Source organism: Anomaloglossus baeobatrachus, chromosome 4, assembly GCF_048569485.1.
Source record: "Anomaloglossus baeobatrachus isolate aAnoBae1 chromosome 4, aAnoBae1.hap1, whole genome shotgun sequence".
Lineage (NCBI taxonomy): Eukaryota > Metazoa > Chordata > Amphibia > Anura > Aromobatidae > Anomaloglossus > Anomaloglossus baeobatrachus.
This window is the reverse complement of record NC_134356.1, coordinates 63,566,618-63,638,706: the sequence shown is the minus strand read 5'-3', so window position 1 is coordinate 63,638,706 and position 72,089 is coordinate 63,566,618.

Genomic DNA, 72,089 nt, shown 5'->3' with positions numbered 1-72,089 from the left:
CAACAGTTTGCAGATGCTGAAAGTCAAGCTCTAAGCCATGTCATGCCCTTCTAAAAGCATGTAAAACACGGCAAGGGGACTCCAACCACAGTCTCCCTCGTTTTCACTAATTGGGCCACACACACCCCACTTGACTGGCATCAGTTGACCCCCATTTTCAAGATGAAAAAGATGCTTTGCATGAAGCACTCTCAAAAATACGCGTGCCTTTCACCTCCCCTGGCTGAGCCAGGGGAAGAAAAGTCCTCTGAGAGCCATGACTTGTTCATCTTGGTTCTTTTTTCAAAAGAGAGGGAACTCCAACCACAGTCTCCCTCGTTTCCACTAATTGGGCCACACACACCCCACTTGACTGGCATCAGTTGACCCCCATTTTCAAGATGAAAAAGATGCTTTGCATGAAGCACTCTCAAAAATACGCGTGCCTTTCACCTCCCCTGGCTGAGCCAGGGGAAGAAAAGTCCTCTGAGAGCCATGACTTGTTCATCTTGGTTCTTTTTTCAAAAGAGAGGGGACTCCAACCACAGTCTCCCTCGTTTCCACTAATTGGGCCACACACACCCCACTTGACTGGCATCAGTTGACCCCCATTTTCAAGGTGAAAAAGATGCTTTGCATGAAACACTCTCAAAAACACGTGTGCCTTTCACCTCCCCTGGCTGAGCCAGGGGAGGAAAAGTCCTCTGAGAGCCATGACTTGTTCATCTTGGTTCTTTTTTCAAAAGCGAGGGGACTCCAACCACAGTCTCCCTCGTTTCCACTAATTGGGCCACACACACCCCACTTGACTGGCATCAGTTGACCCCCATTTTCAAGATGAAAAAGATGCTTTGCATAAAGCACTCTCAAAAATACACGTGCCTTTCGCCTCCCCTGGCTGAGCCAGGGGAAGAAAAGTCCTCTGAGAGCCATGACTTGTTCATCTTGGTGAACGTTAGTCTGTCCACATTGTCAGTGGACAGATGCGTGTGCTTAGCTGTCAGCACACCCCCAGCAGCACTGAGGACACGTTCCAAGAAAACGCTGGCTGCGGGACACAACAAGATCCCCAAGGTGTACGTGGTGAGCTCAGGCAATTTATCCAGATTGGAAGCCTAAAATGAGCAGGGCTCAAGTTGCACAGTAATGGCATGGACGTTCCCTTGCATATACCCATATCTGTGTGTCCTCCTCTTTTTCCTTGTCCAGCTCCTTTGTTTTCGCATGAGTATATGTCCTTGTCACTTTCCCATGTGTTTGTGTTGTGTTGTGACTTGTTTGTCACCTTTTGGACACCTTTGAGGGTGTTTTCTAGGTGTTTTTATGTGTTTTTGTGATTGCCTGCCATTGTTTCCTATGCAGTTCGAGTTTGGTTCGTCGACCGTTCGCCGAACTGAACTCGAACGAGACATCTGTTCAACGAACCGAACTCGAGCCGAACCGCGGCTGGTTCGCTCATCTCTAATTTTAACCCCTTCACCCCGGGGAGATTTTCCGTTTTTTGTTTTTGTTTTTCGTCCCCTTCTTCCAAGAGCCATATGAGGGCTTATTTATTGTGGGAAAAGTTGTACTTTTGAATGACACCATTAGTTTTACAATATGCTGTACTGGAAAATGGGAAAACAATTCCAAATGTGGAGAAATAGTGAAAAAAGTGAAATTCCACAATGGTTTGGGGGGGTTATATTCATCATGTTCAATATATGGTAAAACTGGCATGTCAGTATGATGCCTCATGTCGGTCCAAGTTCATAGATAAAAAACATGTATACTTTTATTTCTATCTAAGGGGTAAAAAAAAAAATTAGCTGTTTGTCCACAAATAGAATAGCGCTTTTGTCGCCATTCTTCGAGACCTGTAGCGTTCTCATTTTTTAGGATCTGGAGCTCAGTGATAGCTTATTTTTTACGTCTTGAGTTGAACTTTTTAATTCCACTATTTTTGAGTAGATGTGCTATTTTGATTGCCTGTTATTGCATTTTATAGAAATGTTGCGGTGATCCAAAAACATAATTTTGGTGTTTGGAATTTTTTTTCTCACCACACAGTGTACCAATCAGATTAATTGATTTAACATTTTGATTGATTGGACATTTTTGAATATGTGTGGTTTTTTATTTGTTTTATTTTCAATTGGGCAAAAGGGGGTAATTTGAATTTTTAGGGTTTTTTTATTTTTTTCATATTTTTAAATTATTTTTTTTTTACATTTTTTATTAATTTTACTAGTCTTCATAGAGGATCTTATCACAGCACAGGCCGATCGCCTGTGCATTTCTACTGATCAGAGAAGCATCACTCTGATCAGCAGAAATGCAGCATTTCTGTGCGAGCTGGCGCTTTGTCAGCTCTCACAGGAAGGGAGTCATGGTAGTGGTAGGGGTAATCAGCTGGCCCCATGCTACCATGACAACACCATGGTGCCCCATGACCACGTCATGGGGCATGGTGTGATCCCTGCCGCGGCCCTTTAAATCGCGCTCTCTGTGTTTGACAGCACGATCTACGGGTTAACAGGCATAGGTGTCTCTCCGATCCAAATGCTCCTGTTAGCCACACATGTCTGCTGATCAAACTAGCAGCCATGTGCGGGCATCACCTCTGGCTCGCCGCCTGAGCTCACAGTAACCAGAGGGAAGCAACCAATGGTGTACCAGTAAGTCTTTGGTTATTAAGGGGTTAAGCATACTCCAAAATATCCTACTAGGGATTATTTTCAGGGTAGGCTTTAGTTTTGAGGAAACACTGTACCTTATAAACTAATATATCAGCATATCTTTGGTGCTCCTTCAAAAGGAACAAGTGATGTGAACATCCAATCAAATTAAAAATACCCCGACTATTACAACCAATCAGAGCTCAGTTTTGAGCTCCAAAAAAATAAAAGTTATGATTGATTTCTATGGGCAAAAAGGCGTAATTATTTTTTTTTTTAATCAATAAGATCTATCATCTTGTCTATCACATTAAATGAATAAAAAAAAAAAATATCACACTTAATATTTTTTTTCCAAAAACAATATTTAAAAAAATATGTAGTCCTTTAAAAGTTCACTTCTAAGTTGTGTTCTAAAATATCCGCAGGTTTCCTTGGTGTCCTCCATTTTTTTTCTCCTAGCTTATGCAGTATACCAACATGAGTTCAATACCTGAAGCAGCTCATTGTGCCACAGATTAATTAAGTGAATAGCTTCCGAATATTCCTGAAAGCTTAACAAAGAGATTGTGAGATGCCATGACCTTTTCAAGGTTGGAATTAAGAGCTGCATTGTCTCACGGAACATTCTGTAAGAATTCCATTGTAAATGTGAATGATGGTAATCAAACTTTCCAGCATTGCTAACTTTTGTACTGACCTATATTGACAGATATAGTTATTCATAAGCGATCCAGTCTTCATAATAATGACAGAAACATTGTTAAAAGCTTAGAAATCAAACAATTTCCAAGGTCTGTGCCTAACTCTGGATCCATTGTGGTGATTCCTGACAATAGGCTACATGGAGAATACAGTCATAACATGTGTGGAGGTGACCAATGTTGAACACTTAAGAAGTATTTCTTAGAATCCAAAGCAAATGACATCTTCTATCTGAAGTGACAGCTGAGAGCACCCGGTATTGTGTAGCTATTTCTTTTAACATGTTGTATTGCTTTGTTCTCCTGTTCACCTATGGCTGCCAAGATGATTTGGTCGGTTACGCGGTACTTAACTACAATTCTTATCGTCATGCAAGAAAACACCTTTAAGAAAATCTAAATTGGTCTTTTCGACATATCAATCATAACATTGATTATACAGTTGTAATTGGAGGAAGCGGTACAGATCTTTATGAAAATGGTCATTTTGATGAATTGTACGTAACCGTTTTTGATCCGAGGGCCATGCTGTCAGATTATACTACTCCCAAAGATGGCATCCCATGAGAGACTTGCGAGACTTCCATCTAAGCATTTTGCAACAGTTCTAAGCTCCAACACATACAGCATATCATCACCTCTATTTTAGTGCATCCACAGATCCATTTTCTGCACCTGTCTTTTGACAGCCATGTTTTTCTGTTTTACCAGAAGACAGACAAGATTTTTAGGGTGGTCATGTTCCTCAAACCCTAGGCTAGATACTAGTGCTTTTAGATTCTCTCAGATCTCCAGAAGCTTGATTTTGGCTGCAAGTGAATTCCCAGATCACAGAACCCAAAATTGTCACTTGCTGCTGGCAGAAGAGAGGTGGTGCAAGAATGATATGAAGAAGAAGTGGTACACAGAAGCAGAGTAATCCATCTATGCAGAACCTATAGAGTTGATAGAATCAAGATGGAGTTCTGTGCCAAAAGAAATACAGGAACCAGCCCTAAAATCTAGAACATAAAACTAATTTGCTGTCAAGCAGAAGCCATCTGTGATACTACATACTACTCATAGAGTAGCTGTGAGGCTAGGTAAACAAATTGTCTGGAGTCAGATACCAGGAGGGTTCGTAATAATCAAGAGGGTAAAGGCCCAGTTACACTAAACAACTTACCAGCGATCCCAACAACGATACAACCTGATAGGGATCGCTGGTAAGTTGCTAGGAGGTCGCTGGTGAGATGTCACACTAAGCGACGCTCCAGCGATCCCACCAGCAACCTGACCTTGCAGGGATCGCTGGAGCGTCGCTACACGTGGAAGCATACTGCGCTTGGTAACTAAGGTAAATATCGGGTAACCAACCCAATATTTACCTTGGTTACCAGCACACACCGCTTAGCGCTGGCACCCTGCTCTCCTAGCTATAGTACACATGGGGTTAATTACCCGATGTGTACTGCAGCTACATGTGCACAGAGCAGGAGCCGGCACTGACAGCTGAGAGCGGCGGACGCTGGTAACGAAGGTAAATATCGGGTAACCAAGGTAAGGGCTTCTTGGTTACCCGATGTTTACCATGGTTACCAGCGTCCGCAGAAGCCGGCTCCTGCTGCCTGCACATTTAGTTGTTGCTCTGTCGCTGTCACACACAGCGATGTGTGCTTCACAGCAGGAGACCAACAACTAAAAAATGGCCCAGGACATTCAGCAACAACCAACGACCTCACAGCAGGGGCCAGGTTGTTGCTGGATGTCACACTAAGCAACATCGCTAGTAAGTTGTGCATCAGCAGTGATGTTGCTAGCGATGTTGCTTAGTGTGACGGTACCTTAAGGCTATGTGCGCACTGGCATGCGGTTTGCTGCAGTTTTACCGCGGTATTGTTCGCGGTATTGCCGCGGTCTTGCCGCGTGCGGGTTGGGATGTGCTTTATTGCATTCAATGCAATAAAGCACATTGAAAAAAAAAAAAAAAAGTAATTTCACTCTGAGATAGATAGATAAAGAGACAGAAGAATAGATAGAGGGATAGATAGATAGACAGACAGATAGAGGGATAGATAGATAGATAGATAGATAGATAGCGGACAGATCGCTGCATTTCCCACGGTCGGCAGTGAGTTCACATTACCGGCCGTGGGAAATGACCGGTAATTACCTCTGCTGTCTGCTGCATTCATTCAGCGCTGTGTCTGTGACAGTCGCGGCTGGATGTAAGCAGCGCAGGACCTGTGGATTACGCCGGAGCTTTGTTTCGGGAGGGGTTAATAAAAGGGTTAACGAGGCTTGTTTGTTTTATTTAAAATAAAGGATTTTTCTGTGTGTTTTTTCACTTTACTTACGGGTTGATCATGTCAGCTGTCACATAGACGCTGCCATGATCAAGCCTGGAGTTAATGGCGGTGATCCACCACCATTAACCCCTTGTATTACCCTGACCGCCACTGCTACACGGCGGCAGGAAGAGTCGGGGACACTCCGGTACTGCCGCATAATGCATGCGACAGTCCCGAGGCAGCTGCGGCTGATATTCTCGGCTGCGGGAGGGGGAGTGAGGCGGGGGACATTAACCCTGCCCCTCTCCCTCCCCAGCCTGAGAATACCAGGCCGCCGCTGTGTGCTTACCTCGGCTGGAAGGTAAATATGCAGCGGAGCCCACGTGTTTTGTTTTCTATATTTCCGTTTGATTTCTATGTGTATTCTATGTGTCTGTGTCTGTGTTCTGTGTCTGTGATGTCTATGTGTGTGTGATCTGTGTGTTTGTTTACTCTCTGCTCCGCTTCCTCTTCCTGTAATGACATCACTTCCCTTCAAAACCGCAGACAAGCGATGTACATTACCGGAGGTAAACCGCGAAATACCGCAGGGAATAACGCAGGAAAATGCAGTGAACCGCACAGAATTTGCTGCCTGCGTTATTCCCTGCGGGATTTCACGATTAACATTGGAGTCAATGGAGTGAAATGCCGCAGCGACGTGCGGAAAAGAATTGACATGCAATTGTTTTTGCTTCGGGAATCCCGCAGCAAAACATGCAGCTGTCAAATTCCGCCTAGTGCGCACAGGATTTTTTTTGCCCATAGGTTTTGCTGGTGATTCACTGCAGAGATGTTATGAACATTTTCTGCAGCGAAACATGCAGCAAAACCGCAAAAAATCCGCGGCAAAATCCGGTAAGTGCGCACATAGCCTAAGACACAGGCATACTAAGGTCACAGTCCAAGAATAAAATTTCAGGGAGGTAGCAAATCAAGACAAAGGGCTAGGCAAATGTGTCGCCCTGGGCAAGCCAGGGGACACAGGTCACAACACCACCACACCCCACACTCCAGGTAGGCACACCTGCTAACCAGAAATCCTTGTTGCCTTCCTCCAGAGGTTGATGATGCACACCAGGGGGTGGGCCAGGCGGTTGGCTCCGCCCACCAAGGAGCTCACAACTCTGGAGGCAGGAAGTAACCAGGCAGTTAGAGTCCAGGGAGAGTTCTGTGAGGGAGGAGGAAGTGGAAGGAGTGAGGAGTAGCCCAGGCAGGGGCTAAAGTAAACAACAAAGTGAAGGTGAAGGTAGTAAAGGAGGAAAGCAAGCAAAGTGACAGAAGGAAAGAAAGCCTGAGAGCCCAGCCGTGTGTAGGGCCAGAACAGCAAGGTCAGCGACGGCGGTGACTGTTTGGAGGGGGACCGTTTGGAAGTTCCTGGAAGGACCCCGTTGGCGGTGTGCCCGGTGGTCTGGAGCAGTGTTCCGAAGGACAATCAGCACCAGGGCAGGGGCCTCTCGGACCCCGGCAAGGCTAGGAGTCGCCAGATTTGCCAAATCCGTCAGTGACGGGGACGCAGATCCCCCAGCAACCAAGTCCCGATTGACGGCAACAGCCCGACCATTACCGGGGAGACACCGCCACCGCCAAGGCACAAGTTTCCCCAGGGCCAGCGCCTGCGGGCAAAGTGTAGAGCTCCTCCGGCCCAGATTGCAGTCGGGGAGCGGGTAACCGGAGGGAATCCACCGCTACCATCAGACAACGTAGGTGCAAGGAAGAGAAACGTCACCGTTACCTACCGGGAGTGCAGGTGCAGCCGTCTGTGGGACCGTCCTACCAGCCGTTGGTTTACCGTACAAACTGTGTCCGTGTGTCAGGCTGAGTGAGTACCATAGTGCCGCAAGGCACAGCGCTGCCCCCGCGCCCCTGCGCCCTCCAGGCCCTACACTTCACATCTTATCACCGGGCCCCGGGATCACCAACCCCTACCCACGGAGGGGCAACACAACACCTGGCTGCTCCGCATTACCATCCCCGGGACCCCCACACTGAGCAGCGGTGGTGCAATCACCACAACCGTGGGTGGCGTCACGAACTATAACAATCCCCACACCCAACAAACACCCCCTTTCACTCACGGGCGAGGAGTGTCGCTCGAGACACCCCGGGATCCGGCCCACGGCTCGAGCCACCAGGAGCAACTGCCGGACCCGAGCAGAAGGGGTGAGCGCGGTGTGCTGACACCCTCCTTCCCGCCCGCGACACAAACAGATAGTTATAAACAAGATCAAAGGTCAGATAACAACAGGTTAGAGATTGAGCACAGGAACAAGGCACACAAACAGCACCAAGCTTAAAGCTACAGCTGGAAGTAATTGGAGGCAGGGAGCCAGTTAAATAGCCAGGTAATTGCTCTGAACAGAAGACATACCCTCCGATTGGATGGCTGAACTGTCCATTACCATACTAACAGCTCAGTACACCCCTGCCCAAGATTGGCAGCTGAACTGTCCATCACCATATTGACAGCTCAGCATCAATGACTGAACTGTCCCTCACTGCATCCAGACACATTTCTAGGATGAATCATGACAGTACCCCCTCTTATAAAGGTGCCACAGTACCCCCAAGTTTCCCAGTAAACCTACTATGGAAGACATTGACCAATCAGCCTTCAAAGAATGATCCAGCACCCATGATTTTTCCTTGGGTCTGTAAACCTTCCAATGAACGAGATACTGGAGAGAATTTCGGATCCTCCAAGAACCTATGATCCTTTGCACATCGTACTCCAAACGTCACCGAAAAAGGAGGAAGAGAGTGAAGGTAAACAATATCGATGGGACAAACTTTTTCATCAAGGATTTGTGGAACACATTTTGGATGCGAAGCATCGGAGGACGTCTTAATATAAAGGCCACCAGATTAACAATCTCCAGAATCTCATAAGGGGCAATAAATTAGGGCCCAAGTTTGCTGATGGAATTTTTAGCTTAATATTTTTGGACGATAACCACACCTTATAACCTATATTGAGATGTGACCCGCTGAACATTTCATATCAGCACTCCGTTTTTGGTGACACTGAGGCACAACAATTTTCTTCCTAACCTCCCTCCAGAGATCTCCAAGCTTCTGTATGGCAACCTCCACTCCAGTACTCCCAGAGCTCACCCTAGAAACTTCACCAAAATGAGGATGAAAATCATAATTGCAAAAAAGCAAGATTCGAGTGGACTAATTGTCACGACTGTTAAAGACTAACTCAACAAGAGGTAAATATGAGGAATAATCCTCCGGCTGAGCCGCAAAGGGACACCTTAAAATTTGTTCCAACTATTGATTGGTCCTTTCTGTCTGACAATTTCAGGGTAATAAGCAGGAGAAAGTGACAATTCAATCTCTAATTTCTTACAAAATGCTTTCCAGATTTTGGAGACAAATTGTAACCCCCCTATGAGATACTATGTTCAGAGGGATTCCATGCAGTTTCTCTTTATGATTGATAAACAACCTGGAAAGTGTCTCAGCATTCGGTATCCATAATTACAGAACAAAATTATCTTGTTTACTGAATCCGTCAACTATCACCCAAATCACAGTTTTCGCACTTCACAAATTAAAATCCGTGATGAAATCCATGGACAAATGAGTCGGCCAGACGTGTATCAAAGACTTTAGCACATGTGCAAATTTCGCAAGCGGATATACATTCTTTATTATCATTAACCATGAATGGCCACCAAAAGAGTGTAGCTATATCTTTCTGCAAACCTGTGACTCCACGATGACCACTCAACACGGAATCATGACATTCCTGCAAAAGAGGTTACCCCAAGTACATAGGATCAAGTAATTTGGACACTGGAGTAGTGGAAGGAGCCAGTGAGTGGACTTCAGAGATTTCTACTTCCAACTTCGAGGTTACCATAGAAATCACAATACCCTGAGGAAGAATGGAGGATGGAGGTTCTAGAGAAGAGACTGAATCAAGGCTGTGTGACAAAGCATTAGCCCTCAAGTTCTTGGACCATCTGGCCTGTGTTGGAGTCAATTGTTTAGTCGATTCAATATAAGTTAAATTTTTATTATCCTTCACAATCATGGCTTGATGAATAGCTGCCTTCAAAAAACCTTCCAATACAATCAGAAAATATATAATTCATACTGTTTTGAAAAACTGGTAAAGCATTGGTTAACCCAAAAGGCATGACAAGATTTTCAAATACACCCTCAGACATTAAAAATGCTGTCTTCCACTCATGACCCTTCCGGAAGCGTATCAAATTATAAGCCCCTCTAAGATCCAGTGTAGAAAATCATTTAGCCCCCGATAAGCTGAATATATAGGTTGGGGGTAAGTGGAAGTGGGTAAGTATTCTTAGCCATAATTTTGTGTAATTCACGGAAATCAAGACAAGGATGGAGACCCCTATCTTTCTTTTTAACAAAGATAAACCCAGCAGTTACAGGCAGAGAGGAAAGATGGCTATGATCCATCCGTAAACTGTCATATACATATTCTTTCATGGCGGTTCATTAAGGACCCAATAAATTATACAGGTGAGCTTTCCATAATTTGGCATTAGAGTAAGGGCGGCTTTGCACATTGCGACATCGCACGTGCGATGTCGGTGGGGTCAAATCGAAAGTGACGCACATCCGGCGTCACTTTCGACATCGTAGTGTGTAAATGCTAGATGATACGATTAACGAGCGGAAAAGCGTCGTTATCGTATCATCGGTGCATTCACCGACATTTCCATAATGCCGGTGCCGCGACAGGTACGATGTAGTTCCTCGTTCCTGCGGCAGCACACATCGCTGTGTATGAAGCCGCAGGAGCGAGGAACATCTCCTACCTGCCACCGGCGCTATACGGAAGGAAGGAGGTGGGCGGGATGTTTACATCCTGCTCATCTCCGCCCCTCCGCCGCTATTGGCCGCCTGCCGTGTGACGTCGCTATGACGCCGCACGACCCACCCCCTCAGGAAGGAGGCGGGTCGCCGGCCAGAGCGACGGTCGCAGGGCAGGTGAGTGCATGCGAAGCTGGCGTAGCAATAATTTTCGCTACGCCAGCTATCACAAGATATTGTACCTGCGACGGGGCGGGGACTATCGCGTGCGACATCGCAGCATCGGCTTGCGATGTCGCAACTTGCAAAGCCCACCATATGGTTGATAGCACAGTTGAGTGAGATGGGGAAATAATAAATCTCCGCCTCTTTTCCTGAGGAATCATCTCCAAAGTCTTTCAGGCGGAAGCTCCAGACTGGTGGAAAACAACGTTACAGAACTAAGACATTTCTTATGACAATTGGGAATCCACATAACAATATCCCTCTGACACCAATCAATGACAGGATTGTTAATAGGCAGCCATGGAAATACCAATCCAGCAGGTAAGTTATCCAATACATAGCAGGAGATGGACTCAGAGTGAAGTGTTCCAACTCTAAGGGTGGCTTTATACACTACGATATCGCAAAAGTGATCTCGTTGGGGTCACGGAATTTGTGATGCACATCCGACCGCTTTAGTGATGTCGTTGTGTGTGACACCTATGAGCGATTTTGAATCGTAGCAAAAACGTTCAAAATTACTCATCGGTGACATGCCCCCCTATTCTCAATTATCATTGCTGCTGCAGTAACGATGTTGTTTGTCGTTCCTGCGGCAGCACACATCGCTATGTGCTGGAAAGACAAACATCTCCTTACCTGCGTCCACCGGAAAAGCAGGAAGGAAGGAGGTGGGCGGCATGATCCGGACGCTCATCTTCTCCCCTCCTTTTCTATTGGGCGGCGGTTCAGTGACGCTGCTGTGATGTCGCTGTGACGCTGAACGAACCACCCCCTTAGAAAAGAGGCGGTTCATCGGTCACAGCGACGTCGCTGCACAGGTATGTGCGTGTGACGCTGCCGTAGCGATAATGTTCGCTACGGCAGCGATCACCACATATCGTGCCACCGACGGGGGCGGGTGCTATCGCACACGACGTTGCTAGCCGATGCTAGCGATGTCGGAGCGTGTAAAGCCCGCTTTAGTGTGAATTTTAACTTTACCAGCTAGACAAGGTTATGGAGTATTGGTCTCTTGTCAAGAGCAACAATCAGAATGGGTCTTTCAAATCTAATCAACCCTAATCCTAATCTCAGAACCAGTACTGAATCGATGAGCTGGCAGCAGACTGATAGCAAAGAAAGCAATTGCTGATAATGACTGATTTTGGAAAAGTAGTTCCATGTTTATCTAAAGAAGAAAAAAGTATCTGGAAGTCTGGGTTAGCTCCTCAACAATCACCCAGACTTAGACATTTCCCAACGGCTTGCTTGTTTGAGTATGCATCAGGACGTCCATGAGGAAATGTCCAGCACCACGACAGTAGAGGCAGAGATCGAGATCACACCAACATCTGCTCTATCAATGGTCTGAAATTTGGCAGCTCCAACTTTCATCGATTTTGTCTCAGCTAAGTTAACCAATTTAGGAAAAATAGTTGAAACTGCCTGTCGTTCATTAAACTTATTCCCGAATCCTACAATTTAACCAAATGGCCTAAAGCGGGCTTTACACGCTATGATATTGTTAATGAATTATCGTCGGGGTCACGGTATTTGTGACGCACATCAAGCGTCATTAACGATATAGCAGTGTGTGACGATTATGAGCGACGTTAAACGATCACAAAAGCGGTCAAAATCGTTTACCGTGGAGAGGTCGTCCTGAAACAAAAAATCGTTTTCTGTTTCTGTTTTTTTTCTGTGTGTGACACCGCAGGAGCGACGAACATCTCCTTACCTGCCTCTACCGGCAATACGGAAGGAAGGAGGTGGGCGGGATGTTACGTTCTGCTCATCTCCGCCCCTCCGCTTCTATTGGACGCCTGCCGTGTGACGTCTCTGTGACGCCGCACGAACCTCCCCCTTAGAAAAGAGGCGGTTTGCCGGCCAGAGCGACGTCGCAGAGCAGGTATGTGCGTGTGACGCTGCCGTAGCAAAAATGTTCTCTACGGCAGTGATCACACAATATCGCACGTACGACGTGGGCGTGTGCTATCGCGCTCGACATTGCTAGCAGATGCTAGCGATGTCGCATCGTGTAAAGCCCGCTTAAGTCATGGCCTTCCTGAAGGAACCTGGTGGGGTATGCAGAGCCAGAGCGTCCTTAAGTGTATCCAAAAGGCACCTGTGTCAGGTTCATGATCGTTGCCTTTGCAACTTGGGTTCTGTCACTGTCGCGGGCGGAGGAGGGGACTCTGCGCTCTCCCACTGCTCGGGTCCGGCCGCTGCGGCTGCTGCTGCTCGGTGGTGGCTCGAGCAGTGGGCAGGATCCCGGGGACTCGAGCGGCGCTCCTCGCCCATGAGTGAAAAGGGTGGGGATTGATTGTGGGGATTTGATTATTGTCCGTGACGCCACCCACGGTTGTGGTGATATTGGTGATACCACCGCTGCTCTGGACGGGGATCCCGGGAGCGATGACAGGGAGCAGCCGGATGTTAGTTCTCCCCTCCGTGAGTAGGGGGGGTTGCTTGTCCTGGGGCCCGGTGAGGGCGTAGGGATGGATGGCAGGCGGGTTACGGGGCCTGGCGAGGTGCAGGGTCGCGGGGGCAGCGTTGTGCCGCACGGCACGGTGGTACTCACTCAGCCAATGATGAGGACACAGTTCTCGGTAAAACACTTGGCTGGATGGACGGGTCCCACAGACGGCTGCGGTGTTGTTTCTCCCAGCAGGTTGATGGTGACTGCCTTTCCCTGCACCTATGTAGTGTAATGGTTCCAATGGGTTCCCACCGGTAACCCGCTTCCCAGCTTGGATGGGTGCTGAAGGAGCCCCTTTTGCCCGCAGGCTCTGGCCCTGGGAACTTTAGCCTTGGCGGTGACTGTGTTTCCCTCTCTCGGTCGGACGGTTGCCTTCTGTCGGGCCTTGGCTGCTGGGAAACCCAGGAGGTTCCCTTCGCTAACGGATTTGGCAAATTAACGGTGACTCCTAGCCTTGCCGGGGTCCGTAAGCCCCTGCCGGATGGTGCTGGCTTCTCTTTGCGTACCGGTCCGGTACCGCCAGGCCACCGCCCGTCCACGGTCCTTACGGCAAGCTCCAATAGGCCACTCCTGCAGACGGTAACAACCATCTGCCAACCTTGCTGTTCTGTCCGGGCCACACACCCGGACCACTTTCTGTCTGCTCCTTTTCCACTTCACTCTCCAACTGAAACTGACTCTTTTTCCCGCCTCCAGGACTGTGAACTCCTCGGTGGGCGGGGCCAACCGCCTGGCCCACCCCCTGGTGTGAACATCAGCCCCTGGAGGAAGGCAACAAGGGTTTTTGTCTGACTTAGGTGTGCCTGACCGGGAGTGTGGGGTGTGTAGGTGTTGTTATCTGTGGCCCCTGGCTTGTCCAGGGCGCCACATTCCCCCTTAGTAAAATGCAGGCTGCCCGTCCATCACCTGTTTTGTTTTCACAAACTGGAAGAGATAACGGTAAAACAAGTTACAATTATAATAACATCTTCCCACATCGGGAGGTACTCTTACTTAAAACATTGCTAAAACAGTTACGGCTTCCGCTCTCTCCCACCCAAGTAACCTGGCCCTGATGCTGCCCCTAAGCAAATGGGCAGCACCCCTTGACCCCAGTCCAGCACAAGTTACCCGAGCGGGTTCTGTCCTTTTCAGGGGACCCACGTCCATGGGGAACCCCTGAAACCCCCAGAGGATTGCCACCGGTTGCGGTAATGGCGGGCCTGGGCCATCACTTCCCTCCAGGCCCATCCTCCAAATCTGCCTCTCCGGAGGGGGTAACGGTTTCAAGCCAACATTTTTATTTACATACCACAAGTTCGTGGTTGCCCTGCTAGTTCTCGGGCTTGTCCGTAGCAGTTTCTACGCATTGGTTTCAAGGGGTCCCAACGGGGACCAGTTGCCGGCAACGACCGGTGCTAATCAAGGCTTCAAATCAGGTGAACTTCGGTTGATCACTCACTTCTTATCATTCTTTTAAAACTTTTAAACGGTACTTTTAACACATACAGACACAATTTCCCCCCTTTAAAGAGTAGTTTCCCTGTACCTAAGTGGGGGTCTACCTAGGTTAGGACGAGTGGACCTCCGGGGTCCAGTGTCAGTGGGGACAGGCAGTGGGGCAGAGGGAACAATCAGTTCCTCTTCCCTGCTATCGTGTGGGGCAGGCGGAGGCATAGGGGAGCTGGGTACAGGTTCATCCCTGGGCACTGGCTCCTGGTTGACCACTTCCATCACTTCCTCATCCACGGGTTGTGGGAACAGTATCACTGGAAGAATCACCGCACCATTCTGTGCAGGCCAGTCCGCTGGAAAGTCACCCATCACGGTGTGGATTACCTCTTTTGCCTTCTCCGCCGGTCTAGGAACCGGAGCTTCAGCTGCTGCCCTTAATGCTGGTGGGCACCTCTTGAGATGGTCCCGGGAAACTGTGGCCAAAGTGCCCCCTTGGTCATGACTGATCTGGTAGGCCTTCCCATCTTCCCATCCTGTGGGCTGTATGACATATGGGGTCTGCTCCCATTGATCATCCAGCTTGTGGGTCCTCCTCTTTCGCTTCAGCACTACATCCCCAGGCTGGAAAGGGCCAGCAGACGCCTTCTGGTTGAAGCGCTGCTCCTGTTGTTCCCGACTCCGACTCAAGTTCTTCTCAATGTACTCCTGAATTTGTCGATACTGTACCCTCCGCCGAGTGTCCCATTCAGCTGTCGAAGGGAGTGCTTCTGGGGCTTCCAATCCCATGTCCAGATCCACCGGTAGCCGGCCGGGGCGAGCCCTCATCAGGTATGCTGGGGTGCATTTCGTTGAGCTGGAAGGGATATTGTTGTACATGTCGACCAAGTCAGGTAGCTTCTCCGGCCACAGGTTCCGCTCTTCTAGCGGCAATGTCTTGAGGAGGCCCAGGACCAGGTGGTTCATCTTTTCACATGCCGTTGGTTTGGGCATGGTAAGGCATGGTCCGGATTTTCTTGCAGCCGTACAACTGACAAAATTCATGGAATACCTCCGCTTCAAAGGCCGGGCCTTGGTCAGTAAGCACCTTCTCAGGGTATCCATGTGGTCGGCAGAAATAAGCCTGGAACGCTCTAGCGGCGGTACGGCCAGTTAGGTCTTTGACTGGGACAACCACCATGAACCTTGAATAGTGGTCTACAATGGTTAGAGTGTAGGTGTACCCACTTCGGCTGGGGGTGAGCTTTACATAGTCCAGGGCAACCAGCTCCAGCGGTTGATGTGTAACGATCGGGTGTAGGAGCACCCTCTGGCTGGCCTCATCCTTCCTTCTCAGCGTGCAAGGGCCACACTCTCGGCACCAGGCCTCTACAGATTCCCGCATTCCACTCCAATAGAACCGCTCTCTCAACAGCATCTCTAGTTTCTTCCATCCGAAGTGTCCAGCATCATCATGGTATGCTTGCAGGACGGTGGGCACGTTAGCTTGGGGAATCACCAACTGGCGGATCTTCTCATGGGTTTTCTGGTTAATCAGCTCACGGTACAACTTACCCTGGTGTAGATACAGCCGGGTCCGTTCTCGCCACAGGCGTTGGGCTTCAGCTGGGGTGGCAGGGTCTATACCAGCAGCGCCTTGTTCCACCAAGATCTTGACTAGGCGGACAGCGGGTGCCTGGTCCTGGGCTTCTTGCCATTCCTGGCTGGGCAGCGGGTCCAGGTTTACCCGTTGTTGATGGACATGCACCTTCTCAGTCGGTGGCTGATGAAATGCGGGCAACTCAATCTCTTCGAGGTCGTCATCCTCGGGCCCTTCTTCCAACAGGTGGGGCATCCGAGAGAGTGCATCGGCATTAACGTTGGCACGGCCGGCCCTGTACTTGATGGTGAAATCGTAGTTGGCTAGCCTAGCCACCCACCGCTGTTCCAATGTGCCCAGCTTGGCTGTGTCCAGGTGGGTCAGCGAGTTATTATCCGTGAAAGCGGTAAACTTAGCCGCTGCCAGGTAATGGCGGAACCGCTCGGTGATAGCCCACACCAGTGCCAAGAGTTCAAGCTTGAAAGAACTGTAGTTCTCAGGGTTCCTCTCAGTCGGTCGAAGCCTTCGGCTAGCGTAAGCAATCCCTTTTTCTTTTCCATCTTGGACCTGGGATAGGACTGCCCCCAAGCCTACATTACTGGCATCGGTGTAGAGGATGAAGGGGTGGTTGTAATCAGGGTATGCTAGGATTTCTTCTCCGGTTAGGGCCGCTCTCAGCTGACGGAAGGATTCCTCATGCCTTTCTTCCCACACCAATGGGGCTCCTAGGGGTCTACCACCTTTGGTCTGTCCCACGAGGAGGTCTTGCATGGGGGCAGCCATCTTCGTGTACCCCTTGATGAAGCGGCGGTAATACCCCACTAGGCCTAGGAACTGCCTCACCTCTCTCACCGTGGTCGGCCTCGGCCAGTCCTGGATGGCGGAGATTTTCTCAGGGTCAGGGGCAACACCCTCTGCACTGACCACATGCCCTAGGTACTGCACTCTGGGTTTCAGCAGATGACACATTGAGGGCTTCAACTTCATCCCGTATTTGGCAAGGGATGCGAACACCTCGGCTAGGTGCTCCAGGTGGGCTTCATATGTCTGGGAGTACACAATCACATCATCCAGTTACAGCAGGACGGTCTCAAAATTTTGATGCCCTAGACAGCATTCCATCAACCGTTGGAAGGTTCCAGGGGCATTGCACAGCCCGAACAGCATGCTATTAAATTCTCAGAGTCCCATAGGGGTGGCAAATGCAGTCTTCTCTCGGTCTTCTGGCGCCACAGCCACCTGCCAGTACCCGCTGGTGAGGTCAAGGGTGGAAAAATAGTTAGCGGTTCTCAGCGCAGCCAGAGATTCCTCAATGCGGGGCAGAGGGTAAGCGTCCTTAATTGTTATCTGGTTAATTTTCCGGTAATCCACACGCATCCGCATGGTGCCATCCTTCTTCTTAACCAGTACCAACGGGGCGGCCCAGGGACTACAGCTGTCCCTAATAACCCCTGCCTCCTTCATGTTCCTCAACATGTCCTTGGCACATTGGTAGTGTAAAGGGGGGATAGGTCTGTATCTCTGTTTGATAGGGGGGTGCTCACCGGTGGGGATATGGTGTTGGACCCCTTTAATCTGCCCAAAGTCTAGGGGATGTTTGCTAAAAACTCGCTCATACTCCCGTACCACCCGGTATACCCCTTCTTTGTGATGTGTAGGGGTATCGTCAGTGCCTACATGTAGCTGTCGGCACCACTCGTCTAACTCCCCTGGGGATGGGTGAGTGCTGGCAGTAGGTGGTGAGGTTGGGGTTACGGCCTTGCGGATGGTGTGGGGATCCAGAGTGAACAACTTGGCAAGGGTAGCGTACCGGGGAAGCCTGACTTCTTCCTCCCCGCAGTTCAGCACCCTTACGGGTACTCTCCCCTTCTTTACATCTATTACCCCTCGGGCGGCTATTACTGTGGGCCAGTGTTCAGAGGGCATGGGCTCTATCATGGCGGGGTAGTCACGCCCCTGGGGCCCTACCGCTGCCCTACACCAAATCATCATCTCGCTCCTGGGAGGCACAATCAAAGGGGCAACATCCATCACTCTTACCCCACCAATCTCTCCTCCTGTCGAGTTCACATGTTGGCGGTACATCAGGGCTCGGATCTCACACTGCACAGCTCTCTGTCGGCTCCCTGCTGCCGTAGCGGCCAGCTGCTGCAGTAGGGACAGCACATCACTCATACAGTGCTCCATCACGTTAGTCCCTAGCACTACCTTCGGGTTATGATCACTGGGTTCATTCATTATCACAATCATACCCTGGTGTTGCAGTTCAGCACATCCCACAGTCATGGCCACTTGCTTGTACCCCACTTGGGTCAATGGGAGTCCATCAGCAGCAATCAGTGTCATACTGGCATCTGGGGGAGCCAGTTCGTCTTTTCCCCAATACCGTTGATACAGTGTGTACGGTATGGTGGTTACCTGTGATCCAGTGTCCAGGAGAGCCATCACCGGTATGCCGTCCACAGCCACGGGGATGATTGGCCGGGCCCCGATGTACCGGTCCCGCCAGTCTGGGGAACCATGGGGTTCTACTCCTGAGGATTGACCCGTGGCCCCAGGGGTTGCTCGTTTAACGGACACCGTCGGGAGTAGTGGCCAGGTTTGCTGCACCTGTAACAGATTGGGGGTCCATACCGTGAGTCATTGGCCCTGCTACGCTGCATCCAGGGGACGTCCTCAGGGCTGTCGGCGAGCTGCATCTTCACCGGGGCCTGGGATATGGTCGGAGGTTGGAATACGGCGAGGATCTTAGTGAGGTCCGCATCCATGCGGCGAACTTGAGCAGCGAGTTCTTCCATCGTTCCGCTTGGGGCTGCAGGCACTGGAGGTGCTGGCGGGGTAGGGGCAACCACGACGGGAGCAGTCTCAACCGGCCACGGGGCTGGCTCAGGGGCTTCAGATGTGGAGCTTTGATGGCCCGTTCCTTTAATACGGCAAAGTCCACATCAGGGTGTTCTAGGGCCCACAGCCGAAGTTGTTTGCGGTCTTCTGAGGACCTCATTCCCTGCACAAATTGCTCACTTAGCATTTTGTTACTGTCCGCACTGTTGATGGTATCCACCCGCTTCAGTGTGCGGAGTGCGGTTTGCAGGCGCAAGGCAAAGTCCCGAATGCTATCTGCGGGCCGTTACCGGCATTGATAGAACTGCATCCACAACTCTGCTTCGGTACGGGTCTCAAAGGCAGTCTGCAGCTTCTCAAAGATGGTGGCTACAGAGGACCGGTCCCCCTCGGCCCAGGTCTCCGCCTCTTGCTCAGCCGCGCCGGTTAGCTGCCCCAGCACTAGCGCTGCACGTTGCTTATCAGTCAGGGGGTACAGTTCTAGTAACGGACTAAGTTTTTTTCGGAAAACCTGCAAGGCATCAGGTTTCCCATCGTACTGCGGTAGCCAGGCAGCTCCGGGCACATAGGGCAAAGAGAACGGCATCACCTGAGCGAAAGCCAAGGCCGCGGCGCCCCCCGCCAGCGCGGCCGGGACCTGGGCAGGCCCATTGCCATCTACGGGTGCTCCCACGACTGCGTCCGCCGCTCCTCCAGCGGCTCCGTTGGGCACAGACATCTTGTTTCCGTCCCCCTTAGTCTCTTTCCAGCCCCTCCTCTACAGGGGCGGGGTTTTGGCCTTCGCGCCTCCACTACTCGAGAAGACGCTCGAGCGGGAATTTTTCGCGCCCAAGATGGCGGCTTCTCCAATTTTTCGGCCGGACACCTCCGGCGGTAACAAGGCGCACCTCTACCAGACGGCAGAGCGGTAAGATCCTGTTTGTGACGCCAAGTTGTCACGGGCAGAAGAAGAGGGGACGCTGCGCTCTCCTACTGCTCGGGTCCGGCCGCTGCTGCTGCGGCTGCTGCTTGGTGGTGGCTCGAGCGGTGGGCCAGATCCCGGGGACTCAAGCGGCGCTCCTCGCCCGTGAGTGAAAAGGGTGGGGATTGATTGTGGGGATTTGATTATTGTCCATGACGCCACCCACGGTTGTGGTGATATTGGTCACACCAGCGCTGCTCTGGACGGGGATCCCGGGAGCGATGACAGGGAGCAGCCCGGATGTTAGTTCTTCCCTCCGTGGGTAGGGGGGTTGGTTGTCCCGGGGCCCGGTGAGGGGGTAGGGATGGATGGCAGGTGGGTTACGGGGCCTGGCGGGGTGCAGGGTCGCGGGGGCAGCGTTGTGCCGCACGGCACAGTGGTACTCACTCAGCCAATGATGAGGACACAGTTCTCGGTAAAACACTCAGCTGGATGGACGGGTCCCACAGACGGCTGCGGTGTTGTTTCTCCCGGCAGGTTGATGGTGACTGCCTTTCCCTGCACCTATGTAGTGTAACGGTTCCAATGGGTTCCCACCGGTAACCCGCTTCCCAGCTTGGATGGGTGCTGAAGGAGCCCCTTTTGCCCGCAGGCTCTGGCCCTGGGAACTTTAGCCTTGGCGGTGACTGTGTTTCCCTCTCTCGGTCGGACGGTTGCCTTCTGTCGGGACTTGGCTGCTGGGAAACCCAGGAGGTTCCCTTCGCTAACGGATTTGGCAAATTCACGGCGACTCCTAGCCTTGCCGGGGTCCGTAAGCCCCTGCCGGATGGTGCTGGCTTCTCTTTACGTACCGGTCCGGTACCGCCGGGCCACCGCCCGTCCACGGTCCTTACGGCAAGCTCCAATAGGCCACTCCTGCAGACGGTCACCACCGTCTGCCAACCTTGCTGTTCTGTCCGGGCCACACACCCGGACCACTTTCTGTCTGCTCCTTTTCCACTTCACTCTCCAACTGAAACTGACTCTTTTTCCCGCCTCCAGGACTGTGAACTCCTCGGTGGGCGGGGCCAACCGCCTGGCCCACCCCCTGGTGTGAACATCAGCCCCTGGAGGAAGGCAACAAGGGTTTTTGTCTGACTTAGGTGTGCCTGACCGGGAGTGTGGGGTGTGTAGGTGTTGTTATCTGTGGCACCTGGCTTGTCCAGGGCGCCACATCACATTTGCCATAAATTAGCCCTAAGGAGTCAAAAAATGTGTCAACAGATGACCATTCTGGGACATGTGAGCTCAAAGAAAATGCCCAAGTCTGAGGACTGCCTAGCAGTAGGGACATGATTATTCCTACCTGCTGAGACATTGCCCATGATGACCCCTCAAATTGGGACAGTCTTGCTGAATCCAGAATGGTTGGGAGCTGTGATGGAGCTTCTGGATCAGGAAGAGGAGTACTGGAACCAGGACTTCGAGGTCCATTGAATAGAAGTATACTACTGTAGTAAACACATTGCCCAGACAACTCTCTAAAACTATTGTTTCTCTCCAAATAGAAGAGTTTAAATAAACAGTTTACTCATTTGACACCTACCTAAGATGTCTATAGATATTTTTATCATCAGGCAGTTTATATTGGAAAACCCTGTCATTAGCGTGTAGTATAGGATGCTCTATTAATGTCATGTTAGAAAGATAAAATACAGTAATGTGGTGGCTGGATGGTGTATCTCATTAACCAGTCGTATGCTGGTCACAGTACATGAGGAACAGATGTACTTTGCAATGCTGAAATAAATTTGCAAAGTCCTGTAGCGACATTTACACATCAAGAAGGGCAGTGAGCCCCATAGGGGTGAATGGACCCCATGACGATCGGGAGGGTGCAAGGTTAGGAAAGGGTTAATAGGTTTGCATGGGATGGGGGATGTGTGGGAGTACAGGATTGGTAGTAGGGAGCTGTAAGGGGATTGGGGGGGAGCAAGGAAGGGGTGGGGTGTTGGGAGAGGTATAAGAGAGGGGGGTGTGCTGTTTACCTCCCCTTTCGTCGATAGATCTTTGTGTCCCAGGACGTAGTGCTGCTGCTGCTTCCTGCCATGGCTGCCCTTGCTGAACTCCTGGAGATGGTGCGGGGGGCATCCGAGGTCGTGGGAGTGGATGCCCTGAGGCAGCAGCTGGCAGCGGTCTGTGGGGCTGGAGCGGCGCCGCCTGCTGTTCCAGCGCCCGGGCCGTGGCTATGTGCTCGGCGGGCGCGACCGCCGGAGCGCTACTCCCCCAGCTGGAGGGTGAGAATCAGATCAAGGAGCCCCTGCGGGGACCGTCCGGAGCAGCGGCGGAGCCCTCCAACTAACCTAGGGGAGCAGCCGGCCACCGGGAGGAATCCGCGACGGAGATCCCGTGGGTCGGGGGTGGGCGGAGCCTCTGCGAGGCCCACTTCCGGTCCGCGGCCTGCGCAGCACCAGACCGGAGCATGGATGACGGCAGCCCCCAGTGATGTGCCGGCTGGGGGTGGCGCTCGGCGGCCGGATTGCCGGAGGAGACTCCCTGCAGGCCGCAGGGGAGAGCATCAGGACGGGGGACGGGAGCGGATGTGAGCGGCGAGGTCAGGAGATCGGAGGAGGGGTACGGTGGCCCGCAGGCACAGAGGAGATCGGTAGTCACGGTCCCCCCCGGCGAGGAGCGTGCTGGGGGTGGGTCCCGGCGAGGAGCAAGCTCGGCACGGCCTTCCTGCAGTCGGCAGGGAGGGAGCCCACTGAGGACGACAGGAGAAGGGGCGGCGCAGCATGATATCACGATTACAGCGGGAAGAGACGGCGGCAGGGCGCCACGGCGGGAGAAAAGGAAGAGGTCAAGCAGGAGTCGCCCGGACGAGCGGGGTGCGGTGACCGTGGGGGTCGACGGCCGCCAGGTGCGGGCTGTCCCCTCGCTGGTCCCCCCTGAGGATTTCGGCAGCGCATCGGACTCCAGCGAGGAAGAAGGAGCAGCGGCAGGTCGGACGGAGCGGCAGCTGGAAGATCGTGGCACGGCTGTTCCGGCGTCGACTCAACGGCAGCCTGGTGAGCAGACAACAGAAATGTTACATGCTGTGGGTAGCGCGGGCGAGGGCGGGGGTTCCGTCGCGGGACGCGTTGCGCTGGGGGCGAGTGCGGTCGGGCAGTCTGGTTTACCGGGTCCAGAGTTTTGGGGGCAGCTTTTGGGGGTGTTGCAGGGGTTGTCTGCGGAACGGGGTAGTCGGACTGGGCCTGGGGCTCCGGTGGGGGCGTGGGTGGGCCCCACGGAAGTGGTGCGGACAGAAGCGCCGGTGCGCGATGTTGCGGCGGGGGACACGACCTCGGCGGCAGGTACGGGACAGGAGGCAGGTGGGGCGGCTTCCGTGGGTGCGAGTAAGGAGGCGGAAAAGGAAAAAGAAAAGGAGGATGAGGTAGTGCGTTTGGATGATAGGGCACGGAGTGAAATTTATGTGTGCTTTGAAGGGCAGTTAGGGGTTCATTTAAAAAAGGAGGTGAGGGAAAAGATTTGGAAGGGGGAGTATGTGGAAATTTTTTCCCTGCTTCCCTTGGAAAAGTTTAATTTGGATAAGGTGAAACCTAGTGATACAAAAAAAAGGAGAAGGAGGATGAGGAAAAACGGCGGTATAGGTTGATCCCGAGGACGTTTACTAACTGGCTACAGGCCTTTGCTATCTTAGCCAGCGTGATCGGGGAAAAGGAGCCGGAGCATTGTTCCGCCCTATTTGGATATATGGACGCGATAGGGGAAGCGTATAGAGTATACGGCGGTTTGGGGTGGTTGAGATATGATGAGCAGTTCCGGCAGCGGAAGGCTCTGCGGCCGGGAGTCCAGTGGGGCCACAAGGATATTTCTTTGTGGATGCGGTTAATGACGGCGCCGGCTCAGCCCTTTCGAGGGGGTGCCGGGAGCCCGGGTGCGAGTGGCGGGTCCTCGGCTGGACAGAAAAAGGGAGCTTGTTGGCAGTATAACGAGGGACAGTGTAAGTTCGGGGCCTCTTGTCGGTTCAGACACGAGTGTTCCGGATGTGGAGGGTCCCACCCTCTGGCCAGGTGCTTCAAGAAAGGCAAAGGAAAGGCGGGGGAGGGGTCTGGAAAAAGGGAGGACGCCAGTGAGGGTAGAGGCGATGCTTCCCTATTTAAGTAGATACCCGGATGTGCGGGCGGCGGAGTTGTTGGAACGTGGTTTTACAGAGGGCTTTCGGATTCCGTTTGAATCTGAGGCGCCGGTGTTTCGCCCGGGAAACTTGCGGTCCGCAAAAGAACATCCGGCGTTGGTGAAGGAAAAGCTGCAGAAGGAGGTGGAGTTGGGGAGGATGGCGGGCCCATTCCAGGACCCGCCATTCTCTAATTTACGGATTTCTCCCCTTGGGGTGGTACCTAAGAAGGAGCCGAACAAATTTCGGCTCATTCATCATTTATCTTATCCGGCGGGATTGTCGGTGAATGATGGGATATCACCGGAATTGTCGGCGGTATGTTATGTATCGTTCGATAGGGCCTTGGAGCTGGTAAGGGTAGCGGGGCGGGGGGCCCTGATGGCAAAGGCGGATGTGGAAGCAGCTTTTCGTTTACTCCCGGTGCATCTAGAGAGCTTTCATCTCTTAGGGTGTATGTGGGATGGTGAATACTATGTGGATCGTTGCCTGCCGATGGGCTGTTCCATTTCGTGTGCTTATTTTGAGGCATTCAGTACGTTTGTGGAATGGGTAGTCAAGGAGGTGGCAGGAGTCCATTCGGTGATTCACTATTTGGATGACTTCTTTTGCGTGGGTCCGGCGGGCTCTTCGGTTTGCTCCTTGTTGTTGTTTACGTTAGAGCGGATCGCGCGGAGCCTGGGTATTCCGTTGGCAAAAGACAAAACAGAAGGGCCGGTGACGGTATTATGTTTCTTAGGTATCGAAATTGATACACTGGCAATGGAATGCCGGTTGCCGGAGGGAAAGCTGTTGGATTTGAAGGCGTCGGTGCGGTTCTTGTCTCAGGCCAAGAAGGTGCGGTTGCGGGAGTTGCAGTCAGTGCTCGGAAAATTGAATTTCGCTTGTCGCATTATGCCGATGGGGCGGATATTTAATAGGAGACTGGCGAGCGCAACTGCAGGGGTAAAAGCTCCAAATCACTTTGTCAGAGTGACAAAAATGATGAAAGGGGATTTGTTGGTGTGGGAGGAGTTCTTGGACCGGTACAACGGTCGGACCCTTTGGATGAGCGAGGCGGTGTCCAATAGCCAGCTGGAATTGTACACGGATGCGGCTGGGGCGACAGGTTTTGGAGCAATTTTTCAAACGCGCTGGTGTGTGGGAAAGTGGCCGCGGCGGTGGGTGGTAGCAGGTTTGGTGAGGAATTTGGCGCTGTTGGAATTGTTTCCCATTATTGTGGCGGTGGAGTTGTGGGGCCCTGTTTTTGCTGGAAGTAGGGTTTGCATGCATTGTGACAACATGGCGGTGGTGCATTCCATCAACGCACTGTCGGCAAAATCCCCGCCGGTTGTGGGGTATTTAAGGCATCTAGTGTTGCGTTGTTTGGAGTTAAACATTTGCGTGGTGGCTCGGCATGTGCCTGGGATTCGCAACGAGGTGGCTGATGCGCTATCACGGTTTCAGTTTTGCAGGTTCAGGAAGCTGGTGCCGGAAGCGGACGCGGAGGGGGAACCTTGCCCGAACTGGCTGTGGGACCTGGCATCGGTGTAGCTTTTGAGGGAATTCGGAGATCGGTGTCTGAGGCTACTTGGTGCCGATATCAGGCGGTGTGGCAGGAATGGGCAGAGTTGGAAAGTAGGGAGTTCATGGAGTCGGGTTACCAGGGTCGAGTGTTGGGGGTACTGATGTTAATAAGTGGGGATTTTTCGGAAGGCAGGTCTGTTTCGGTGATTGGTTGCAAGTTGGCGGCGTTGGCCTTTTTGTTCCAGATGCAAGGGGTTCGGGACGCGACTAAGGATTTTCTGGTGCGACAGGCGATGAAGGGTTTTCGAAAAGGGGCTCAGTCGCGCGACTGTAGGCGGCCGGTGTCATTGCCATTGTTGGTGCGTTTGGTGGGGTGTTTAGGGGAGTTGTGTTCGTCTCCTTATGAGCGGGTGTTGTTCTCGGTAGCTTTTGTACTGGCGTTTTTTGGGGCCTTTCGTATTGGCGAATTGGTCAGCCCGACTAAGCAAGCGATGGGTGGTTTGCTGTTGGGTGATGTGATGCTGGGGGAGGATAGAGTGGAATGTCGGCTTCGTTTTTCTAAGACGGATCAGAGGGGCCGGGGGCGCTTAGTAGTGTTGTATGCTTTACCGGGGCACCAGTTGTGCCCAGTGTTACATGTGTCAGAGTTTTTAAAGGTGCGCGGCGGTTACCCTGGTGTTTTTCTTAGACATACGGGCGGATTGGCTTTGTCGCGGTATCAATTCAATGCGGTGCTGAAGATGGCTCTAGCAAGGGTGGGGGAGGAGCCACGTGAGTACGGGTCTCACTCCTTCCGGATTGGGGCGGCAACGGAGGCCGCCAGGTGGGGTTTGAGTGAGGATTGTATCCGGCGGATTGGGAGGTGGGAGTCTTCCAGGTTCCGTTTGTACATTAGGCCTCACTTGGTCAGGTGATGGTCAGGGGTGGGGGATTCAAGGTTGGTGTTAGATGCCGGTTTGTGGGCAATTTCTTGTGCTGTTGCTGTTTTTATTCGTGGTCTTTGTATTTTATAGGTCCATGCCTTGTGTGGATCCTCGGGCACTCCTATGTGTATTGGGGAGCGTTACGGGCGGATGTGCGGCGTGACGGTCGGCAGCTCGGAGTGTCGGTGTCGGAAGCTCGAGTAAAGTGGCTCGGAATTCGGGGCATGACTTGGGGTAGAGTGCGCCCTGAGGTGGCTTATTATAGCCGTATGGATCGTGTCCCTGATGTGTTAATTTTGCATGTGGGAGGGAACGATTTGGGAGTAAGGTCGGCGAGGGAATTGAAAAGGGATATAAAGCTGGACCTGTTACATTTGTGGAGGGCGTTCCCGGGCATAGTTATCGTTTGGTCGGACATTATAGCTCGGACGCAGTGGCGTTTTGGGAGATCGGTGGACCGTATTAATAGGGCTCGGAGCAAGCTGAACCGGGCTATTGGCAGGTTTGTGGCAAGAAATGGGGGGTTGGTGGTGCGGCATAGAGAATTGGAGGAGTCCACGGAGCAGTATCTAAGGAGAGATGGGGTTCACCTGACTGATGTGGGTCTGGATTTATGGATGTTGGGTTTGAGGGATGGCCTAGAGCAAGCACTGGGGGTGTGGGGGGCCCGGGCCAAGTAAGGGTGTCACTTGGCCGGCCTGTGGCGGGGTGATAGGTCCGTCTGAGAGGTTGGGAGTACCGACAGTCGGCTTGTTGGTACGAAGTCGCTCAAGGGGAGTGGCTTCGGAGTGGATGGGAACTTGTGGGCGGAGGTCCCGCAGGTTCTGGGTAGGGGTAATTAACGATGGAACGTTGTTACCCCTCACCTCGGGCCGGGTGGTCACGGCCGAGGTGGTCCTCTGGGCCGGTTTGGAGGTTACGGCCGGGGGGTTAGGAATGATGGTTTGCCTCTCGGACGGATCTATCGGTGTTTCTGGTTATACGGGTATATATATGTATAAGGTTAAGTTTAACAATCGAGTGGCATGTTGGGCCACAAGTTTGGTATACATATATACGGTAAAATAAAACTGTGGCCATTCCTGCAATAAAGTCGTGGTTCTCGTCTTCATTTAGGTAGATATGGTACGGGGGGTGTGTTTTACAGGATAACCTGCTTATCCCTTATAGATGCGTCAAGAAGGGCAGTGAGCCCCATAGGGGTGAATGGACCCCATGACGATCGGGAGGGTGCAAGGTTAGGAAAGGGTTAATAGGTTTGCATGGGATGGGGGATGTGTGGGAGTACAGGATTGGTAGTAGGGAGCTGTAAGGGGATTGGGGGGGAGCAAGGAAGGGGTGGGGTGTTGGGAGAGGTATAAGAGAGGGGGGTGTGCTGTTTACCTCCCCTTTCGTCGATAGATCTTTGTGTCCCACCCGCCCGCCCTGATATATAATTATATGTATATGTTCAAAAAAAAAAAAAAATGATAAAAAAAAAAAAATAAAAAGGTGAAAAGGTGATGGTTTTCAAAAAAAAAAAAAAAAAAAAAGAACTTTAAAAAAAAAAAAAGAGGAATAAAGGAGAATACAAGGTTGAGTTGCTAATTTATTGTTGTCACAGCGGGGTGATAGGTCCGTCTGAGAGGTTGGGAGTACCGACAGTCGGCTTGTTGGTACGAAGTCGCTCAAGGGGAGTGGCTTCGGAGTGGATGGGAACTTGTGGGCGGAGGTCCCGCAGGTTCTGGGTAGGGGTAATTAACGATGGAACGTTGTTACCCCTCACCTCGGGCCGGGTGGTCACGGCCGAGGTGGTCCTCTGGGCCGGTTTGGAGGTTACGGCCGGGGGGTTAGGAATGATGGTTTGCCTCTCGGACGGATCTATCGGTGTTTCTGGTTATACGGGTATATATATGTATAAGGTTAAGTTTAACAATTGAGTGGCATGTTGGGCCACAAGTTTGGTATACATATATACGGTAAAATAAAACTGTGGCCATTCCTGCAATAAAGTCGTGGTTCTCGTCTTCATTTAGGTAGATATGGTACGGGGGGTGTGTTTTACAGGATAACCTGCTTATCCCTTATAGATGCGTCATGTGGATACTGAGTGTTTTCATGAAGGGTTAAAAATACGCTCGTTCCCAGAAGCATATAGCATTTCTCACACCCTGCTGGGTAATGTCAGCATTAAAAAAATGGTTTTTAAATGGGAAGCTTTTCTTTACGCCTCAGCTGGCAGGCACTAAAAAGCCGACACGGAACCCTGGAGGTATAGGGAGAAGAAGAGACTGGTGGGCTATTGTGTAACTTGGGAATTAACCCTCCTAATGCCGCATCATGCTCATGATTCAGGATAGAAAAGTTCTAGAAATGATGTAGTGATGGGTTTATGTTTTTCCTTTGTGTGAGTACAATCAAAGAAGAAAAAGAAGACAAATTACTAAAATCATTAGAAAGTTTTAAGAAGGTAAATTAGGATCATATGAGCTCAAAGCAGGATATGATTAATAAATTTACAGTTCCTGGGAATTTGCTTTGCTTCAAGATCTTTTGGAAGCAGACTAAAAGGGATAAAGCTGCCATAATACTTCCTAAATAATCATCACAGTCAGTCTTTATTTATTTTCAATGGCTTTCAGCTCGATCTCGAGCTATGGTGACTTGGATGAACTCTATCTAGGAAGATCGAACTTGTGCAAGCCGAGATAGGTCCACCAGGTTCTTCTCCGCCATTTTCTTGATTGCATCAAGTCATCAGATAACTTGTCTTCCTCTTCACCTTATTCCTTCTATTTTTTCTACTATGATGTCCTTCTCCATTGATTTCTCTCTTCATATGATGTATCCAAAGTAGGCAAGGCTTAAGGCCCTGTCACACACAGAGATAAATTTGCGGCAGATCTGTGGTTGCAGTGAAATTGTGGCCAATCAGTGCCAGGTTTGTGGCTGTGTACAAATGGAACAATATGTCCATGATTTCACTGCAACCACAGATCTGCCAAAGATTTATCTCTGTGTGTGACAGGGCCTTTAGCTTGGTGATCCTTGCTTCAAATGACATCTGGCTTGAGTTGTTCCAAAATTGATTTGTTTGTTCTTCCTACCATCCATGGTATTGATAACATCCTTCTCCACTACCATATTTCAAAGGTGTTGATTCTTCGTCTGTCTTGTTTCTTTATCATCCAGATTTTGTATCCATATGTTATTACAGAAAAGACCAGACTATGTACGAGTCCTGTCTTTGACACCTGTGAAATGTTCCTTGATTTAAAGACCTTATCCAGTGACTTGATCGTTGATTTGCCCAGAGCTATTCGCCTACTTACTTCCGATGTCGTTGCTGCATTTTGAGTGATCATTGATCCGAGTAAGTTAAAGTCATTTACAACTCCCAATTTGTCGCTGTCCATCTCAGATGTGTCCCAGTTGTACCTGGCAGTAGTCAATATCTTTGTGTCCTTTGTATTGAGTAGGAGTCCCATGTTTAAGCTTTTCATCTTGACACTCCATAAGTCCTTCATTCCATCTATGCTTGTTGCTCTCAATATTGTATCATTTGTATATTTAAAATTGTTCATGATTCGACCAGCAATTCTGATTCCTTCATTTTCTGGAGTTCAGCCTTCCTTAAAATAGCTTCTACATATGAATTGAAGAGAAATTATGTCAGCATGCAGCTTTGATTGACGCCTCGTTCTACATTCTACTTTGAACAATGCCTTGTCACTGTGTTCCATTCAGACCTTTGCTTCTTGATTGATGTAAAAGTTCTTGATGAGGCTAATTAAATGGTTTGGCACACCCATGTCCTTCATGGTATTCCAAATTTTCTCATGCTCAAAAAAGTCAAAGGCTTTGCTATAGTTGATAAAGCAAAAATAGAGCTCCTTCATATATTCTTTGGCCTCTTCCATTATCCATCTGTGTGTCAGTGTCACAGTCTGTGTCTAGTGTCAGTCTGTAGAAAGGAAGCAAAGAGAACAGACGCAGAGTAGTGCTGCCTTGTGGAACTGGGGCCTAGAGCTGGAATAGCTTGGCCCAGTGAAGCAAGAAGTGCAGAGAGGCACAGAAGAGACTCGGACATCGGAGTCTGTGGTTGCCAGGGTATAAAATCCTTCCCTGGTAGCCGAATCCGGAGGGCAGGAGAGCTGCAAGCCCCCTGGCCCAGAAGCAATCTGAAGGTACAGCTGCATCCCAAGGGCCCGGTGTGGACTCCAGCAGAGAAGCACCAGAGAGGGCCTGCGCAGTCTACCACACAGAAAAAGGGACGAACCACTGGTCCCAGCAGCAGGAGGGCCTTTGCTAAATTCAGAGTGCAGGGTCCTGTATAGTAAAGAAAAGAAAGATTAGGGAGTAGGCCTCATACTCAACTGGCCAAAGATCACCCCCAGGCACTTCCAGGCCGGCCGGACCATCTTTACCATCTGTGACGGTCTCCCTGGACTAAACTGCTGCCGAGTAAAAGAGGAGAAGGTAAAGAGACTACTGTTTGTGCCTGTTTCTTTCACTGCCTGTCGGCTCTGCACCGTGTTATTCACACCATAGACTCTCATGAACACCAACTGTTGCCCCGGGGTACCGCTCCACCTGTGGGGAGCAGGACCATCCTAGCTGCCATTCCAACAGCCCCGGAGGCCCCATACAGCAGCGGCGGCTTGATAGCCGCATACCACAGGTGGCGTCACGAACACAAACTTTATTCAAACCCCAAGTCACCAGCCATATTTAAACTGACACCCACCAGGGCCACGGAGTTGGGCCCCGCCACCACTGACTACCCCCAGACTAGTCCGGCCCGGCACCGGGTGTCCCATAGCCCTGGGGTGGGCGAGTCAACTTTTGGCGTCACGAACAGGATTTCGTGCCCGGCGCCCACCGGGTCCTGTGCGCCTTTGAAAAGACTGTGTGTTTACTGTTTGAAGACTGCCGCCGCCATTAGCTTCGCTGAGTGCAGGAAGAAGGGGGGCGTGCCCGAAAAAGAGCGCGAAGGGAGCGCGCCATCATAGCGGAGGGTCGTTAACCCCGCGCTACCCGGAAGAGATTGTAAAAAGAAAGCGGAGCCTGGTAAGGTTCACTAAGGGGGAGGAAGATGTCCGACACCGAGGGAGAGCCGGTGGCTGTAGTAGTTCAAGACGCAGCAGCACCGGCCGATGTAATCCCAGTCGCCGTCGCCCCAGCCCCCGCGGTAGCGCCGGTAATGTTGATCACAATGCCGTACATCCCGGGAGCAGAATGGCTGCCGCAGTACTCCGGGGAGTCACATACCCTGAGCGACTTCAGAGAAAGGCTGCACAGCTTGTTCCGGGTGTATCCGCTGACTGAGAGCCAGAAGGTGGGCATATTAATGGGGCAGCTAGCCGGTGCGGCCCAGCGTGAAGTGAAGTCCTGGCCTGATACAGATAAAGGGACAGCAACCCAGATACTGGCCAAGTTAAAGAGTACTTTCGACACCAGTGTAATGGGATCAACAATTCAGACTGCATCATCAATGTAGAAGGGGATTTGAACATTGCTTCAGCACTTGCCCACAAGGGGGCAGTGTCAGACTGTGCAATCACAGACACAGAGGTGGGAAATCCCCTACAGCTTGTGTGTTCTAACCAGGAAGAAAAAGAGCGGGAGGACAGTACAGACCCGGAGCTCAGCCAGCACAGAGCTACGTGTGGTCTCCCTGAACAGAGGGCTCTTTTGCAACCGGATTCTTGGAAGAATCACCCTGTGAAAGTGGTTTCTGCCATCCCCGGTTTGCAGGACTTTGTTTTCACCAAGGATCTAACCGGACTGCAGAGCATCGCGCCTGGAGTGCATATCCAGGGGCTGTGACAACTTGACTGCAGAGCATCGCACCCTGAGTGCAAGTGCAGGGGCCGTTACCGACACAAGGGAGCCATCCGTGCAACCGTGACCTCCCTTCTTCTGCTCGGTGTGCCCCGGGACTAAGAGACTGACTAGAATCCGTTGCCAGCGGGAGAAGATCAAAGGAGAAGACCGAGGAGCTGCATCCCTTCAGCGCTGCACCGGGACCCATCATCGTGAGACACAAGGCCTGCGACGTGGGAGCGGCATCTTCTTCTGGGATAGACTGGTACGTGATTGTAGGGAAAGTTAGGGAAAGTTGCCGCCATTTCTTTGTGTTTTTCTCTTTTCTTTTTTTTCCTTGCTGCGTACCCGGAAGGAGTGAAGATCCGGGGACTCCACCATACACATGTGCGCAGATAGTTCGGTTGACTGTGTTATAAATATGTTTCATAGTAAAGAAATGTTACTACCGGTAAAATCTGAGTATGGGGATTTTGTTGGAATAGAGCATACACACACACCCGCGGCCCTACCATCGGTCGCTTCATGTGGCGTAGTCGGCAGGATGTGTGACCAACAAAATCATCCCCCGGTAGTAACTTATAACCAGACAGCTCCCCCGACGTCTATTGTCAATCAGGTGAGAAAGTTTAACGGACGGAACTATCCTGTAACTGAATGGACTGAACAACTTAAGATAGTGGGGGAAATGTATAACACTGATCCTAAGACCTTAGCAGAAATGGCCATGCTAACATTAGAGGGGGAAGCGTGGACAACAGTCAGGCTGGAGACGGTTAGGGGCCAGCTTACGTTGGATGACTTTGTGCGGGTGCTGGAGAACACCTATGGGCCGACCACATATGCGGGAACATTGCGCTATATGTTCTTCCGGCGTACTCAGCTCGAGTCGGAGGACATTCCTCAATATGCCAATGCCCTCCAAGTGCTGCTAGAACAAGCCTGTAGAAAAGAAGAACAGATAGCTAGTACGGGTGCCCGTGACCTGGTGTTGAGAGATCAGTTCGTGACCAGATTGAGAGACCCGTACCTTAACCGCTCATTGCAAGATCTACTCCGGATAAATCCAGCCTTTACGTTCGCTGAGGTCAAACAAGAAGCTATAGAACGTTCAAGGGGACCTGTCGTGGAGACACAGACATATACCGCGGCTTGCAGGTCCATATCTGATATCGGGACCCCGAACAGCGACACGGAAGAACTGAAGCAGATGGTGGCAGAGTTGCAGAAACAGGTGTTACAGTTACAGTCACCCTAGACCAACAGGCGGGCCGGCAAGCAAGACAACAACCCAGCCGGCCGATGGGAAGATGCTGGACATACGGCGACCCCCGCCATAGAGCAAACCGTTGCCCCCAGAACTTTCAAGTTCATCCACGGTCCGATCTACCAGAACCAGCAAGTCATGTCCCACAACAGCGGCCGCCTTTAAACTAGATGCCCCTGCCAAAGAGGCTCACTCGGCAGGGGAGGCCAAAGAGAGGGGTGTAGGAAAACAGAGCCAGCCACGGAGCAAACTTGCATCAAATAGCCCCACCCTGGAAGTATTACTGGAAGGGATCGCCGTACAAGGGTTAATGGATACTGGGTCTCAGATATCCACCATCTCCGAGCAGTTCTACGAAGAATGTCTAAAGCCGCGGGTTGCCTATGACCCTGATACCGCCATCAAGATCAAAGCAGCCAATAATCTACCCATTCCAGTGACGGGAGTTGCCTGGATGAACACTGAAATCTGTGGCCAAGATCTCGGGAAGAGAGGGATAATCGTGGTCAGGGAAGGCTTTGGATCAGAAACGCCCATGATTATTGGGATGAACATCTTGAAAGACCTGAATCTGGTGTTGTTTACCAAGAGGGGGCCCAAGTACTGGCAAGAAGTGACCGCACATAGGGCCACCCGCCGTGCCTTTCAGCAAGTGGTCCGGACCTGCAACTTCCAGCGAATGACCGAAGAACAACTGCCGCTGGCCACGATCACCGTACCCCACCATACTAGGATAACCTTACCGGCTGGGAAAGAGACAGTTATCTCACTACCCCTTAGCACCACAAGACAGCTTGAAGGCGTGGAGGTGCTGATTGAGCCGTGCACCCCGAAGGAAGGGAAGCTGAATCCACTAGTCGCTCGAACTCTAGCAGTAGTGAGAAAGGGAAGAATTCCTGTGAGGCTGGGCAACACGGCTAACGTGAGCGTTGACCTAGAAGCCGGGACACAGCTCGCCCGAGTCTACGCTCTAACCGAAGAGGTGAACCCTATGAGCCCCCTCCAGTTTGTACCGTCTACAGAGGGAGATTGGACAGTGACGGTCTCTGCCATGGCCGCTGTCGCGGGTGACACCAACGCGGGGCGAGAACTACGAGAGAAGTGTCAGTTGGACGTATCCCAATACTCCAAACGGGAGGTGTCCCAGGTGGAAGAGCTACTTCAAGAGCATCAGGCGTCCTATGCCCGGCATGACACCGACTTTGGGTGCACCACCAGTATCAAGCACGAAATCCCCACAGGTGACGCTGCTCCGATCCGTGAAAGGTACCGCCAAATACCTCCCCAGCAATACCAAGAAGTGAAAAATCTCCTGAATTCCATGCTACACGCTGGAGTGGTACGAGAAAGCCAGAGCCCCTGGGCTGCACCGGTGGTGATAGTCAAGAAGAAGGACGGGTCCCTGAGGTTCTGTGTGGACTACCGCCGTTTGAATGCTTGCACCACCCGGGACTCATACCCTTTGCCAAGGATCGAAGAAGCCCTGACAGCCCTGAAGAAAGCCAAATACTTCTCTTCGTTGGATCTGGCCAGCGGATATTGGCAGGTACCCATGCACGAGAAAGATAGAGAGAAGACTGCTTTCATCCTACCCATGGGCCTGTACGAGTTCGACCGGATGCCCTTTGGTCTGAACAACGCGCCGGGGACTTTCCAGCGGCTGATGGAGCGCTGCTTGGGAGACTTCAACTTTGACTTCACCCTCATCTACCTGGACGACATTGTAGTCTATTCGGCCACATTTGAAGAACACCTGCAGCAGCTGGGCCGTGTGTTCAGTAGGTTGAGAGAACATGGCCTGAAGTTGAAACTCAGCAAGTGCCATCTTCTGCAGCCCGAGATCAATTACCTGGGCCACCGGATCTCAGCCGAAGGTGTTCAGCCGTCGTCAGAGAAGATAGCCGCCGTACGGGATTGGCCGCAGCCCACAAACATCAAGGAGGTCAGGGCTTTCCTGGGGTTGGCCGGCTACTACCGCCGGATCGTCAAAAACTTCGCCCGGCTTGCTACACCCTTGCATGACCTGCTTCGAGGGACCACCAACAGCCCCAGAGGACGACCCATCAGCTGGGGACCCAGCCAGGAAGAGTCCTTCCAAGCCCTAAAGGGTGCCTTAACGTCTCCCCCCATCCTGGCATATGCGGACTACAACCTGCCCTTCCAACTAAACACCGATGCCAGTCTACAGGGTCTATGGGCAGTACTTTCACAGGTACAAGAAGGCAAGGAACGGGTCATAGCCTATGCCAGTTGGTCCCTACATGAGGGCGAGAAGAACCCCACCAATTATAGCTCATTCCGGCTGGAGCTGTTGGCCCTAACGTGGGCTATGGCGGAGAAATTTGCAGGGTACCTCACGGGGACCGAAGTACTAGTCCTGACCGATAACAACCCGTTGGCCCACTTAGAAAATGCGAAGCTCGGAGTCATGGAGCAGCGTTGGATGGCTCGGCTCTCCAAGTTCAATTACAAGATCAAATATAGGGCTGGAGCTGAGAATCAAAATGCGGACAGCCTGTCTAGAGTGTCATACCCCTTACTCAACCGAGACCGGGATGAAGAATTAGAAGGGGACGAGACGCCTGACTTTGCAAAGCTCGCTCAACAGGTGATGGATTACCGCCAGTTCGTTGTGGGTGAAGCTGGAACTCCAGTGGGGGTCGCCTTGCCACCCCAGGAGTGGTGCAGGCTTCAGGACCAGAACCCTGAATGGGCTCTACTCAAACAATGGGTGAAGCGGCAGCAGAAGCCTCCCGCCGATATACGGGCACGACTGTCGACCGGGACCTTGACCCTGCTCAGTCAGTGGGACCGGCTGATTCTGACAGAAGGAGTGCTATACCGGAAGGTTCTCTTGTCGCATATGCTGGAGGAATGCACACAAGTTGTGGTGCCTGATCAATTGGCCCGTGAGATGGTGGCCAAAGCCCACAAAAGGAATGGACACTTCGGGATAGACAAGACCTTTCGGTGGATTCAACAGTCCATCTATTGTCCGGGGCTCCGCAAGCTGGTTGAAGACGTCTGCCAAACCTGTCGCACCTGTGAACTATACAAGTCCCCTGAGCAGCGTGCACCTGTCCAGACAATTAAAACATCCAGGCCCCTTGAGCTGTTGATGGTGGACTATCTGCTGATTTGGACAGCGAGCAGTGGCTATCAGTACTGCCTAGTCATGGTGGATCACTTCACAAAATTCGCTGTCGCTGTTGCTACCAAAGACCAGACGGCTGAATCGGCTGCACGGGCCATCTGTCGACAGTTCATCCACGTCTATGGGTGTCCGGAGAGGTTGCACTCCGACCAGGGGGCTTGCTTCGAAGGCCGAGTCATCGAAGAGCTGCATCGGATGTATGGGATCCAGAAGTCAAGGACCACTCCTTACCACCCACAAGGGAACGGTGCATGTGAACGCTTCAACCGGACTCTACTCCAGCTGATCCGCACCTTGGCCGATGATAAGAAAGACCAATGGCCCCAATTCCTTCCCGATCTAGTATGGGCCTACAACAACCAGGTCCACTCCGTGACTGGTTACACCCCACACACCCTTCTCTTTGGCCGCCCCGGAAAAGGGGTCCATGACCTGAACCTATTCCGCCCTGGAGATGATGACTGCCATAACTACCCCTCCTGGCTAAATGCTCACCAACAGAAGATGGAGACTGTACACCGGCTGGTGAGCCAACAAATCCGGGGCCAGATACATGCTGACCCACTCCCCGTGCAAGAGCACCCCTTGAAGTTGGGACAGCTAGTCCTGCTCCGTATCAAAAAGCCACAAGGGAAACTTCGAGCCAAGTGGGAGACTGAGGTCTACCGGGTAATCGAACGCCCCTACCCCAACGGGCATGTATACCGAGTGCGGGGTGAAGACAGTCGGAGCATCCGCACTGTGCACCGAAATATGTTGCGTCCCTGCCGATCCCAGCCTGACTCCCCTACCACAGTACCCAGAGGGGGTGACGCTGCCGACACGACTGACGTCACGGACGTTTCCCAGCATAGTGATCACGTTGACTCTGAGACCGGTGACCCACCTACACAACCCAGTTCTTCCCCCGGAGTGCTGACCGAAGTGGGGCGTAAAGACAGTGACGGAGAGGAAAACAACCGACCCTTGGGACGCACTGACCGCACCACTGCTGGGATCCCGCCCGGGCAGTCTTACAGGGACCAGTATGTATGGCCCACTTCCTAACCAACGCCTGTGACATCTGCAGTCATCACTGCCTGGGAAGCGACGGTAGTTGACAGGGACTGCCAACCTTTAAGTGGGGGGGTATGTAATGGTTTCAACAATTCAGACTGCATCATCAATGTAGAAGGGGATTTGAACATTGCTTCAGCACTTGCCCACAAGGGGGCAGTGTCAGACTGTGCAATCACAGACACAGAGGTGGGAAATCCCCTACAGCTTGTGTGTTCTAACCAGGAAGAAAAAGAGCGGGAGGACAGTACAGACCCGGAGCTCAGCCAGCACAGAGCTACGTGTAGACTCCCTGAACAGAGGGCTCTTTTGCAACCGGATTCTTGGAAGAATCACCCTGTGAAAGTGGTTTCTGCCATCCCCGGTTTGCAGGACTTTGTTTTCACCGAGGATCTAACCGGACTGCAGAGCATCGCGCCCGGAGTGCATATCCAGGGGCTGTGACAACTTGACTGCAGAGTATCGCACCCTGAGTGCAAGTGCAGGGGCCGTTACCGACACAAGGGAGCCATCCGTGCAACCGTGACCTCCCTTCTTCTGCTCGGTGTGCCCTGGGACTAAGAGACTGACTAGAATCCGTTACCAGCGGGAGAAGATCAAAGGAGAAGACCGAGGAGCTGCATCCCTTCAGCGCTGCACTGGGACCCATCATCGTGAGACTCCAGGCCTGCGACGTGGGAGCGGCAACTTCTTCTGGGATAGACTGGTATGTGATTGTAGGGAAAGTTAGGGAAAGTTGCCGCCATTTCTTTGTGTTTTTCTCTTTTCTTTTTTTTCCTTGCTGCGTACCCGGAAGGAGTGAAGATCCGGGGACTCCACCATACACATGTGCGCAGATAGTTCGGTTGACTGTGTTATAAATATGTTTCATAGTAAAGAAATGTTACTACCGGTAAAATCTGAGTATGGGGATTTTGTTGGAATAGAGCATACACACACACCCGCGGCCCTACCATCGGTCGCTTCACCCGCACCACAGCAGAAATAAAGATGAGATTCTTTGGGTGCAAACAACGGGCCACAGACAGCATAAGGGACTATGCCTTAAACTTGCAGGAGGCCCTGAAAGCAATTAAACAGGTTGACCCAGAGAGTGTACGTGAAGAAGACAAACTCCAAACTGAGCAGTTCATAGAAGGGCTCCTGCCAGATGCCCACAGGACCCAGCTGCGTATCATGGTCCTGCAGAACCCTGCTCTGGACTTTGCAAAGTTTAAGGACCAGGCCATCCGGGTACTGAGGGAATCTACACCGAATGACCCAGTACCCCTCCGGCCTCTTGCTATCACGTACCCCGGGGTGGTGCCTGCAACACGAGCCGCTGCAGGGGCTGAGGCGCAGTCCCTGGATAAGGATCCCACTGCAGAGCTCAGACAGCAGGTCCAGGAGCTGACCAAGACTGTAGCTGCCCTTGCCAAGACCGTGCAGTCTCTACAAGTGACCCCCATCGCCTGCAAGAATCGAGTTGGCCTCCAGCCCAGATGACGTCCCATGGATGCGACAGAGGAGGATTCCGCCGACCCGAGGAAAAGACACAGACCGGTATGATTCAACGGGACAACCGATCTGCCGCCGCTGCAGCCAGGCGGGCCATATGACAAGACACTGTCCTTTAAATGGGCCGAGCCTGGGGCCAGGAGCCGACCCCCAGGTGTAAGGAAGCCCGGCTCAACCCCCTAGTCACAGCACGTATGTGGGAGGACGTCCGGTCCTTCCTATTGTGCTGGATGGGATCCCTTTGAATGCCCTCCTGGATACGGGGTCCCAGGTAACAACCATCCCTTATAAACTGTACAAAAGATATTGGGCTGACTCAGACATTGACCATGGCCCAGATGATGATTTAACAATTGTGGCCAGTAATGGTCAGCCCTTGCCTCAAATTGGGTATAAAGAAGTAACCATTAAAGTGGGGCGGGTAGAATTGCCATGTCAGGGGATGATAATTGTAGATATTGATCGCAAAGAATCTGACCCACTGCTAACCATTGGTACAAATGTGATAGAAAATTGTATTGCCGAAGTGATAATTTTGTTGCAACAGGCGTCTGAAACTGCCAGCTCCGGGCAGCAGCATGCCCTACAGAGGGAGATCAGAGCCCTGATGAGGAGGCAGCAGATAGAGCTGGCCGGAGGAGAAATTGGCAGTGTGAGGGTAAGTGACCCCCTCCCCATTGCAATACCCCCAAGAAGTGAAATGTTGATATGGTGTCGGGCAGCAATAGGCCTCAAGGGTCAGGATTACCAGGCCTTGGTAGAACCGGTGTATTCAGACAGTAGGCCTGGAGTCCTGATAGCCAGAGGGGTGGCAGACGTCCGCAAGGGTAGAGTGCCCGTCCGCGTCCTGAATTGTGGGGAGGAGGAAGACAAATTGCCCCGGTACGCCACTGTAGCAAAACTGTACACTGTCAGTAACAATACCATCAAAGCAGTGGAACCCTTGATCCCGTCCAACCAGGCGGAAGACAATGGCTCCAAGGGACAGCTGGAAGACTGGTGCCAAAAATTACATGTGGGCACCGACTCCACCCCCTCACACCAAAAGCATGGGGTTTACCGGGTGGTACAGGAGTACGAGCGGGTCTTCAGCAAACACCCCCTAGATTTTGGGCAGGTAAAAGGGGTTAAACATCAAATCCCCACGGGTGATCATCATCCCATTAAAGAGAGGTACCGCCCTGTACCCCCAGCACAGTATCAGCGTGCCAAAGAAATGTTACGGGAAATGAAGGAGGCTGGGGTTATCAGAGATAGCTGTAGCCCTTGGGCAGCTCCACTAGTGCTCGTAAAGAAAAAAGATGGTACAATGAGAATGTGCATAGATTACAGACAAATTAACCGCATTACACATAAAGATGCTTATCCACTACCCAGAATAGAAGAATCACTAACGGCCTTAAAATCAGCTAATTATTTCTCCACCCTGGATCTCACCAGTGGGTATTGGCAGGTTCCCGTGGCAGAGGCGGACAAAGAGAAGACTGCATTCACAACACCAATGGGTCTCTGCGAGTTCAATTGTATGCCGTTCGGGCTCTGTTATGCCCCAGGGACATTTCAGAGATTGATGGAGTGCTGCTTGGGCCATCACAACTTTGAAACCGTGCTATTGTACCTGGATGATGTCATAGTCTACTCCAAGACCTACGAAGATCACCTGAGGCACTTAGCAGAAGTGTTTGAGTCCCTGTCGGAGTATGGCCTGAAGATAAAGCCGTCCAAATGTCACCTCTTGAAGCCAAAGGTACAGTACCTGGGTCATGTGGTCAGCGCAGAAGGTATGGCACCTGATCCGGAGAAAGTCACTGTAATCAAGGACTGGCCAAGACCCACCACGGTAAAGGAGGTGCGGCAGTTCCTTGGGCTGGTGGGCTACTACCGAAGGTTCATTGATGGTTTCACAAAGATAGCAGCGCCTCTTCAAGATCTCCTGGTGGGCCAGCCAAAGAAGGCTAAGAAGCAGAGCCCTCCATTTGAATGGAACAGCCAAATAGAAACATCTTTTGTCCGGCTGAAAGGGGCTCTCACGGGAGAAGAAATTCTGGCCTACCCTGACTACAGCCAGCCGTTTGTACTGTATACAGACGCCAGCAACGTGGGACTGGGAGCAGTTCTGTCCCAGGTGCAGGGAGGCAGAGAGAAGGTGATAGCTTACGCCAGTAGGAAGCTTCGGCCCACAGAAAGGAATCCAGAAAACTACAGTTCCTTCAAGCTGGAGTTCCTCGCTATAGTTTGGGCAGTGACTGAACGCTTCAAGCACTATCTGGCATCGGCCAAGTTCACCATCTTCACGGACAACAATCCGTTGACACATCTGGCAACAGCCAAGTTAGGTGCGTTGGAACAGCGATGGATGGCCCGTCTGTCTAACTTTGACTTTACCATCAAGTACCGGGCTAGCAAGAAGAATAACAATGCTGATGCGCTGTCCAGAATGCCTCACTTACCCGAGTCTGGAGAAGACCTGGATGAACTCGAAGAGATAGTTACCGGCTTTCCATCACCAAGGTGTTTCCCAGTGTGAGCATGCTGTAGGAGTGAAGCGCTCGAGCCAGCACGAGGTCTCGGTCAACCCATTACTCCACCATAATTGGGAGGAGACACAGAACGGTGACCCGGCCGTGCGATTGGTCATAGAAAAGCTAGCACAAGCTGAGACCCATCTCGGTCCAGACGCTCCACCAGAAGCCCAGCAGTTGTGGAAGGAGAGGGGACGACTGTTCACCTACCAAGGCAAGCTCTGCAAGAGATATGTCAACTGGCGAACGAATAAACTCGTCTGGCAGATAGTGGTCCCACAGAGGGATGCTCCAATGGTCCTAGCAGCTTACCATGATAAAGCAGGACACTTCGGGTGGAAGAAGTTGGAGACCCTACTCCGCGATCGGTTCTACTGGGTGCACATGAGAAAGATGATCGAGAAGTGGTGCCGAGACTGTGGTCCGTGTAACCTGAGGCGGAAGGATGATGCCAGCCAGAGGTCTCCCCTACAGCCAATTGTCACGAAGCAGCCCCTGGAGTTGGTGGCCCTGGACCACGTGAAGTTAACACCAAGCCGGTCAGGCTATGTGTACGCCCTCACCATTGTGGACCATTACTCTCGTTTCCTGGTAGTAGTGCCTGTGAAGGACCAGACAGCCAGAACAGCAGCTAGAGCATTCCAGGCATACTTTTGTCGGCCTCACGGTTATCCGGAAAGGGTACTGACTGATCAAGGTCCTGCATTCGAGGCCGAAGTGTTCCAAGAGTTCTGTAACATGTACGGCTGTAAGAAAATCCGAACAACACCGTACCACCCCCAAACCAATGGATTGTGCGAGAAGATGAACCATGTGGTTATTGATATTCTGAAGACTCTACCTCTGGAAGAAAGAAACCAATGGCCAGAGAAGTTGCCAGATCTGGTAGACCTGTACAACCATATCCCAGTAAATTCGACCAACTGCAGCCCGGCTTACCTGATGCGAGCAAGACCTGGCAAGTTACCTGCAGACTTTGAGATGGGGACTGTGTCACCTGAAGCGGTTCAGGAGATAGAAGATTGGGATACAGAGCGACAACAGCAGTACCGCAAAGTCCAGGAATGCGTAGAAAGGAGCCTGTCCCAAGCAAGAACGAGACAAGAACAGAACTACAATCAAACAGCCCCAGCAACTCCCTTAGCACCTGGAGAGCAGGTCCTCAAGAAAAAGCGGAGGGCGCATAAATTAGATGATCAGTGGGAGAATGAACCCTACACCATTATTCCCTCCAACTTTGACAATAGTAAGGTATGCCTCATAAGCAAAGATGAAGGCAAGACCTATCAAGCCGTTTCTCGAGACTGCCTGAAAGCGTGCCCTGAACGGTGCAGAATCCAAAAAGAAGTAGAAGAAGTACAAGAAAGTCCCCAAAGTCAAGAAAAAAAGGAAGAGATGATCCACACAATCCTTGGAAAATTCCCCAAAACTTGGACCCGAATAAACAATGCCATAGTGGTACCAGTCTTGACGTTCCCGCAGTTGGTCGAGCCAGAAACAGAAGAGGTTCCAGATCCACCTAAAGAACCGTCCGCTCCAACACAAGATGACACGCCAGCAGTAGAACAGGAGGCTCAACCCCCTGCCAGTGGTGAACCTGCTGTACCCTTGGTGAATCTGAGACCCCGTAGGCAACCAACATGCATCCCTGTCAGGGTTAGGCCTACCAATAACACGGGGGGGCAGACACTCCAAGTAGTCAGGGACAAACCCCAGAGCTACGCAACGTAGCACTCAGGGACAGCCCCCTCCAAGGTATAGAACATAGAAAGTAAAATACCTAACAGAGTGTAAATAGTTATGTGAAAATGTCTTGTATGTAATGTTTTGTTTTAGGTGATTAAGTAAATGGACAATTGGGCCACTGGACTATGGGTGGCCAACACACTAATTGTACATAGTTAGCACCAGTGTGCTCAACACCCCTGAAGAAAAACCCGTCCGGCGTGCATAGAGTGGGGTCATCAATGCTCTGACGCACGCCCAGAGCCTACGTTGGGGGTTTGATCACGGCGGGTCCCCCATGGAGCAGTGTAATGGACACCCGGCAGGGAGCCACACTGGACTCTTATAGTAGTGTTTAAGTTTGTAACGTTTAAGTAATGCGCCTCCCATAATGGGATGAAATGTTCTAACATGTTATGTTTGTTTCTACAGTCCGGGAGTACTGAATTTAACTAAGGGGGAGTGTGGCGCCCCAGGACCTGGTCGCCACAACAGCATTGCCCTCCCAAAGGGTTAATGCTGAGCCTGGAGGTAATTGGGAGATCTATTGGCCAGTAAGTTTAACATCCAACGCAGTTCTCCCTCCGGCCAGCAGGGGGAGCTCTGAACCTGGAATTCCAGGGAGCATTCCTTAAGTCTGACCTGAGGGAGGAAGTAGTGTCAGTCTGTAGAAAGGAAGCAAAGAGAACAGACGCAGAGTAGTGCTGCCTTGTGGAACTGGGGCCTAGAGCTGGAATAGCTTGGCCCAGTGAAGCAAGAAGTGCAGAGAGGCACAGAAGAGACTCGGACATCGGAGTCTGTGGTTGCCAGGGTATAAAATCCTTCCCTGGTAGCCGAATCCGGAGGGCAGGTGAGCTGCAAGCCCCCTGGCCCAGAAGCAATCTGAAGGTACAGCTGCATCCCAAGGGCCCGGCGTGGACTCCAGCAGAGAAGCACCAGAGAGGGCCTGCGCAGTCTACCACACAGAAAAAGGGACGAACCACTGGTCCCAGCAGCAGGAGGGCCTTTGCTAAATTCAGAGTGCAGGGTCCTGTATAGTAAAGAAAAGAAAGATTAGGGAGTAGGCCTCATGCTCAACTGGCCAAAGATCACCCCCAGGCACTTCCAGGCCGGCCGGACCATCTTTACCATCTGTGATGGTCTCCCTGGACTAAACTGCTGCCGAGTAAAAGAGGAGAAGGTAAAGAGACTACTGTTTGTGCCTGTTTCTTTCACTGCCTGTCGGCTCTGCACCGTGTTATTCACACCATAGACTCTCATGAACACCAACTGTTGCCCCGGGGTACCGCTCCACCTGTGGGGAGCAGGACCATCCTAGCTGCCATTCCAACAACCCCGGAGGCCCCATACAGCAGCGGCGGCTTAATAGCCACATACCACAGGTGGCGTCACGAACACAAACTTTATTCAAACCCCAAGTCACCAGCCATATTTAAACTGACACCCACCAGGGCCACAGAGTCGGGCCCCGCCACCACTGACTACCCCCGGACTAGTCCGGCCCGGCACCGGGTGTCCCATAGCCCTGGGGTGGGCGAGTCACATCTAATGATAGCAATTATATAAATGGTTCTTCTGCCTTTTCTGAATCCTGCTTGTTCCTCTGGCAGCTCTTTGCAAAGTAAGGCTGTAACCATTTTTGTAGGATCTGTATTTTGCTTGCATGGGGTATGAGCGCAATAGTCCCATAGTTTCCACAGTCTTTAGCATCTCCCTTATTAGGAATAGGAATAATCTTGGCAAGTCTTTGGGTCATTTACCAGTTGTCCATATCTGTTGACACAGCCATGGGATGACATCAACTGCTGTTTCGAAAGACTTTATTAGTTTTATCGGAATATGGTCACATCCAGTTGCTTTGTTTTTTGACAGAAGCTTTATCGCAGCAATGACTTTGTCTTTTAAGATGTTCGGGTTGCTATAATTTCCAGTCTCCATTTCTTCCTGAATCACTGTCGTTCCTGTAGAGGTGCTCTGTGAATTCTTTCCATCTTTCCTTGATCTGTTCTAGCTCAGTTAGTTTGCTCCCATTGGCTTCTTTCAAGACACTTACTGTTGGTTGAATCTTTCGTCGTATCTCTTTGATCTTTTGGTAAGCTTTCCTGGTCTTGCCCTTCAGATGTTCATTTTAGTTCTGCCTGAAGCAATGGAAATCAGTAGGTCCGCCTGCTCCCTGATTTATTTAATCGTATGAATGTATACCTTACCATCATATAAAAATAAACACCAGACAATAGACAGTGATTGAAAAATATCAAAAGGATAAAAATCAAAGTTTAATATCAAGATGTTCTATATATGCAATAGTGTTATCATTTACAATATAGAAATCATTCTTGTCTCCATGGTAGGATCTCAGGGGGCACTCCTCAATAATGTGCTGGATAGTTTGATGATCTGCTCCACAGTCACAGGTCGGAGAGTCAAATTTTCCCCACTTATACATGAAATCTGCACAGACGCCAAAGTTTGTTCTGATACGATTTAGAGTAACCCGATGCTCCCCGATGATATTGGTAATATATGCTGGGGAGAACGACCTTTGTTTTCTCAAAATAGTGGAACTGATGATTCTCATGAGGGCTGACTTGGAGCGTATGATGGGGCTGTTTACGGAAGTAATCCTAGTATGGTCCGAGATAATCCCTCGAGTCACATGGCAAGGTGCTAGGGATGCAACGATGGAAAAGGCGCGGAGAACAGTAAACTGCAGAATTTCTCGTTTCATTTGATCAAAGCCCGGGGTGGTAGTGTGACATAGGTAGTTGGAGAAGGACAATCACCGGTTGATGGGATAAGATGGGTGCATCTGAACAACATAGGCCTTGATATATTTTTGACAGGATTGCAGGACAGGATCAAGCAAGCATTGCTTTTACTTGGTGGTTGTCAGGGCGTGGTGTAGGCTTACACCCGCCCCTTTGTGGCGGTATTGAGCAAAAAGATGGAGAGTATGGTTGCGGAGAAGGAATTGTCTTCATGGAGATGTGAGTGCATACCGTTTCAGAGTCTGGTATTTACTGTTTTAAGTAAAGTTAAATGGTTAAGCTTTCATGGAAATGAAAAGCAAAATAAAGCTGTGGCCGACCCCGTCCAACAAATAATTATGGTCTCAAGTCGTTCTTGTGGGATCATCTAAGGGAGACGAGCAATTGGTAAAAGGTATTTGGTATATCTGCAGTCTGGGGAACATTATGTCGCACCCCAGGGCTATGGGGTACTCGGTCCTGGGCCTGGTATCACTGGGGGATGTCACGGGTGTAATGGCCGGTGCCCGGTTCCGTGACCCTGGAGGTTGCCTTTAAAAAGGGCAGTATTTACAGCGATTATTAATAAAGTTTTTGTCGTGACGCCACTTGCGGGTTGCGGCTATCTGCATGGAGCCGCCGCTACACAGTCTCTCGCTTCTGGGGCTGATGTTAACGGCAGCCTGGATGTTGCGGCCCTCCGCAAGTAGGGCCAGGCCCCAGGGGATAGATGATGGTGGTGGTTTATGTCCGTTGACAATACTGGGGCATGGAAAGACGTTGGGCCATACAAGGGACTGCAGTGTAACTGGTTCTTTACTCACAGAGATGTTGCTGGCAATCCGATGGACGTAGGTCCTCACTACTGGTCAACTTAGTTCCAGTACCGGCTGTGTGATGACCTGGTGGCTTACTTCCCCTGCACTTGTCTCTGGTTGGTGGGTCCCCATGGCTTGGAGCATCTGGGGGTCCCCTCCTGGTTGTTTTTCAGTCTTAATCCGTACGGCAGGTAACTTGAACCCTGTTGGGCCAGATCTCTGTTCTCATTCCCAGGTTCTCCCATCGTTACTGTGCCCCGGACTTTACAGGTGGTGAGGTCCTGGATGGTCCCCTCACTGTGCAGATATTATCAGGTTTGCCTGGAGCGTTTTCCTGACCTAGGGCTCTGCACCCCGCCGGTGCTATGGTTCCGCGAGTACTCCACCATACTCCGCCGGCAACCACACGCCTGAGCCTGACAGGTCACTGCTACACTCTCCCATCAGTATCGTTACGTCCGTCTCCTTTCACCTCCACTTACTGACTGTCTGGCCCCTCCTCCCTGGCTGTCATCTAGTAGATTGGATCAGTTCCACCCCTAAGTGGCCATCCATTGGATCCAACCCTAGCCGGTCACCAGTTGTGGTGGAAATGAAAACAGGGGTTGTATGAGTGTTTTGATGATACAGGCACTGGTCTTCTGGGTCCCTGGGGGTAGGCCCTGCAACTCTGACAGGATGCAGTTCCCTGTAGCTCCTGATGGCTCAGGGGCACTACAGTTACATGGTGTGGACATCGGTAAATAGATACTCCAAGTCAATTGTCCCTTTTGTCCATACTATAATCCAGACTTGTTGAAACCTTTTGGAAAAATGCATGTACTTAATGGCCATAGAAGTGCTACAAACGTCTTGATTGTCTATTGCAATGCATAGGCATCGCATGAGCATCCTCCGCAAACTGTTATTTACAGCAGTTTCTGTGTCGTTTGTGGAATCTGTGAGTAGACATGACGAATAACATAATTCGAAAACCCTACTATTGCTTATTTAAGAACTACATTTAGTGTGGCAAATGACCTTGACATGATTGCTGATAACAGGGATGACAATGAATAAGGGTATTTATGAGCCAGAACAATCACCAGGCTGGAAGAAAAAGAGCTGAATTCCATCTTAGTTTTTTTTTCATTAATATGATATCCAAAAGTGAAAACAGAAATCATTGGGCCCTATAGCGGAATTTTAGAAGTAATTTTCCTTCTCTTGAAGCCCCTAGATTTCCCTTTCCTTGCACCCATAAAGTATGATGCCAACAAAAGTGCCCCACAAACACTGTATGATACCACCATAAAGAACCCCTCCAGAGTACCTTCCACACATAGAGTATGATGATCATACGGTACCCCCTCCACTACCCCAGCAAAGTAAGGTAACCCCCAACACAGTTTGATTCCCAACTGTAACCTCCACACAGTCCTCCATGCAGTATAATGCTTCCCCACACCTCTTCACACGGTATAATTGCCCCTACTAGTTATCAAAACAGTGTAATAGCTCCCACATATCCCTCTGCACAATATGATAAACCCCACACAAATCATCACACTGTATAATTGCTTTATGAAGGGCTCTCAATTAGCCCTCAATAAAGTTTTCCTCAAATCCCTTCAAATATTATAATGGCCTCCACAAACCCCTTCAAATATTAGAATGCCCCCCATATAGTATAATGTACCCCCATAGTCCTCCATATAGTATAATGGGCTCTACATATTACTACATATAGCATAATGCACACCCCATAGTACTCCCTATAGTATAATGCACCCCACAGTAATCCATATAGCATAATGCACCACCATAATCCTCCATATAGTATAATAGGCCCCACATATTAATCCATATAGTATAATGCACACCCCATAGTACTCCATATAGTATAATGCACCCCATAGTACTCCATATAGCATAATGCACCACCATAATCTTCCATATAGTATAATGGGCCCTAGTCCATATAGTATAATACAAACCCCATAGTACTCCATTTAGTATAATGCACCACCATAGTCTTCCATTTAGCATAATGGGCCTCACAATAGCTTCCATGTAGTTTAACCCCTTAACGACCGCGGGCCGTAAAATTACGTCCTAAATGACATAATGTTACTGCCCGCGGTCCTCCGGCGGCAGCATGCCGCGATCGGCACACATCTCAGCTGATTTTCACAGCTGAGATGTGTGCCTGCTAGGCACGAGCAGAATCGTTATCTGCTCGTGCCGATTAACCCCTTATATGGCGCTGTCAATACATGACAGCGCCATTATAAGCGCGATTGCGGTAATATTTACCTTACCGCCCGATACCGGAAGTCACGTGATGCAATCACGTGACTCCCGATAGTTGTCATGGTAGCACAGGGTCATGTGATGGCTCCTGTACTACACCTGACTTGGTTTCACTTTCGCTGTGCCCGGGGCACAGCAAAAGAGAAAGACAGCGTATCTGCTGTTTACAGCCTTCCAGCTGTGATCAGCAGATACTGCAGAGCGATCGGAATGCTGATCGCAATAGCCCCCTAGGGGGACTAGTAAAATAAAAAAAAAAGTTAAAAAATAAGTTTTAAAAAATTAAAAAAAAACAAAAAAACCTAAAAGTTCAAATCACCCCCCATTCGCCCCATTGAAAATTAAAGGGTTAAAAAAATAAAAAATATACACACATTTGGTATCGCCGCGTTCAGAAACGCCCGATCTATCAAAATATAAAATCAATTAATCTGATCAGTAAACGGCGTAGCGGCAAAAAAATTCCAAACGCCAAAACGACGTTTTTTTGTCGCCACAACTTTTGCGCAAAATGCAATAAGAGGCGATCAAAACGTAGCATCTGCGCAAAAATGGTACCGTTAAAAACGTCAGCTCGGGACGCAAAAAATAAGCCGTCATTGAGCCTAAGATCCCGAAAAATGAGAACGCTACGGGTCACGGAATATGGCGTAAAACGTGCGCCACTTTTTTCGGACAAACTTCCGATTTTTTTTTAACCCCTTATATAAAAGTAAACCTATACATGTTTGGTGTCTACGAACTCGCACTGACCTGAGGCATCACACCCACACATCAGTTTTACCATATAGTGAACACAGTGAATAAAATATCTCAAAAACCATAGTGCTATCGCACTTTTTTTGCAATTTTTCAGCATTTGGAATTTTTTTGCCATTTTCTAGTACACAATATGGTAAAACTGATGGTTTCATTTAAAAGTACAGCTCGTTCCGCAAAAAATGAGCCCTCACATGACCATATTGACTGAAAAATAAAAAAGTTACGTCTCTCAGAAAAAGAATGGCGAAAAAAAAAACGGAAAGCGAAAAATCGGCCGGTCGTGAAGGGGATAATGCACCTCTTCTACAGGCCGCTTTACATAGAACAACATCGCTAACAAGATGTCGTTGGGGTCACGGAATTCGTGACGCACATCCAGCCTCGTTAGCGACGTTGTTGCGTGTGACGCGTACGAGTGACCGCTAACGATGCAAAATACTCACCAAATCGTTGATTGTTGACAGGTCGTCCATTTTCCAAATGTTGTTGATCTTCTGAACGCAGGTTGTTCGTCGTTTCTGAGGCAGCACACATCGCTACAGGAACGGCGAACAACACCGTACCTGCGTCCTCCGGCAACGAGGTGGGCGTGACTTTCATGCGGCTGCTCTCCTCCCCTCCGCTTCTATTGGACGCCTGCCGTGTGACGTCGCTGTGACGCCATATGAATTGCCCCCTTAGAAATGAGGTTGTTTGCCGGCCACAGCGACGTCGTTAGGAAGGTAAATATGTGTGACGGGTACTAGCGATTTTGTCCGCCACGGGCAGCGATATGCCCGTGACGCACAAACGACGGGGGCGGGTGCGAACGCTAGCGACATTGCTAACAATGTTGCAGCATGTAAAACCCCCTTTAGACTTCTGTAAGGGGTGGACGGACGTTTTCCCCCCCTGAAGACGCCCCACGCTGTGGTGGCCAGTGGTACAGATATAATGTTATTTGTGGTGTTAGTAATAACTGGTTCCCCCACTAGGTGTCAGGGTGGAGCAGTGGTCCCCATAGGAACAGTGACAGGAAAGAAAGGGGCAGGACAGCCTAGGGGGAGAGTTAGAGGACTCTGTAGCAGAGTGAGAGTAGTAGTTAGTGCAGTGTGTGCAGAGACAGAGAGAAGCAACGGGGCAGAGTGTGGGAGCGACACGTGGCAGATAGCCAAAGAGAGAGAAAGTGCCTCGACCAAAAGAAACAGAAGCATTCGGGTAAGACCCGTACGAGCATAGACAGAGAAGCAGAAGTGTATGGGCAAAGCCCGTAGTAGCGGAGTACGAGTATAGGTGAAGAGACAGAAGTAGACGGGTAATGCCCGCAGAAGAGAAACAGAAGCATACCTCCCAACATTTAAAGATGAGAAAGAGGGACAAAGTATGCGGCGCGCTATGCGCGCCGCAGCAATTTTAAGCCACGCCCCTAACCACACCCATTTTGCAATCTGACACGCCCACATCCAATCCTTTTCAGTACTGCTGATCACATTGTATAAGGCTGCGTGCCCACGATCAGTATTTGCAGCATTTTGGATGTAGCGTGTTTTTGCTGTGTCCAAAACGCTGCGTTGTGCAGTACAAGCACAGTGGAGGGATTTCTAGAAATCCCGTGCCCACTGTATTTGTTTTTTTCTGCAGCAAACACTGACCTGCGGAGCGTCTTTCCAGACTGCAGCGTATCAATTGTTTGCTGCAGTTGCATGCGTCCTCCGTAGGGAGAACACAGCAGGAGACCACAGCGCACTGAACCCTGATTGTGGGCACAGGCAGCTGCGTTCTCCTGCGGAGGAGACGTGCAGCCCCGCAGGTCAGGACCCGCTACCTCCAGGACACAGCGAGTCCTGATCGTGGGCACAGGCAGCTGTGGTCTCCTGCGGAGGAGACGTGCAGCCCCGCAGGTCAGGACCCGCTGCCTCCAGGACACAGTGAGTCCTGATCGTGGGCACAGGCATAGGCACATATACGGTACATATTTGAAGACAAATTCCCTAAAATACATATAAACAGACAAATCTATACACAGTCATCTGCACTGACATACATAGATATATACATCATACATTTACAGACATTGGAGGTAATAATAATATGGGGAAGCCGGCAGCAGCAGCACTCACCTACCCCACTTGTCTCTATCCAGCTCCTCCTCGGCATGTGATCACTTGGCATCACTTTAACAGACCTAGCCACGCACAGTGCACACTGACACCGCTGTGTATGTATCACAAGGGAGGATGGGGGTTTATATACTAATATATAAAATCCCCATCCTCCCTTGTGATACATACATAGCATATATATATATATATATATATACACACATATACACTGAATATCTATACAGTATATACAGCACAGGAGGGGCTGGGGGCTACAGTATATACAGCACAGGAGGGGCTGGGTGCTACAGTATATACAGCACAGGAGGGGCTGGGGGCTACAGTATATACAGCACAGGAGGGGCTGGGGGCTAAAGTATATACAGCACAGGAGGGGCTGGGGGCTACAGTATATACAGCAGAGGAGGGGCTGGGGGCTACAGTATATACAGCACAGGAGGGGATGGGGGCTACAGTATATACAACACAGGAGGGGATGGGAGCTACAGTATATACAGCACAGGAGGGGCTGGGGGCTACAGTATATACAGCACAGGAGGGGCTGGGGGCTACAGTATATACAGCACAGGAGGGGCTGGGAGCTACAGTATATACAGCACAGGAGGGGCTGGGGGCTACCGTATATTCAGCACAGGAGGGGCTGGGGGCATAGACAGTACTTGAGGGGCATACATATTAGGCCTGTTTCAGATGTCAGTGATTCTGGTATGTATGTGCTACTTTTTATACGTACCAGAATCACTGACCTATGCAGACCCATCATAATCAATGGGTCTGCACACACATCAGTGATTTTTCACTGACCGTGTCTCCGTGCGGCGTACATGCATATCCGTGAATACCGCACAGAAACATGTCCAGTTTTTTTCTGGCATCACTGATGTCCCACAGACCACACTATGGTGTGGTCCGTGAAACACGTACCAGAAAAACACGGACATTTAAAATAAAAAGCTTTTTCAACTCACCTTCTCCAGCGATGCTGAGTTCGGCAGCTGCTCTCTGCTTCTTCCTGGCCGGTTCATTATGTCATGCATATTCATTTATGCAGCCAGAGCCAACCCGGAAGTAGCTGCAGAGGTGAGAGAGCGGTGGCTGGATGCTGAAACGCGGGACTCTTCAGCACCATGGAGAGCAGGAGCGGGGGTGAGTATATGTCCATGTGCAATCACGGAGTACGTATCACGTATCATGGATTGCACATGGACAACCACTGTGTGCCGTGAATCACGGAGTATGAAGGGACATATGTGTGTTTAACACGTCAGTGAAGAGCGTCTGTGTTTTTCACTGAGGGGCATACACGTTACTAAGGGGTATACACATTACTGGGGGAAATAAACTTTACTGTGGGGCATACAAATTACTGGTAGCATAGATATTACTAAGGAGCATATAGCTCTGGTGTTGGGGCTTATACAGCTCTGGGGGCACATACAGCTCCGATGGGGGGGATGGAGGCATACAAATTTGGTGTGGGGGCTGGGGGTCACACAGATCTGGTGGGGGGGTGTTTGGAGGCATATAGCTATGGTGAGGAGGGGGCTGCTGGGGCATACAGATCTGATGAGGGGGGCTGGGATACATATCTGGTGGGAGGGGCCTGGAGGCATACAGATCTGGGGGGCATATAGATCTGGGGGGGGCTGGGGGGCATACAAATCTGGTGTGGGGGCTAAGGGGCATACAGATCTGGTGAGGGGGGGCTGGGGCATACAGCTCTGGGTAGGTGGGGGGGTCACATACAGCGTTTCTTGGTGTTGCATCTCCTCTTCCTCCAGTCTCTTCATCTGTGGACAGAGCTCAGCATGTTGCTCGGTAGCTCCGCCCACAGATGAACGTCCGTAGACAAGCAGCTCAACTGAGAGCAGTGAGTGCACGCTGAGCTGCAGGTGCCGATTTAAAGCGCCAGCAGCCAGGGAAATGCTGCTGCCGCCCACCCATAATAGCGGCACCACAGAGCCAGAGCAGTGAAGCAGCGCTTGGCTCTGCTCATGTGCATTAGGAGGGGGAGAAAGTCAGATGGGGAGAGAGCGGGTGGGCAGAGCCACAGGACAAAAGCCTCACGATCGTGACACCGGGACACTCGCTGAAATCCGGTACAGTCCCGCTGTATCCGGGATGGTTGGGAGGTATGTATACAGCATGTTAGAATGTGTATATAAGAGTCCACTGGTGGTGGCCGCAGCTTATAGGCCCCAAATCTGGTGACAGGTTCCCTTTAAAGTGAACCTGTGAGGTGCAATATGCATTCAGAGCCAGGAGCAATTCTGGCTGAATATTGCTAATCCCTGCCTAACTGTCATTGTATACACTAGCATAGATAAAGAGATCATTAGAAAAAGTATTCCTAAAGATCTTATATCTTATGCTAATAAGCAGGGGACTAGTCACAAGGGCGTTACTTCACTTGGCTAGTTGGCTCACATAGCATGTTAGCATGTTATTACGCCCCTGTGTGAGTACTCACACGCTATGTGAGCCGACTAGCCAAGTGAAGTAACGCCCTTGGGACTAGTCCCCGCGCTAATTAGCATAAGATATAAGATCTTTAAAAACACTTTTTCTATAGATGCCTTTATCTATGCTAGTGTATACAGGGACTGTTAGGCAGGGAATAGCAATATGTACCCAGAACTGCTCCTGGCTCTGAGTGCATATTGCACCTGACAGGTTCACTTTAAAGGGAACCTGTCAGCAGAAATTTAGCAAAAAAAATAAGATTCCCCTTCTGCAGCTCCTGGGCTGCATTCTGGAAAGGTTCCTGTTGCTATTGTGCCCCCTTTGAGACCTAAAAAAATACTTTATGAAGTCTTACCTTTTTGTATGCAAATCTGTTTTTATGGTCATGGGGGCGGGCTGTCTGGCGTCCGTTATTCCCCCTCCTGCCGCTGTACGCCGTCCCCCATTGCTCATTTCCATACATGAGGACGCCTTCCTCATGTAACTGTCCTCCCGAAGTTTTGCGCATGCCCAGTGCCACTCTCGCGGGACTGAGCACTGTTCAAAGTGTGAACGCTTTTGAGGTGATTGCGCAGGCGCGAGATTATGGGCAGCGCAGTGATTGTCATCAGCAGCGTCATCCAAGTACCCGCCCATAATCTCGTGCCTGCGCTTCTCACTCTGCCTCCACCGTAATGCGCAAGCACTGGCCATATGAACCACGTTACCTATTACCGCAGGCGCAAGATTATGGGCGGCGCTGTGATTGTCATCAGCAAAGTCATCCAAGTACCCGCCCATAATCTCGTGCAAGCGGTAATAGGTAACATGGTTCATATGGCCAGTGCTTGCGCATAACAGTGGAGGCAGAGTGAGAAGCGCGGGCACGAGATTATGGGCGGGTACTTGGATGACACTGCTAATGACAATCACAGCGCCGCCCATAATCTCGTGCCCACGGTAATAGGTAACATGGCTCATATGGCCAGCGCTTGCGCATAACAGTGGAGTCAGAGGGAAAAGTGTGGGCACGAGATTATGGGCGGGTACTTGGATGACTTTGCTGATGACAATCACAGCGCCGCCCATAATCTCGTGCCCACGGTAATAGGTAACATGGCTCATATGGCCAGCGCTTGCGCATAACAGTGGAGTCAGAGGGAAAAGTGCGGGCACGAGATTATGGGCGGGTACTTGGATGACTTTGCTGATGACAATCACAGCGCCGCCCATAATCTCGTGCCCACGGTAATAGTTAACATGGTTCATATGGCCAGCGCTTGCGCATAGCGGTGCTGTCAGAGGGAGAAGCGCGGGCACGAGATTATGGGCGGGTACTTGGATGACTTTGCTGATGACAATCACAGCGCCGCCCATAATCTCGCACCTGCGCAATCACCTCAAAAGCGTTCACACTTTGCACAGTGCTCAGTCCCGCGAGAGGGGCACTGGGCATGCGCAAAACTTCGGGAGGACAGTTACATGAGGAAGGCGTCCTCATGTATGTAAATGAGCAATGGGGGACTGCGTAAAGCGGCAGGAGGGGGAATAACGGACGCCAGACAGCCCGCCCCCGTGACCATAAAAACGCATTTGCAGACAAAAAGGTAAGGCTTTATAAAGTACTTTTTTAGGTTTCAAAGGGGGCACAATAACAATAGGAACTTTTCTAGAATGCAGCCCAGGAGCTGCAGAAGGGAATCTTTTATTTTTTTTACTAAATTTCTGCTGACAGTTTCCCTTTAACTGGTAGAGGAGTCAGGATAAAGCAGAGCTGAAGCTGTTGTGCAGCTAGGACCCAGCAGCTCCACAGGCAGGAGACCATGTGATCGGTAAGCTAATAGAAGCCTGCAGATGTCACTCTGCATAGGTTATTACTGGCCAGTGCTATCTGCAGGAGAGAGAAGTGCTGATTGCACTGTCTTCTCCTCAGCTTCCTGATTCCCCGTGTGTCTGCAGCAGTGAGAAGCCGCACACTGGGAGCCAGAAAAAACAGCTGGAGAGAAGCCCAGGCTCCGGGGCTGGGGATGTCCGCTCTGGGGGAGGGGGGGGGCTCGGCTCTGCTGCAGGGGGGGGTCGCTCTGCTGCAGGGGGTGATTCATACCTCAGCAGCAGTCACAGGAGTTTCAAGGTGCGCGCTCGGCTCTGTAATGAATAGAAGGGAGAAACAGCGAGGCGGGGCTACAGTGGGTGGGCGGAGCCACGGGACAAACAGCCTCACGGGCGGGACTCGGGATCAAAGGCTCAAAAGAGGGACTGTCCCGCTGTATCCGGGACGGTTGGGAGGTATGCAGAAGTAGTCCCCCGGCAAGAACTGTCATTTGGAACTGAAGTGTTTGTGTGCCGATACTGTACAGCAAGATGTTCAATATAATGCCTTTTGGATCACCAGCTGACTGTCTGCGGCGTTTTACTGAGACTGAAGAAGTGCCGCTGTCATCCACACTCTGCCCCACAAACGAAACCCCTGACTTAATAGTGACGGCCGGGCCGGGGGTCAGCCTGATGCATAAAGTGGCCATGACAGCACCCCCCAAGGCACCCCCTGCCCCCGTTACACTTCCATAATGGGCCCCACATAGACTGACCAGAGGGATGCTGGAAACAGATGAAGATGGAAGCAGGTGAGTATAAATAAGACCGGGGGACTGACATTTACATTTAAAGCTCCAAGAATCTGCAGACTGGTGTGTTTTAGGTTTGTGAGAGAGAACAACAGATAGTAAGATCCATAGACTAAGGCGGGCTTTGCACACTACGACATCGCAGGTGCGATGTCGGTGGGATCAAATTGAAAATGACGCACTTCCGGCATCGCATGAGACATCGTAGTGTGTAAAGGCTCGATGATACGATTAACGAGCGCAAAAGCGTCGTAATCATATCATCGGTGCAGCGTCGACGTAATCCATGATTACGCTGATGCGACGGTCCGATGTTGTTCCTCGTTCCTGCAGCAGCACACATCGCTGTGTGTGAAGCCGCAGGAGCGAGGAACATCTCCTACCGGCGTCACTGCGGCTTCCGTAGGATATGCGGAAGGAAGGAGGTGGGCGGGATGTTTACATCCCACTCATCTCCGCCACTCCGCTCCTATTGTCCGCCTGCCGTGTGACGTCGTAGTGACGCCATACGACCCACCCCCTTAATAAGGAGGCGGGTTGCCGGCCAGAGCGACGGTCGCAGGACAGGTGAGTCCATGTGAAGCTGCCGTAGCGATAATGTTCGCTACGGCAGTTATCACAAGGATATCGCAGCTGCGACGGGGGCGGGGACTATCGCGCTCGGCATTGCAGCATCGGCCTGCGATGTCACAGCGTGCAAAGTACCCCTAAGGGGTACTTTGCACACTACGACATCGCAGGTGCGATGTCGGTGGGGTCAAATTGAAAGTGCCGCACATCCGGCATCGCAGGCGACATCGTAGTGTGTAAAGCCTAGATGATACGATTAACGAGCGCAAAAGCGTCATAATCGTATCATTGGTGTAGCGTCGGCGTAATCCATAATTACGCTGACGCGATGGTCCGATGTTGTTCCTCGCTCCAGCAGCAGCACACATCGCTGTGTGTGAAGTTGCAGGAGCGAGGAACATCTCCTACCGGCATCACCGTGGCTCCCGTAGTATATGCGGAAGGGAGAAGGTGGGCAGGATGTTTACATCCCGCTCATCTCCGCCCCTCCGCTCCTATTGGATGCCTGCCGTGTGACGTCGCAGTGACGCTGTACGACCCGCCCCCTTAATAAGGAGGCGGGTCGCCGGCATGAGCGACGTCCCAGGACAGGTGAGTCCATGTGAAGCTGCTGTAGCGATAATGTTCGCTAAGGCAGCTATCACAAGGATATCACAGCTGCGACGGGGGCGGGGACTATCACGCTCGGCATCGCAGCATCGGCTTGCGATGTCGCAGCATGCAAAGTACCCCTTAAGGTACCCATCGTTGGTGCGATATGTGGTGATCGCTATCATAGCGAACATTATCGCTACAGCAGCATCACACGCACATACCTGTTCTGCGACGTCGCTGGGCCCGCCGAACAATCCCTCCTTCAAGGGGGAGGTGCGATCAGCGTCACAGCGACGTCACAAATCTGCCGTCCAATAGCAGAGGAGGGGCGGAGATGAGCGGGAGGTAACATCCCGCCCACCTCCTTTCTTCGTCATTGCCAGTGGACGGAGGTAAGGAGATGTTCGTCGTTCCTGCGATGTCACACATAGCGATGTGTGATGCCGCAGGAACAACGAACAACATTGCTACATACGAGACGATTTTTGGTAAATGAACGACCTCTCATATACCAACGATTTTTGTCTCTTTTGCGATCGTTTAAGGTCGCTCCTGCCTGTCACATGCTGCGATGTCGCTAACGACGCCAGATGTGCGTCACAAACACCGTGACCCCGACGATATATCGTTAGCGATGTCGCAGCGTGTAAATGGCCCTTAACACTAGAAGTCCCAGAGAATATCATTTAACATTTCTACCTTTGGAACCCAGAGACGGGTCGAATGACCTTAAGGATTTTAGCTAACTTCCTATAATCACCGTCTTTTGTTCTGTAATTAAGGTCATTACTGTCGCACCACAGGAGGTTGTTGTTTTCCATTGAGTTTAGCCATTTAGTTTCTAGTTAGTTCTATTCAGTTTGGACTTAAGCGGGCTTTACATGCTACGATATCGTTAATGAATTATCGTCGGGGTCACGTTGTTTGTGACGCACATCCAGCGTCATTAACGATATCGCAGTGTGTGACACTTATGTGCGACCTAAAACGATCGCAAAAGTGGCAGAAAACGTTTGCCGTCATCCTGAAACAAAAAATCGTTTTCTTCTAATTAGCGATGTTGTTCCTCGTTCCTGCGGCAGCACACATCGCTATTGTCGCAGGCGGGGAGGACGCCGCCGCCGCGCTCGCTAGCGCTCGGGTCCGGCGCTGCTGCGGCTGCTGCTGCTCGGTGGCTCGAGCGGTGGGCCGGAGCCAGGGACTCGAGCGGCACCCCTCGCCCGTGAGTGAAAGGGGTGGTTGGTTTGGGGGATTTAGTCCGTGACGCCACCCACGGGTTTGGTGAGGATAGGCACCACCGCTGCTGGTGACGGGGATCCCAGGAGCGATGGTAGGGAGCAGCTGGGATGTTGTTTTCCCCCTCCGTGGGTAGGGGTCGGTGGTCCCGGGGCCCGGTGGATTGACAGGGAGGCAGGGTTGGTGAGGTGCAGGGTTGCAGGGACAGTGCGGCGCGGTGCCGGATCGCACAGGTGTACTCACTCAGTAAGAGATGAACAAAGTTCTCGGTAAACCAAACAGCTGGATGGACGGGTCCCGCAGCCGGCTGCAGTGTCTCTCCCCGGATAGGTGATGGCGGCTGTCTTTCCCTGCACCTTTGTGTACTGGTTTGACTATGGTGGATCCCCAACGGTAGTCCGCTCCCCGGTGTATGGATGCCGGAGGAGCCCGTTTACCCGCAGGCGCTGGCCCTTGGGTCTCTAGCCTTAGGCGGTAGCTGTATACCCTCACGGTGTGGGCGGTTGCCGTCTGACAGGTCTTTGGCTGTTAGGAAACCCCTGGGGTTCCTGTCACACTCGGATTTTACTGTTGACGGCGCCTCCAAGCCTAGTTGGGGTCCGATGGCCCTGCCTGTGTGTGCTGGCTTCACTTCGCTCCCCGGTTGGTACCGGCGGGCCAACGCCCGACCCCGGTCTCACGGTTCTGCATCGATCCACCACTCCTACAGACGGCCACCACCATCTGCCAACCTTGTTGTCAGTGCCTTGGCCCAAACCCAGACACTCTTCACTTCAACCTCCTCCACTGAACTCCTGAACTCAACTCTCAGCTTTTCCAACCTCCAGGCCTGTGAACTCCTCAGTGGGTGGGGCCAACCGCTTGGCTCCGCCCCACCTGGTGTGGACATCAGACCCTGGAGGGAGGCAACAAGGGTTTTGTGTTTGGCTAATGTTACTGTCTAGTGGGGGTGGGGGTGTGTGAGTGTTACCTGTGACGACCTGGCTAGTCCAGGGCACCACACTATGTGTGACACCGCAGGAGCGAGGAACATCTTCTTACCTGCCTCCACCGGCTATGCGGAAGGAAGGAGATGGGTGGGATGTTTACGTCCCGCTCATCTCCGCCCCTCCGCTTCTATTGGACGGCTGCCGCGTGACGTCGCTGTGACGAAACACGACCCACCCCCTTAGAAAGGAGGCGGTTTGCTGGCCAGAGCGACGTCGCAGGACAGGTAAGTCTGTGTGACGGGGATAAGCGAGGTTGTGCGCGACGGGCAGCGATTTGCCCGTGTTGCACAACCGACGGGGACGGGTACGAGTGCTTGCGATCTCGCTAGCGATATCACAGCGTGTAAAGCCCGCTTAAGGGTCATTTGACCCTCTTTCGGGACTTTAGGGGGAGCTCGAAATTTCTGGGAGTTCTAGTGTTAAGGACAAGAGTCGTGATAGTTTGTAGCAACCGAGGGACCAGAAATTCCGATGGACCAGAAATTCCGATAGACCAGAATCCAGGCTAGGGAGGCTGAGTAAACGAAACGGAGGAATTCAGGTGAAATGAGTGGTCTGTGTGAAGAGAAACGGACCGTGAAAGGACTTGAGTAAACGACAGGCTACAGAGTGAAATGCCACGAGATGTAACATGGTTGCCATATTGGGAGACATATTCCTCTAAAAGGTTTTTACCTTTTCTTGAGCAACTAAAAAGTTAATATTCACTCCATCATTTGCGAAAATACTAATAGACAGAGAAGGTTTTCTGGCAGAGTTCAGGCAAACAGCACTTCCACATGATTTAACCACAGAAAATGTCAGCCTTAAATAAATGATAAACACCATTAAAGCAAACATGGGAGAGCACTGCATCTCATCAACATTATTCTGCCCTACATGGCCCAAGCCCCCTCCTCGCCCACCCTTACTGCTCCGTGACTGGCTCTGTCTAACAGAGAACGGCTGGTGTGGGGATACTTTTAAAGGTCACAATCGTATTAAAGGTTCTGTGTCCAGAGAAAATAGTGTTCAGAGATTAAATAGAGGTAAGAAAAAATGTTTAACCCTTTTACCACTGCTGAAAATTCAAGGATCTGGGAAGTGGCTGCCCACGGGAGAGGTGGTCATGCTTTGATACAGCTAATAGCAAAAGCATTAAAATAAGGATGTAAAATAAATAATAAGTTACGAAATTACATGTATTGTCAGAAATCATTGAAAGGTTATGCTATTGAGGCCATAAAACAAGGTAAAGTGATGTGACAGAAATGGGCAATAATTAACAGGCCGAGATTGGGAAAAAAAACCTTTGGACAGTCAATATACAAGGCTTAAATAAAAAATGAGAACCTAAAGTGAAGGAAATGTGACGACCTGGCAAAACCAGGTAGTCACACAGTACAGGCCCCCGCATAACACCGCTCCCACACAGGGTTAAACCAGCCGACAAAATCCTAGTCGGCTGTGGAGAGAAAGGGACTGTTTGTACCTGCGCCAGGGCAAATTGTACAGAGGGCTGATTAATCCTAAAACGAATGAGAAGGTCTGTCAGATTGTGGTGCCGTAAGCGTATGTGTCCGTGGTTTTGAAAGCTTACCATGATGTAGCAGGACACTTCAGCTGGAAGAAATTAGAGATGCTGCTGAGAGAGCGCTTCTACTGGATCGGGATGAGAGAGTCTATCGAGGCATGGTGTACGGATTGTGGTCCCTGTGTACTAAGAAGAAGGGATGGAACCAGCCAGAAAGCCCCATTGCAGCCAATTATCACCCACCAGCTACTGGAACTTGTCGCTTTGGACCACGTCAAGCTTATGCCAAGCCGGAGCGGCAACACCTACGCCCTCACCATCGTAGATCCCTACTCCAGGTTCATGGTGGTGGTACCCGTCAAGGATCTAACGGCTCGCACTGCAGCCAGGGTCTTCCAAGCATACTTCTGCCGGCCGCACGGTTACCCGGAGAGGGTGCTCACTGACCAAGGCCCTGCATTTGAAGCGGAAATCTTTCAGGAGTTCTGCAGTTTGTACGGGTGCAAGAAGATCCGTACCACCCCATATCATGCCCAGACCAACGGGATGTGTGAGAAAATGAACCACCTGGTCCTCAACCTCCTCAAGACATTACCTCTCGAAGAGCGGAACCAGTGGCTTGAGAAACTACCCGATCTGGTAGACATGTACAATAACATCCCCAGCAGCTCCACTAAATGCACATATATCTAATGAGGGCGAGGCATAGAAGACTGCCAGTGGATCTGGAGTTGGACATAGAAGCGCCTGAGGCCATCCCGTCAACTACGGGCTGGGACGCCAAGCGTCGGAGGCAGTACCAACAGATCCAGGAATATGTGGAGGGGAACTTGCGCCAGAGCAGAGAGAGACAAGAGCAGCATTTCAATAGACGAGCCCAGGCTCCCCCTTTGGACCTGGAGATGTAGTGTTGAAGAGGAAGAGAAGACTGCACAAATTGGATGACCAGTGGGAGAGGACACCCGTACATTATCCAACCCAATGGTTGGGAAGATCAGAAGACGTACCTTGTCAGTCGTGACCAAGGGAAGACTACGACCACTGTTTCCAGGAACCACCTGAAGAAATGTCCAGAGCCCCTGAAGATGGTGGAGAAGGTTCCTGCTCACACGCCGGGCATGGAAAAGAAGAAGGAGGTGATCCACACTATTATGGAGGATTTTCCAGCTGACTGGCCTATGCAGAATGGTGCGGTGATTGTTCCCGTTATAATGTTCCCACAACCCGTGGAAGATGCAGAGCCAGAAAGGTCTAGCAGCAGTATGGCAACACCAGCGCCCAGGGATGTACCTACACCACGGCCCCATAGGTCCTTACCGGCTATACCTGACATTAGGAAAGCGGAACCCGTAATTCATGTGGAACCCGTAATTCACTCTCCCCCACCAGTCCTCAAAGAAGATAGAGGGCTCAGGAGGTACACGTGCCCTAACTTAGGTCAGCCACCACTCAGGTACAGGGAAACTGCAATCTAGTGAGTGGTGTCTGCTTGTGGTGTAAATATGTGTGTAAATGAATACCAATCAACCGAATATTTCACCTGATTCAAAGAAGATGATTAAGGTAGCGGTTCCCAGCTACCCCAGTTTACCCCGTTAACAGTTCTTCAGTTTTTACATGGACCATGGCTTTGAACTGGAAAGCCAACCCAAAAACTTTTGGGCTCTGTAAATACACCCCGACCAACCTTCTTGTACGCAGGAGTCTCTGGAGAGGCTGATTGGAGGAAGGGCCTGCGGTGGAGTCGGCCGAGGCACAGTCACTACTGAAACCGGTGACTACCCTCAAGGCCAGGGGTCCCCGGACTTGGGGCCTTTGAAATAGACTGCCGGGTAAGGAACTTATTACCCGGCCCATGTGGGTGTCACCCGGACCCATTCCTGGACTTGGGAAAAGGGGTGCCAACCAGTTCTTAGAGGTGGCACTAGGGTCAGGTTTGCTTGGGTGGGCGCAGCAAGAAGGTGGTCCGGTCCGTCCCATTATGTTTATATATGCAACGTTTAAGATTTGTGCCTCCCGTAAGGGAAGAGATTGTATAAATGTTATTATAATTGTATCCTGTTTTTACCCTTTTTCACATTTCCAGTTAAAATAAACGGTGGTGGTCGGACAGCCCGCGGACGGTCTGTATTAAACCAAGGGGGAATGTCACGCCCTGGCAAAACCAGGTAGTCACACAGTACAGGCCCCTGCATAACACCGCTCCCACACAGGGTTAAACCAGCCGACAAAATCCTAGTCACCCCCTCAGGGAAGGACAGACACACCAGTGGGTGGGAACAGGCGGAAAGGAAACGCCCACCTAGGGGTCTGGAGAGCCCGGGGCGGGAAAACAGTTAGTCTAAGTTTGGCGTTTGGAGGAGAAGCTGACAGGTGTCAGGGTCGGAACCCTGACACATTGGCTAGGTGGCAGACAGTGGTCAGCACCAGCAGGAGACGGGGAGACGGCTGCTGGAGATCTGAGGTGGACCGGGGCAGGGTTGTAGTCCGCCAGTACTGACACCGGAGAACCGACCTCAAACCATGCACACAAGGGGGTACTCGGACCCTGAAGCCAGGACCGGCACCGACGGCCTAGCTAATAAACTGATTGAGGGCAGGATTCCAGGTCCTGTCCCAACCCAAGTCCAGAAAAGTGGGCAACCACCCACAGAGAGGGATAGGGCATCCGCCAGGGCCCGGTAGATCCCACGGGTCAGTGTCTGACAGGTACAGCTCCCAACCAAAGGACCGGGAGCGGACTCCTGCGTTACACACCGGAAAGTCTACACAAGAAAACACAAAGTGCAGAGGAAAGGGGCATTGACCACCGGCCCGGGTGTGGGACCAGATACACCCATATGCGGCAGCAGGCCACCATCACCTTGGTTTACCAAAGGATTTGTGTGATTTATTCAACTGTGAGTAACATCCCCGACCTGACCGGGTGCGCCGGCCCCTGCCGTTATCATCCCCTGCACAGAGACATTGGGCCCCGGGGCATCCATCCCTGCCCACGGAGGGGTTAACATCCAGCTGCCAGCTCATCGCCCCCGGGAGCCCCACAGCAGCAGCGGTGGTGCTACATCTCACCACACACCGTTGGTGGCGTCACAGACAGTTTTCAACAACACCCGTACAACTACGTCCCCCTTTTATTCGACGTGTCCGCGTGACCCCCGGGTCCGGTAGAGTCCCTCGAGCCATACCGCAGATCCAGATCCAAGCAGCACGGCTGCTGGCGTGGGGGCGGCACAGAAGCACTAAATATTTAAAAATAATTGTCAGCATTGAATAATCACTTTTTGTTAAAAGGATCCTTCAAGGATAAGATGAAGACCACCAGCAATCCACTGTATTCTGTAAGAACATCTGGTATTACATGCTAAATTACCCTGCAGCAGTCACGCAGGTGAAATGGAGAATTACACAGTTCTAATAGGAAGTAATGGGCTGTCAAAGTAATGCATGGACATGTTTAGTCCTCCAACTATCTGCTTTGGATTATAGACATGTAACAGCAGGCCCGGGATGCAGCACACAGAGAAGGAAGACACAGTGGTGACTCAACTATATTTATTATTACACAAACTGGGATAGGGCTAATAGAGGGAATTGTTATCACAGGAGAATTTTATTACAATGTATTGAAATTACACATACAAAAAACATGACATAGTTGGTCTGACTGACTGAACAGGCTGTTGTGTCCACCTTCCTACATTCCCCCTCACTTTAAGTTCTCCAGTCCTCTGGCGAGAAGGATTATTCAGGACCCTACTGTTCTCGAGGATCGGGCCCAAGTCGGTCATCATCTTATCGCATTTCTACATGTGTCGCACCAGCTGTGTAAGGGTGCCTCTTGTACTAGTGTCACATCAGGTAGTCGACCATTAATATATCTAGGGTCCAGATGTCTTCAAATCCTGCGTGGGTGCCAGTGCCCGCTGTTCGGGAGACTTGGCCAATTCACATTGATGACATGTCCGGCAGAGGCGCTCAACTGCCCGATGTAACTGAGGCCAGTATACCAGCTGCTGTAGGCACTGGAACGTTTTCTCTACTCCAAAGTGCGCACCTATCTCATGAGTTTCTTTGGCCAAGCATAACACTATTCCTTCCGGGATCACCATTTGCCAGGTGATCCCAAACTTTCTCGGCAACTGGATCCACCAATAGAGTAACCCATTTTTCATAGCAAGGTGCTCCCACTGACCAAGAAGCTGTAGGGCCACAACTGAAAGGCTGTCACTCTCCTCTCGGCTGGGTCACTGGTTAAGGGCCACCCACGCACACATCTTGGCCAGCTCAGGGTTGGACTACTGTAGTCACACCCACTCATCACTAGGGCACCCCAATTTCTTGAGCTTTCACCAGTGTCATGGCAAAGCATTTAAAGTCGAGTGTCTCATCCCTCGCCAATTCTTCGACATCTTGGGTTGGTCGCTCCAGGTTCACTCAGGATATTGTGTCAGCATGCATGTTTTCGGCTTTAGACTGGTAGGATATTTTGTACCAAAATTTAGACATTCTGGCAACCCACTGTTGTTCCAGGGTGCCAAGTTATGCATTTTGCAGGTGAGCATGGGGGTTATTGTTCATGCAAATTAGACATCCACCCAAGCTCCAATTTGAATGAACTGTAGTTGTTGGAGTTCTTCTCTGAGTCATGCAGGGAACGACTGACATATGCTACTACCCTTTTTCATCCTTCTTGTACCTGAGCCAGTACCGTTCTGGCCCGTAAAGACTACCGTCAATGTACAGTACGAAGGCTGAGTGAAGTCCGCATATGCCAATATAGGGGCATTAGTTAGCACCATTTTCAGTGACTGGATCGCTTCTTTCTGTTCAGGGCCTCACTGAAGAGGTCAATTTTGGGCACTCCCCGCTGTCCCTTTCAATAGCTCATGCAGGGGTACTGCGATCTTCGCAAAGTCTTTGATGAACCTTCAGTAGTACCCGGATAGTCCTAGAAAGGTCCTGAGTTCCCTCAGTGTTGTGGGGGTCGGCCATTTTTTCACAGCGGCCACCTTTTCTGATGAGGATACACTCCCTCCCCAGATACGGTGTGACCTAGGTATTTGATTTTTATCTGAAACATGCTGCACTTCCAGGGTTTTAACCTTAGCCCATGCCTCTGCAGTCGCTCCAACACCAGACTCAGCCTGTTAACATGTTCCTTGAATGTGGGAGAGTAGCTAATAATATCGTCGAAGGTATATCAGGGTTGACTCGAAGTTCAGGTCACCTAGACACCTCTCCATCAGATGCTGAAACATTCCTGGGGCATTAGTTAACTAGAATTGCATCCGGTTAAACTCAAACAACCCCATGGGAAGGATAGAGGCTGTCGTCTCACCAGATATAGAGGAGAGAAGAACTTTACCATTCCAAGGCGGATAGGGATTCTTCTATTCTCGGTAGTGGATAAGAGACCCGGACGGTGCAGGCTTCAGTCATCTGTAATCCACACAAAACCGTAGCGTCCCATATTTCTTTCTAACCAAGACGATTGGCACAGCCCAAGAGCTCTGACTTTCCCGTATTACTCCGCTGTGTAGCATGTGCGACAACAATTCTTTCATCTCTTTATACATACTGGGTGGGATCTGTCGGTATCTTTCTCAGATGGGGGCGATGTCCCTCGTTGGAATCTCATGCTGAATGGTGGCGGTACACCTGAAATCATTATCATGTTGGGGGAACACCGGCTGGTACCGCCTCAACTTTTCCTCCACTTGCCCGATTTGTTGGAGGGAAAATTCAGTCAGACCAGCCTCCATTTGTTCTAGGAGGTTTCCCCCCATCCGTCTTCACTACTCATCTTTTCCTTTCTGAGGTTCACGGATAGGATCCACGGGTCTCACTTAACAGAGGTAAGCTCCATGGCCTCGGACTGTGTGAGCATCTCTGGTATTATGGAGATCTGAGCAACTCCCTTCTTCTAGAAGTTCTGCTCAAGTTCAAGTTGGGAGTGGAGGTCCTAATCTGAAAGGCGCCAGAGTCGGAGCCCTGGTACCTTGGCTAGGGGGTAGACGGTGGTCTCCGTTGGCAGGCGACGGGAAGATGGCAGCCGGAGATCCGAGGTGGACCGGCACAGGGTTGGAGCCCACTGGTACCGACACCAGAGACCCGACCCGGAAACTGTGCACAGAGGGGGGTACTCGGACCCTGAAGCCAGGACCGGAACCAATGGCCTAGCTAATCAACCGATTGAGGGCAGGATTTTAGGTCCTGTCCCAACCTAAGTCCCAAAAAGTAGACAACCACCCACAGAGAGGGATAGGGCCACCGCCACGGCCTGTAGATCCCACGGGTCAGCGTCAGACGGGCATGGCTCCTCAGGTACACAAAAGGCCGGGAGCGGACTCCCGTTTTCCATACCGGGAAGTCCAAACAAACAACAACAATAGTGCAGAGCAAAAGAGGGCAACCACCAACCCGGGTAGGGGACCAGAGTACAACCGGCCGCGGCGGCCGGCCACCAGCACCTTGGTTTCATTTAATTGTGAGTAACCAAACACCCCCTGGTACGTCCGGGCGCACAGGCCCCTGCTATCGCCATACCCTGCACAGAGACACTGGGTCCCGGCCCAGGGTAACCATCCCTACCCATGGAGGGGTTAACATCCAGCTGCCACTACATCTCCCATGGGTGTCCCACAACAGTAGCGGTGGTGTCCCACTTCACCACACACCGTGGGTGGCGTCACAAACCGAATACGGCCAAGGCCGTATAACTACGTCCCCCTTTTTTATTTGGCGTGTCCGCGTGACCCCCGGGTTCGGAAGATCCCTCGAGCCACACAGCGGGTCTGAATCTGAGCAGCCTAGTTGCTACAGGCATGGGGGCGGCACACTACCATAGCCCGGTCTCATGTGGGACGAAACATTGTGGTCTGTCATGGGGGACGAAACACTGTGGTCTGTCGCGCCTCTCCGTCCAGCATCAGTAAAGCTATCTCTGCCTGCGGAGCCGATGTCAGGGGATGCATGTGCAGCATGCTCTTAAGTCGTTCCACCCAGTCACGCAACCCCAGATTTTCCCACGAGAGAATAGCCCATAGTGGAACACTCTCCCTGGTGACCTCAGTTACGGACTGATCTACCATCTCTGAGCTAGAATGTTGCATCCTGCTTACTACGCCAATTGTAACATAGCCCGGGGCAGTAGCCGTGGGTGAGGGCTATAATTCTCAGCCCGCCCCGCAATGTTAAAGACACGGGGGGCAGAGTGGTGTATGGAGTGGAGGTGGTACCTACTTGCAGTTGCACATCTTGAGGTTCAGCCGGCTTTCCTATATCCCGTTCACACTGTACCACACCACATGCAATGCTACCAGTGACGAGTCCACCACAAGCTAAAACTGTAACAGCTTTACTGTATGCTTGCTTTAGACACTGCTCCATGTACCAAAGATAGGTTTGACACCATAATCAACAGGCATTACTCCCATTTTATAACTCGGCTCTTTCGTTACGGCCACCAAGGAGGGGAAGGATGGGCAATTTATCTTCCTTTTACTCTCCCAAACATGTCTCTATGGTTAGACTAACGATCTGGCTCTGTAAAAGTAAGAAGACTCTTAAAGCCCTTGCTCCCTTTGTGTCAGTGACCCTGCTGGTCCACTGCCTGCGCTGATAACGGCCGCTGGCCTTGGAAGTGGTGCTCTCCTCTTCTCCCTCTGGATTTACCTTCTGTAGCTGAGGTGTTGTCACTTGCTTAAGTCTCCTTGACTCCCCCCTGCACAATCTTTGCCTGTTTCCTCCAAACCGCACTGCTCCACACTGCTACTTCTGCATCTCAACCTTCTCTCTCTCTGTCACTCCGTTGAACCAGGAAGTCTTCCCCCTATAGTCCTTTTGCTGGGGACTGTCCTCCCCCTTTTAACTCACGCCGTCCTGACACTTCACCTCTACTTTAGACTTTCCCCTATAAGGGACCAGAGACCGGTGACAACTAGTGGCGACTGGCAATCATTCCACAGGAAAATCCACATATAAAAACATTTCACTAAAACACATGTAAATAAGCCATGACGTCTAAGGGGGGCTGCAGGGCACTGGACAATATCTTACAGACTGAGTATTGAAGACTGAAGCTGGTTAAAAACATTGTGGCCTGTTTGTCAAAGGGATCTATTTCTTATGATGTCACAGTCCTTCTCCTCGACACACAGAGGTATGTGTGCTCATGATACTGGTCTTCTGGCAGTTAAAACACAGGTCTCAGGAGCTGTGTTTCTTCAGACTGCAGCTCGTCCTGTCAGGTAACTAGGATGCCATTTTAATTAAAGGGAATCTGTCACCAGGTTTTTGCTACTTCATCTCAGAGCAGAATAATGTAGAGACAGAAACCCTAATTCCAGCGATGTGTCACTTATTGAACTGTTTGCTGTCATTTTGATAAAATCAATGTTTTCTCTGCTGCAGATCTAGCAATTATACAGAGCTCATGAATATGCTGGACTACCTGCAGTACGCCAAGTAGTCCTGTAATGATATACTGCTGATTAAACAGTGATTTTATCAAATCTACACTAAGCAGCCCAGTAAGTGACACATCGCTGGAATCAGGATCTCTGTCCCTACATTATGCTGCTCTCAGATTAGGCGGTAAAACCTGGTGACAGATTCACTTTAAGTCACTGTGGCCAATTTATTATGTTCTTGGAGAGCCTCTAAGGTGCCAAAATGAGATTTAATTTGTGATAGGGACCTACTACGTTTAGAGGTAGAAGCGGTCAGATGTAAATAATGTAAGGAGAGGAACACGACTGCTCCATCACAATGTTTAGGTGCTGCTCCTATTAATTCCGATATGTTGCTGTTCATTTGAATTGAGATGATCTTCAGTACTCAGGATCTAAAATTATAATATTAAATTTAATTCTATAGCACTAACATATTCCTCAGCAATGTACAATTCAGAAAGGACATGTACAGACTATAAAAACATTACAGAGTAAAGCGGGCTTTACACGCTGCAATATCGTCAATAATTTATCGTCAGGGTCACGTTGTTTGTGACGCACATCCGGCTTCATTAACGATATCGCAGTGTGTGACACTTATGAGCGACCTTAAAGGATCGCAAAAGCGGTCAAAATCGTTTGCCGTGGAGAGGTCGTCCTGAAACAAAAAATCGTTTTCTGCTTATTAGCGATGTTGTTCCTCGTTCCTGCGGCAACACACATTGCTATATGTGACACCGCAGGAGCGACGAACATCTCCTTACCTGCGTCCCGCCGGCAATGCGGAAGGAAGGAGGTAGGCGGGATGTTACGTCCTGCTCATCTCCGCCCCTCCGATTTTTTTTGGACGCCTGCCGTGTGACGTCGCTGTGACGCCGCACAAATCGACCTCTTAGAAAGGAGGCGGTTCGCCGGCCAGAGCGATGTCGCAGGGCAGGTAAGTCCGTGTGCCGGGGACTAACGAGGTTGTGCAGCACGGGCAGCGATTTACCCGTGTCGCACAACCGACGGGGGCGGGTACGATCGCTTGCGATCTTGCTAGCGAGATCGCAGCGTGTAAAGCCCGCTTAACATAATTCAACCAATTACAATCTATGATGAAATAGGGGAAGCATGAACAGTAACTGGTAAAAAGTCCACTGGGAGGTTCAGCAGCGTGCCTGTTGTGGATTGCTTTTAAGGGGTATTGTGTGGCTGGTCAGTATAACCAACCCCCCCATTGAATCTGCAACATATTCTGTTTGGACCATCTTGCCGCATTATACAAAAGAGTCGGTGAGAACTTTCCAATTCTTTCTCTATTGACACTGTTTTCACATATATGGTGGTAACAATCCTTGAGTATTATCTTATGTACTTTGGTTGTAATCAATATTCTGGTTTAATACTGCCCCTTTATTCTCTAATTGTTCTTTGAATGTATATGGTGGTGGCAGTCCTTGAATATCA